The sequence below is a fragment of the Juglans regia genome, chromosome 5 (assembly GCF_001411555.2).
Source record: "Juglans regia cultivar Chandler chromosome 5, Walnut 2.0, whole genome shotgun sequence".
NCBI lineage: Eukaryota > Viridiplantae > Streptophyta > Magnoliopsida > Fagales > Juglandaceae > Juglans > Juglans regia.
The window spans coordinates 4,728,370-4,800,458 of NC_049905.1; the positions used below are offsets into that span (position 1 = coordinate 4,728,370).

The following is a 72,089-nucleotide window of genomic DNA, read 5'->3' on the forward strand; positions in this document are numbered from 1 at the left end:
GACGGACAGATGACCGGTACTTAATCAAGCCAAAAAAATTAATATTATGTTTGGCAATAGAAGATTTCCAATGCAAACATGTTTTAACCCTATCTTTTTCCCTTTTCTTCAAGAAAATCCCCCCCTAATTGTTAGTGGCACATGAAGGAGCATGATATTTTGTATGGTGTTTGAAAGGGTATGTTCGAGAGGAGCAATAACTTAAGTGGAACAACAATGTATGTTTGAAAAGATATTATCTAGGCCCATGAACTTTATGTTGTTTCAATGTTTTTCTTCCAAAAGAAAAGAAAAATGAAAATAATAGTTTGGAAGGGAATGTAAGCCATATGAAAGTTCAATAATATATCCTTCTCACGAGTGTCTATTTCTTATTCTTCTTTTTAATTTTATCTTCTACTTCGTATTAAGAAAATTAAAATGCAGTCTATGTTTTTCCATGCAATATGTTCTTTTTAATGTATAAACACAAACAACGACCAGGCTAAAGGGACCAGAAGTCTAGAACTATGGTCATTAATTGCCCGCCAAAAATATGGTTGTTGCCAGTTGCAACTTGCAGGCATTGGATGAAAAATGCCTAAAAATACAGAGTACATAACAAAGCTGAGAAAGAAATTGTTCAGAAATAGTTTAAATATAGTTATTCTATTTTTAAGTTTGTGCGTAAAACACATCATTTATATCTTTTAAATGATAAGATTTGATTTGTTAGATTCAAACTTTAAAATTTATATTTCAAATCAAAATATGACATGTAAGCAATTTATCCGGTGTACTCTACATACTAACTTGAGAATAGAAATTTTCGTCTAAATATAATGAGAAGGAGAAGGTCAATAAATAAATAGAAGTGCTAATTTCTACAGAAATTTATATAAGTTCACAAATTAATGCAACCTAACGTGACATACTAAATATATATTTTATAATAAAAATAACTTTAAACATTTATAGATTACACTAAATCACGTCGGACTGTAAATTTCCTTATATAAAATTTCTATATAAATCAAACATTTTTTCTAAATAGAGAATTTACAAAGGAGTATTCTAGGTACAACCAAGGTGGGGAATCGCAGGGGAATTGGCATGCCACATCAGTCGATTTATTAAAAAAAAATATAATAAGTAAATAAGGAAAAGCAGAGATTTTTGGTCGCAGGGTCATCTTCATGGAGGAGAGAAAGCAGAGATTTGGGTCTTTGGGTCGTCTTTGTGGGAGGAGAAAAAGCAAAGGCTTCAGATCTAACCCACTCTATGCTTGTCGACGACATTACTTTAACCCACTCGAAAAGCAGTTCGTCTTCCTGGGTCGTTGAAGTGGAGCTTCAGATGTAACCCACCTCTATGTTTTTGTTTTTGTTTTTTTTTTTTTTTTTGTGAGAATAAGCGAGAGCATAAAAGAATTTATTTGCCTTTGAATTTTTATAAACTAGCCGTCAATGGCTTCTAATTTCTTAAATGTCAACTAGAATTTTTATAAACTAGCCGCCAAAGCTGTGCTCCAATTTTACAAACCATGTCTGTAATTATGATGCTAATTGCTTCCTACTTCGGGAAAGGGGTAGATTTTGTTTCATCTGCATTGGTGGAACCAAGGCTTTCTGATATGTCAGAGCTGCTTATTTCACCATTTCTTTCTTTACTTGACCAGAGCTTTGAAAATAGCTTTGACGTGACCAAACCTTTCATCTTATTTCCAGCAACTTTTTCCGCACTACTTCTAGCATAGTTTGCGTCACAAAAACCCTCTCCACCTCCTAATCTCATAGCAGTGAGCTCCCCTTTCAAAGCCTTTATATCCTTAGTTGTTGGCACGACATCCTATTCCTCCTCCGTGTTGATTGTTGTAGACCTTGAACTCCCTTGAGAGCCAGCAGGGAGTAGGGCCCTGACTGAACAAGGAAGCTCAAGTGTGCTGTTTGCAGTAGATGTGGTAGCTCTAAGATGCTCATCGGACTCTTGGACAGAATCTTGACCATCATTAAGAGAGCAAGAAGTGAATGCTTCGACTAAACTTGCACTAGGAGGCCGAGTGTAACGATCGCGGCAAGTAGAGGCATAATGGCCTTCACGACGGCATATTTGACAGCGAATGGGACGAGTTCTTTGATTGTTTTGTCCCCCACGAGAGGAACGGCACTCTCCACGACCACCCGCATGTGATGCGGGTTTGAAAATGCGAGAAGTAGTAAAGGCAGCAGCAGTGGAGCCCAGAGGAGGAGTTGACTCCAAAGATCGAACAAAGATCTCATAGCTTTCGGCTTTGGGTACAACATCATCAAATATAGGAAGAGGAGACAGAGATAATTGAGTGGTGGAAAAAATTGAAAAAGAGGATCCAAGACCACGTAAATACCAGTGGAGTTTATCAAGATCATCAACTGGGCGTCCCATGGCAGCAAGTTGATCGCAGACTGTTTTGAAATCACGGGAGAACTCAGGTACGGTTTTATCATTCTTTTTCATGGTTTGAAGATCATCCTTCAGTTGAATCTCGCGGGACTTTGATCTATGGCTGAACGTATTTTCCAGACGAGACCAAACAGCCCGAGATGTGGATAAGCCAACGACAGCGGACATGGCTTCCTCTATTTAGGTGGAAAGTAACAAACTGAGCACAAGTTGATCGATTTGTTTCCATTCAGTCAACTTCGGATTTGCAGAAACAGAGTCACTGAAAACAATGGTGGTAGCGGGCTCGGCAACGGAACCATCAATATAGCCAAGAAGATTCTGACTTTGCAGCAACGGCAAGACTTGACTGCGCCAGAGGAGATAATTTGAGGAAGATAATTTGATGGTGAGCAGATGAACCATGGTGGTGAAGGGCAGAGTGGGGTTGACAGAGGCCATGGGATTGGTTTGGATGTTAATCCGAGAGAAGGCTCTGAGATACCATGTAAAGGTTTGTAAAACCACCGTGAATTTCAGGTGGATGACTTGATGTTATTTATAACTGAGTTTTTACATACTACACGTGATGAGTCTGAGTTAAGAAATATATTGGTAATTACATCCGTTTCCGGTTCATGAAGGATCTTGATCTTGATCTTGAACTTGATCTGGTTCTTTAGCTTGATTAGTAACCGTAATATGCTCGAAGAAAAGGACCTATACTACAACTCACAAAGGCAGTGCTCATTTTGAACTGCATGCAAGTAGGCTTTTGTTGACAACTTCCAGCAGTCCATCAACCTGCATATTCTCTTCCTTTCACTCTTACTGATCTCAGGGTGTTTCTTATGCAAATAGCATTTCAGATCTCAAAGGGAAAGTGGGGGTAATGGTGGGGAAGACGAAGGGAAAAGGGGATTCGGGGAAAGACAAAGGGATTCAGTGGACTGAATGCACCGTTTTGATCAGTTGAATGAAACAGTAGCGTTTTAATTCATCCACATTAGCTATGGTTCCCCGACGATTCGATTTCCAAGTTACCACCAACATTTTTCATACCTTCAAAGCGCTACGCACTTGGAAACTTGCAAAATCCATAACCTAAAATATTGGCACAAAAATTATATTAATAATTACAAAATGCTTGTATGGGACTTGTCTATAACATTACTCTTATTTTAATTGTAGTCATTTCATTAATTATAGCATCGGAAAGCTGTAATAAAGAAATATTACATGATGTCATAAATCTAAATTAAATTAAGGGGTAATACTTACTAGGATCCTTGACAGCTTGAGTAGCGAGCCCATTGAAGTAGCTGGTCCCACCGGACTTTTTGAACTCTGCCCAATAAGAGCTAAACGCGTAGCTCGCGTGCCAGGTCACCGAGTCGGGTTTGTGACACCTTCCCCCAGGTTGAATCGGATCACAGGTTTTCTTCCCCTGCGAGCATGCGTAGGATAATGCCGACCCCACCTCGCTCCTATTGGCTCCCGTCACCACCACTCACCATATCTTCCCCTTGTACGGCTCGTTGTTCATTAGCTTCGGCAACGGCTTGTACTTTGACTCCACTGTCTCTCCGGAGAGGTCCATCTCATACACGTTCGACCCATTCAGTGTTACGGGCTGGGAATTATGGAAGTTGGACGAGATCATAGATCAAGGACAACATGATGAAGGGCTGAGTTCTACATGAACAAGGGCTGAAGTCTTCCAATAAGCATAAAAGGAATGATCGAGACGCAGCGTTTTGTTTAACTGTTTGTAATGGTGTCGTTCAATTGTAAGGGAGAATAAATATAACGGTGTTGTTTCTTGATTGTCGTTTAAGTCATCAAATGTTATAAGTTGTGTAGTTTCCATAACTGTTTCATGTAACTGATTCATTCTTCTATAAATAGTAGCCGTAAGTTGGAAAGGAGGCCAACTTCGGTATTCAAGTGTTAATCAATTCTCTTTCCACTTCTTTTTATCTCTTTCTCCCTCTAATTCTTGGGGAGTTTTGGAGGGTGAGGGTGATGACCTCGAACTACATCAGATCCTTATAAGTTGTGAAAAGGTCCATTATAATTGGTATCAGTTGTCAGTGATGGCGAAAGGAATGAGATCATATGCATAGATCCTTGATTTTGTGAATCAGTTACGACAACAGCAAGAACGACAACAGAAACAGATCAAGGATGCCATTGCGGTCTTGGCTCAGCAGCAAGGTTAGAAAGGGAGACTCAGGATAGGAAGTTTGCTAAATTATTGCAGGATCTTTCGAAGCTTCCTTACAATCCTCAGTTGGAAGGTAATGCTCAGAGTACAAGAAATGGACAAGGTTTTCAGCAATCACGAAAAGGTGAAACAAACAATGGTACGAGGGAAGTTTATTGCACAAACATGGGTGACAGATCTAATATGAGGCAAATAAAGCTAGATTTTCCAAAATTTGGTGGAAAAGATCCTACAGCTTAGATTTATCAAGCCAATCAGTATTTTCTGTATCATCAAGTGCCTCCTGGTCAGAGGATTTTTCTAGCCTCATTCCACATGGACAATGATGCTTTGGTGTGGTTCCAGGATGCAAGTGAGTCTGGAATTTTTCATTCTTGGGAGGAATTCATTCAGGCAGTGCAAGTTCGATTTGGTTCATCTGCTTATGATGATCCTATGGAGGCATTAACATGCTTAAAACAGGTTCATTATGTTACTGCTTTTAAGACTGAGTTTGAATTGCTTTCCAATCGTATTAAAGGCATTTCTGAAAGAAACAAATTAAGTTATTTTTTAAGTGGCTTAAAAGATGAGGTTAGACTACCAATAAGAATGTTGAATCATTCTTCCTTGAATGATGCCTTTGGTTTAGCAAAAATTCAAGAGCAGTACGTTTGGAGTACAAAGAGGTCATGGAGAGGTAGCTCTAGTGATTCTCAGCAATCGAATGTGGGAGCGCTTCTATTTTGGGAAACCCTAAGGTGCCTACTGTTAAGTTACCTGACCAAAAAATAAATGAGTCTCGGATGCAAGAGAGAAGAAAGAAAGGCTTATGTTATTTTTGTGATGAGAAATGGCAACCAGGCCATAAGTGCAGTAGGCCAAAAGTTTATGTGTTAGATGGAATGGAGATAGGTGAAAGTAGTGTTAATACAAATGAGAAGGAATTAATTGTGGAAGAGTTACATGAGGAACCTGAGTCTGCAGACATAGCTTCCATTTCCTTGCAAGCTATGGTTGGCTCTCCAAGTACTAAAACTATGAGAGTGGCTGGGCATATTAATAAAAAGAAGGTAGTGATATTAATTGACTCTGGCAGCACCTACAATTTTGTGGATATTGCACTGATGAGCAAATGTGGGTTAGAGGTACAGCAGGGGCAGGCTATGCAAGTCAAAGTGGCTTATAGTGAGATTTTGAGTAGTAGTGGTAAAGCTACTGGGGTTGGCATTCAAATACAAGGCACCAAATTTGTTGTTGATTTTTTCTCATTGTCTCTCGGGGGGTGTGATGTAGTGTTGGGAGTTAGTTGGCTTTCATCACTTGGAATACTTTTGGATTTCACAGATTTAAAAATGCAGTTTGATTATCTTGGAAGAAAAATTTGTCTTAAAGAATTCACATACTCTACTAGTACCTTAGTAGATGATAAAGACATTTCTATGATTTCTAAAGTGGGCTCCAAATGAGTGTGGTTGCAGCTTATGGTTGTGGAAGTCATGAAGAATCAGAATGATTCTTGTCCAGAAATACTGTAGTTATTGCAGAAGTTTGGAAAGGTTTTTTATGAACCTACTTCTTTGCCTCCTTATAGAGCTCGAGATCACCAAATTAAGCTCAAGAAGGATACTGTACCTGTGAGTGTGAGGCCATATAGATATCCTTATTTTCAAAAAACAGAAATAGAGAAGATTGTATCCGAATTACCCAAATCTGGTGTGATTAGACCAAGTCAAGCCCCATTTTCATCTCCTGTATGGTTAGTGAGGAAATCTAATGGGTCTTGGAGGATGTGCATCGATTATAGGGTGCTAAATGAAGCTATTGTTAAGGATAAGTATCCAATACCAGTTGTTGATGAGTTATTGGATGAGTTATTTGGCTCAACAATTTTCTCTAAATTGGATTTGAGGTCTGGTTACCACCAGATTCGAATGAGGGATGAGGATATACCAAAAACTGCATTTAGGACTCATGAGGGTCACTATGAGTTCTTTGTCATGCCATTTGGCCTTACAAATGCTCCCTCAACATTTCAAGCATTGATGAATGAGGTTTTTAAGCATTTTCTTAGGCAGTTTGTCATAGTATTTTTTGATGATATAGTAAGGACATGGCATCCCATTTAATTCATTTGGATACTGTTTTGAAGACATTGGAGGCTAATCAGATGTTTGCAAAGAGGTCAAAATGTCACTTTGCTTGTTCAAAAATTGAGTACCTTGGCCATTTAATCTCTAAAGATGGTGTAAGAGCTGATCCGAGAAAGCTGGAATCAATGGTGTCCTGGCCAATTCCAAAAACTCTTAAAGCATTAAGGGGTTTATTGGGATTAACAGGATATTACATAAAGTTTATTCATGAGTATGGTCAAATTGCAGCACCTTTAACTCTTTTGTTGAAAAAATATGCTTTTAAGTGGTCTGAGGCAGCAACTAATGCCTTTGAAGAATTGAATAAGGCAGTCACAAGTCCTTCTGTTTTATGTTTACCTGATTTTAATAAACAGTTTGTGGTGGAATGTGATGCATGTGGAGTGGGAGTAGGATCTGTCTTGATGCAAGGTCAGAGGCCATTGGCTTTTCTAAGTCAAGCCCTCAAGGGTAAGAATTTGATGCTTTGTTAGGGCCTGCTTTTGTTGTTAGAACTGATCATCACAGTTTAAAATTCCTCCTAGAACAGAAAGTGGGAACAGATCAGCAGAGGTAGATTTCTAAGCTTTTGGGCTATGAATTCAAAACTGAGTACAAGAAGGGAGTTGAAAACAAAGCAGCAGATGCTTTGTCAAGGAAGGCAGTCTCAGATGACACCACATTAATGTCTGCTACCTCATTTCCTACTCCAATCTGGTTGGAGGAATATACCACTTGGCAGCATTACAAGGGGGTTCTCCTCCTTCATTTTCTGCATTTTCTATCAAGCATAGGTTATTATTTAGGAAAGGCAGAATTTATATACCTGATAATCCTGAGTTGAAACTGAAAATTTTGCATTTTGTCCATGCTAGTCCATCTGCTGGACACTCAGGTTTCCATAAGTCATTGCATTGAGCTAGGCAAGATGTTTATTGGTCTGGCCTTAAACGTGAAGTGAAACAGTATATAAGGGAGTGTGATTTGTGTCAAAGGAATAAGGTGGAACATCTCTATCCTGCTGGTCTTTTACAACCTCTTCCTGTACCTGCAAATACATGGACAGATTTGTCCATGGATTTCATTGAAGGTTTGCCAATCTCTAAAGGGTTTTCTGTCATCATGGTTGTTGTTGACAGATTATCTAAATATGCACACTTTATGGCCTTGAAGCACCCATTTACAGCATCTAAAGTGGCAACATTATTTTTTGATAATGTGTTTAAGTTGCATGGCATGCCTCAGAATATTGTTTCTGATAGAGGAGCAACTTTTACCAGTTCCTTTTGGAAGGAACTCTTTAAGCTCCAAGGAGTGACACTTTCCTACTCATATGCCTACCATCCTCAAAGTGATGGCCAAACTGAGACAGTCAATAAATGTGTTGAGCATTTTTTGAGGAGTTTTTTTGGGGATAGGCCTAGGTTGTGGTTTGATTGGTTGACCTTGACTGAATGGTGGTAAAATTCCACTCCTCATACTTCCACCAAGTTGACTCCTTTTGAGGTGGTGTATGGTAGACCTCCAACAAAGTTGCAATCTTATATACCTGGTTTAACTGCTAACCAAGCAGTTGATGAGGTTTTGAGGACTCGAGATCTGATTCTTTCTACTCTTAAGAGTAATTTGGCTGTTGCTCAGGAGAGGATGAAGTGTCAAGCTGATAAGAAGAGAACTGAAAGAGAGTTTGTTGTTGGGGATTGGGTTTATTTGAGATTGCAGCCTTATAGGCAACAATCATTGGTGGCTAGAAGGATTTTCAAGCTCTCTCCTCGTTTCTTTGGGCCTTTTCATATTGTTCAAAGAGTGAGACAGGTTGCGTACAAGCTAGAATTGCCACCAACTAGCTCTCTATTCATCCAGTTTTTCATATTTCTTGCCTTAAGAAAAAACTGGGTCAACATCACTCTCCATTGTCTTCTTTACCTCCAATAGATTTGCAAGGTGAATTGACTCATGAGCCTGAGGCTATTTTGCAACGTAGAATGAGGCAGGTTCATAACAGGACAGTAGCTGATGTCTTCGTTCAATGGAAGGGGGCTAGTGTGGATGATGCAACTTGGGAGCCATATTGGTCATTGCGTGACAGGTTTCCTCACCTTGTGGGCAAGGTGCTTTGATGGGTGGGAGTATGTTACGGGTTGGGAATTATGGAAGTTGGACGAGATCGTAGATCGAGAACAGCATGATGAAAGGTTGATTCTATTTGAACAAGGGCTGAAGACTTCCAATAAGCATAAAAGGAATGATCGAGATGCAGCATTTTGTTTAACTGTTTGTAATGGTGTCGTTCAGTTGTAAGGGAGAATAAATAGAATGGTGCCATTTCTTGGTTGTCGTTTAAGTCATCAAATGTTATAAGTTGTGTATTTTCCATAACTGTTTCATGTAATTGATTCATTCTTTTATAAATAGTAGCCGTAAGTTGGAAAGAAGACCAATTTCGGTATTCAAGTGTTAATCAATTCTCTTTCTACTTCTTTCTATCTCTTTCTCCCTCTAATTCTTGGGGAGCTCTGGAGGGTGATGACCTCGAACTACATCTACATCAGATCCTTATAAGTTGTGAAAAGGTCCATTACATTCGAGTACAGTGACCCGAAGTTCCGCTCCTTACCCACACCCGGTTTTTGGTTCTCGTTGAACAGGGAGAAAATGAATGACGGCAAGATTCGACCCGGACGAGCAGGAAGTACAGACCGACGGTTCGGAAGTGGGTTTCTTTACTGTGTTGCGGTTGTAAGTGGCATCGTTGTAGATATTGCATCCAATCTGATCGAAGTTGCCGCCGTTGGGCCAACCCGTTTCGGTGATCCATATGCGAATATCAGGATAACCGAGTCTCTTCATCGTGAAAATTACAGCGTCCACCATCTGGTCGAAGAGGTTGCTGTAGGTCAGGCCCGAACCCGGATCCGTGTACGTCGTGTTCTCGGCCCTGAACAGAGCGTAGTCTAGTTTGATATTGACTGGGTTCAAAGACCAGGAGAAATACAGGTACACATCAAGGAACAAGAAGGATTTCGTCCGGTTCAAGAACTGCAACATCGGTTTTACGATCCGCAAAGCAATGTCGGACCGGAACGTACCGTTAGAAGGTGGAAATGAAGATTCGAGGACGTCCATGGCGGACGGAGTCCCAACCTTGACCTTGCGGATCCCTTGGGCTCTCAGGGAATTCTTGATTTTGCGCATGGGGGGAACGATGTCTTACCAGCTTTGGGAGCCGGAATAGGAGCTGAGGATTTCATTTCAGACGAGGAGGTACCGTATTATAGTATGCGGGTAAAATGGTACGACGTTGGATCCAACCCACTGGTCGGCGACGGTTTGGTTGGAGGAGATGTTGGAGATGAGCTGGTTGGGGACCATGATCGAGACCTTAAGTTTTGTGTTTTTGAGGGATTCGAGGAATTCTGGATTAGCGTTGTAGATTTTAACGCACTTGGCTTTGAGGGATTTAATGAGCTCTACTGACCGTGACGGCGATGGCAGATTATTTCCCAGCTGACCATAGTTTACCCCCTGTTAGGGTGCTATTGAGGCTTGGTATGATGTAAGTAAGGATGGTGAATTAATAGCTTGTAATCGTTATGGTGTATGGTAGATTTGCGTATGAACTATTTGTAAAAATGAAGAAATGAAAATAAGGAAGATGAAGAAGATAAAAGGTGATCACGCCTTGGGGATTCGAGGTCCCAATTCCTCCAAAGAAACACTACAGTACTGCTCAATGTTTGTCCCAATACCCACTACACAGTCCTTGCATCCCTTTACAGCCATCATCCTAACGGAATTTGGTGGAAAAGACACACTTGACCCTTAACAAACTACTTCTAGAACTTACCAATTAAAAGAGACGTGGACCACATTTTATTACAACGCATAATAAAGGAACGTAAAATAAAATGCCCAGATTTATCCTTATTAGAACGGCACTGTATGGCTGGCCATCAAACGGCACCGCATCAGCCTTAGCTTCATCACTTCAAGACTTCACTTCGACACTTCTCAGTTCTGCCCGACACCAGCTGTTGCTTCTTCCAACTTCGCCTACTCTGGGTCTTCACCTTCTAACCCACCCGAGCTGGACCATAACATTCTCCCCCACTTAAAGAACCTTGCCCACAAGGTGGGGATAAAGTTATTGAAGTTTCCACAATGGTTCCCACGTATTATCCTCGGATGAAGCCCCCGACCATTTCACCAGTACCTCGGTCAGCGCTCTGTTCCCTTGCCGTTTAAGGCGTCAATTGAGTATGATCTCCGGCTCAGGTTGAAGATCCCCATGTTTATCAACTGGAGGAAGGGTTGGTAAAGGTTGGATCTAAAACCCTAGCTTTTTCTTCAAACATGAGACGTGGAATACCGGATGGATTTTTGAAGATGGCGGTAGGTCTAGACGATATGCCACAGTTCCGATTTTGTGCAACACTTGGAAGGGCCCGAAAAATCGCGGCGAAAGTTTCAGATTACTGCAGAGGACCACTGATATCTGGCGATGGGGTTGCAAGCGCAAGTAAACCCAATCACCCACTTCGAAGTTCCTTTCGGTTCTTTTACGGTCAGCAAACAACTTCATGCGATTTTGAGCCCACTCTAAATTTTCCTTTAATAGTTCCTTAATGTTTTCTCTAGACTTCAGCAGTTGATCAACAGCATCGGTGGAGGAGGTTCCTGGTACGTACGATAACAGTCGGGGAGGACAATACCCGTATAATGCTTCGAAAGGTGAGAGTTTGGTTGTTGTGTGATACGAACTGTTGTAACTCCATTCAGCCATAGATAACCAACGACTCCAGTTCTTTTGTTTAGTGCCAGTATAGCACCTTAAATAAGTCTCAAGGCACTTGTTGAGTGCTTCTGTCTGACCATCCGACTGAGGATGGTAAGCTGAGCTAAAACTCAGTGTGGTCTCCTGTAGTGTAAATAAAGTCCGCCAAAAAGAACTTAAGAATATTGTGTCACGATCTGAAACAATCGTTTTAGGGAGACCATGAAGTTTAAATACCCCATCCATGAAGATTTGAGCCACTTGTTGTGCAGTATAGGGATGTGCTAGGGCAAAAAAATGTCCATATTTGGTGTAGCGATCCACTACCACCAAGATGACACTAAATCCATTAGAGAGGGGTAAACCCTTAATAAAGTCTAGTGCAATGTCTGACCAAGCTTGGCTAGGTATGGGTAGAGGTTGCAATAGTCCGGGAACAGGCACGGTTTCAGTCTTGTTTACTTGGCAAATATCACATTCTCGAATCATCTGCTTTATGTCTCTCTTCATTCCCTGCCAGAAAAAATCCCTTTTTGCCCTTTGATATGTCTTGAGGTAACCCGTATGGCCCGCATGAGGATTAACATGAATATAGTGGAGGACTTTATTTTTGAAATCAAAATCATGTACCAACACAATACGACCTCGCTTTAAAATAATACCTTGTTGAATAGAGTATCCCTTAGGCACCTCTAACTTGTTCTGCAACTTGTCCAGTAAAGTCACCATCGCGGTTGAGGAAGAATAACTCAGCTTTAGTTCCGTCAGCCAATCTGGTGTGGGAAATGATACCATGGCTAAATACGCCTCCCCTTGTTCTTTATCTTCATCCCTTCTTGAAAGGGCATCCACAACTTTATTCTCCTTGCCCTTTTTATATTCAATGGAGAAATCATACCCCATGAGCTTTGTAAGCCATTTTTGCTGGGCTGCCGTGCCTATTTTCTGCTCAAGTAAAAACTTCAAGGTTTGTTGGTCAGTCTTAATAATGAAAGACTGACCCAACAAGTAAGGCCTCCATCGTTGCACTACCGTGACTAAGACTAGTAGTTCTTTTTCATATGTGGACAGCAAGAGCGCTTTCCCTTTTAACACCTTACTCTTATAAGCCACCAGTCTTCTTTCCTGCATTAAAACAGCAGCTATACCCACTCCACAAGCATCACATTCAATTGTAAAATGCTTAGAAAAATCAGGAAGTGTTAAAACAGGAGGATGTGAAACTGCCTTCTTTTAGGTGGTTAAAAGCTTGGGTTGCCTCATTGGTCCAGCTGAAAGAATTCTTTTTTAATAGGGCAATAAGAGGTGCTGCAATGATGCCATAGTTTTTTATGAACTTCCGGTAGTAGCCGGTTAGTCCAAGAAACCCTCTTAAAGATTTCAGATTTTTTGGCATAGGCCATTTCAGCATCGAACTAATCTTTGACCCATCGGTTTTCACTCCTTCTGCGGAAATAACATGGCCCAAATAATTAACTTCCTTGACCCCAAAACTACATTTTGATTGCTTGGAAAATAGCTGGTTGTCCTGTAATAAGTCAAGAACTCGTTGCAAATGGATTAAATGATCTTCCCACGACCTGTTGTAAATGAGTAAATCGTCAAAAAATACAAGGACAAACCTCCTCAAAAATGGTCGAAAGACCTCGTTCATCAAGCCTTGAAAAGTGGTTGGGGCGTTGGTTAGTCCGAAGGGCATTACTAAGAACTCGTAATGTCCTTCGTGCATGCGAAACGCTGTTTTTGCAACATCCTCTGGTACTACACGAATCTGGTGATAACCGGATCGTAAATCTAATTTTGAAAACACCACAGCACCAAACAACTCATACAGCAGTTCATCTATGACTGGTATTGGAAATTTATCCTTTACCGTGTGCTGGTTCAAAGCCCTATAGTCAATACACAATCTCCAACTTCCATCCGCCTTGCAGACTAACAGAACAGGTGAAGAAAAAGGGCTGGAACTCGGCCGTATGACTCCTGAATTCAAAAGGTCATTCACTATGTTTTCAATTTCTGACTTTTGGTAATGGGGTAACGGTAGGGTCGAGTATAAATTGGTGGGGTTCCTTCTTTTAAAATTATTTTATGATCTTGTAGCCGTGAGGGTGGAAGACCCTTAGGCTAATCAAATACTGTAGAAAATCTATCCAGCACTACTTGTAGGTCTCCTCTTAGTGTATATTGAGAATTCTCACAAGTTACAGAGAGTAATTGTAAGAATAACCCCCTGCCCTTAGTCACTTCAGTTTTCAACCATTTAGAACTTCCTTCAAACGACAAAGTGCTAAGTGGAATACCCTAGAGGCAAACATTCTTATCGTCATAGAAAAATTTCATGGACAATTTTGAGAAATCCCACATAATCGGGCCCAAAGTTTTAAGCCACTATACTCCCATTACAACATCACAACCACCCAACGATAACAGAAAAAATGAAGAGGAGAACGTGCTACCTTGCACTGACAAATCCAACTTGCTGCATAGACCCGTGCTGTTTATACTTTCCCCATTAGCTACACGAACTGAAAGTTGGGTCGATCCCTCCACTTGAAGTTTAGCTTGTTTGGCAATAGAGGGTTCTAGGAAGTTATGGGTACTCCCAGAATCGACCAATATCACCACTGAAATGCCCTTAATCCGCCCAACCAAACGCATGGTGTTAGCATTTGGGGTTCATGCTATTGCATAGAGTGAAATATCAGGGGCAGCATCTGAGTTAGGATCTCCCTTATCATCGATGTCTTTAGAATCATAAAATTCTTCTTCTATCTTGTCATCAGTAGTCTCTTCTTCTCCTTGAAGTAAATAGAGCTTAGGTTGCTTGCAAACATGAGTAGGGTTCCATTTTTCTTCGCAATGGTAACATAAGCCCTTTCGTCGTTTCTCATCCATTTGCATCGATGATACTTTCTTTGTTGGTGTATAAGGAACTAATGCTTTAGAGTTACCACTATGCTGTCCATGAAAATGACCCCCTTCCTTATGGGCAAACTGATGTGAATCACCCGATGGTCTCCATGGTCTTCTAGTGCTCAATAAGTATTCCTCTTGGATTTTTGCTAGTCCAAAGGCTGCGTTCAAGTTAATAGGACTAAGCATCTGAATAGGGAAACGGATTTCATCCTTTAAGCCGCTTAGAAAACAGCTTAATTTATGATGTTCAGGAAGGCCTCTTAGCCTATTCGACAAAGACTCAAATTGAGCCTTATAAGCAGCTACTGTGGTGGTTTGTTTTAAGCGTGTTAACGCTTCCATGGGGTCATCATACGCTGTGGGCCCAAAGCATATTTGTAGCGCCCGAGTGAAGGTTTCCCAGTTATTAAAGAGAGCACTCTCAAGTGCATCTTGATACCAAATGAGTGCCTCACCATTCATGTGATAGGATGCCATCAATAGCCGTTGTGCTGGTGGTGTTTGGTGATATTCAAAATAATGATGTGCTTTAAATACCCATGCTGCAGGATTCCCACCTTCAAAATTTGGAAACTCCATGCGGACTCCCCTGTGAAAGTTCCTCCGTCCCTCATGAAGTTCTAGCTCACGTTCATTATGCTACTCTCGTTGATGAGTCTGGTTGGCCACAACAGTCCTCATCATATCGGCCATTTGACCAAGTTGTTCCAGAATTTCCTGGAGCTGCTCTTCATGGGTGTCTACCTGTTGTTGCAGAAGTTATTGGTGGTGCTTGGACCGTGTTCCATCAGCCATTGGATCGGTGGTCTCTGGTACCAATTTGTTAGGGTGCTGTTGAGGCTTGGTATGATGTAAGTAAGGATGGTGAATTAATGGCTTGTAATCGTTATGGTGTATGGTAGATTTGCGTATGAACTATTTGTAAAAATGAAGAAATGAAAATAAGGAAGATGAAGAAGATAAAAGGTGATCACGCCTTAGGGATTCGAGGTCCCAATTCCTCCAAAGAAACACTACAGTATTGCTCAATGTTTGTCCCAATACCCACTACACAGTCCCTGCATCCCTTTACAGCCATCATCCTAACGGAATTTGGTGGAAAAGACACACTTGACCCTTAACAAACTACTTCTAGAACTTACCAATTAAAAGAGACGTGGACCACATTTTATGACAACGCATAATAAAGGAACGTAAAATAAAATGCCCAGATTTATCCTTGCTAGAACGGCACCGTATGGCTGGCCATCAAACGGCACCGCATCAGCCTTAGCTTCATCACTTCAAGACTTCACTTCGACACTTCTCAGTTCTGCCCGACACCACTTGTTGCTTCTTCCACCTTTGCCTACTCTGGGTCTTCACCTTCTAACCCACCCGAGCTGGACCATAACACCCCCACCTTGCCTGAGATCTCTGCGCCTACAAGCAAAATATGGTTTAAGAGCACAATAAACGAACCCCACAAAACCACTTTCGAGAACTTTTGAGCAAAAAAGAACTTTGAACTTACCGAAAACGGAAACCAAGTGGGAGAGAATGAGCCAGAGGAACAAGACCCAAACCCATCTTCATTGTACTCTGCTGCATCTTGAACTTACTGAACTCAAGAGTGAAGCCATCCCAAGAGAAGAAATAAATAAATAATAAATAAATAAATAAATAAATAAAAGAAAAGAAAGGAAATTGCTGTATTAGATATGAAGATTAAAAAAAAAATTGAAGATAATAAGAGTGCAAAGCAGAAGATGTGGAGCAGAGAGATTGTATGAGCTATGGGGTTCTAGTAGGTATGGGGAAGATTGAAGCTGGTTGGAAAGGTGGGTTGGAAAAATGATAGGGGAGTTGAACAAAACTCCACCAACCAACGGTGTCAAAAGGAGAATGAAGGGCTTTGGGAAATAGGGAAATGCTAGATGCCCTGTTGGCAGCTCTGACTCTAGTACTTTTTCATATGTGTGTTTTTTAGGTTTTTTTTATATAGATATTTTTAATAATTTTAAATATTTAAAAAAATAAAATAAAAATTATAATATTATTAAAAAATATTTCCTTAATCACGAAGTAGAATAAAAAATAATATTTATTCTACTTCGTGATTAAAGAAGTATTTTTAATGATTTTGTTTTATTTTCTAATTAAGGAAGTGTTTTTTAATGATATTTTAAATTTATTTTATTTTTTTAAAAATATTTAAAAGTGTAAAAAATATATATATATATATATATAAAAAAAAATAAATTAGAAAAATATACATAGAAAAGTACATGCTAAGCCCAACGGGAGCCCCCAGCGAGGCTGTAGCATGATCATTTTAAATATTTTAAAAAAATCATAATATTATTAAAAAATACTTTCTTAATAAAATATTTTTTATAATTTTTTATTTTACTTTGTGATTAAGAAAGTATTTTTTAATATATTTTTTTTAACTTTCTAATTAAAAAAGTATTTTCTTAATGATGTTTTAAATTTATTTTATTTTTTTAAAATATTTTAAAATATTAAAAGATCTATATAAAAAATTACTTAAATAAAACATATGTAAAATAATACTACACCTTAGCGGGAGCCCCCAGCGGGGCTGTAGCATCACCCGAATAGGGAATAACACTCTTTTTTATCTGAAGTCAGCTTTGTGAAAAGAAAAGATAAAAGAAAAGGAAAGTAGAGTGTAATCTGTAGAGAAAAGAAAGCGAGGTCGGATGGATGAAGGGACATGGCTCGTTTGTAAGGTAACGTCATTGTCAAATTTTTTTGCTTGCCCTAAAAGCTACTATGTTAAAGCTTAAAGCTTGGTTTTCGAGAAGGAAGAAAAAGCTGGTGGATACTGGTATGAAAAAATGGAGAAAGTGGCCGTTAAGAGTCAAGACTGAAAGGATTGTTGTGGTTGATGATCTTTTTTCGCTCCATTTGCGTAAGAACCGTACAGGCGTAGTTTACTTTGCGAGCCTGATGTCCGAATACATGCCTCCACATCAACTTGAGCCTTCTTTTCTTTTAATTTTTTTTTATAAAATTAAAAATAAACTTACAAATGGGTGCCTTAATTTGAAAGGAAAAGGATAAACAGAAAATATTTTCATGATACTTTACACAATTTAAAATAAGATATATGTTTGTAAAATACTTCGTAAAAGTAATATTATTTTATAAAAATACTCTTATTTTAAAATATAGTTACAGAATGTATTGTAAATATGTGTGAATATTATTACTTAATTTAAAATATCAAATTATAAAATTATTTTTATCATAGAATAATTTTAATATTTTAAATCAAGAAAAATGCTACAAATAAGTCTTACACCACAAATCTCTATCTATATGTGACAATTAATTAATTCGCTTTTATAAAATTTCTTTATAGATTTAACAACTTCTTTATTATTTAAAATTTTCTTTACTATGGTTATAATTGGCGGTTTTTTTAAAAAAAATTGAATTGTGCACGGACTGGTTATTAGAACGGTGGAGCTTCTACATCAAAGGTATGTCATGTGTATGAATAAGGAGGCTTGTAAATAAGTTTGTTATGTCGAAATCTATTTAAAATGTCTCTAATCGACAAGTGCGACTGAGGATAAAAGAAAACTAAGATGAAGAGTGTCGTAACTCTAAGATTAGATTTGAATAGTGAGTTGAGATACAGTTAAAAATTAAATAAAATATTATTAGAATATTATTTTTTAATATTATTATTATTTTAAAATTTGAAAAAAATAAATTATTTTATTATATTTTATATGAGAATTTGTGAAAATTGTAATGATGATATGAAATGAGATAGATCGAGAGCATCTCTTAATCCAAATCGACCCTAAAAAGAAGATGAACATGAAATTAATATCATATGAAAGAGATTATATATAATATGAGGTTGCCTGACTAGCTAGCCTGCTGCCTAATTGCTCTAATTTAAGAAGATGATATTATTCTTAAAATTTGAGGTATTAGACAAATTAGGAGCCACCTATGATGACTTTTCCACGTCGTTGAAGCTCATAAAGCATGACAAGCGCCGCAGAGTCAAGTGAACTCTTTTTATCAGCTCTAGCATCTCCTGTGCATTCGATGCTGCCAAATTCAGGTATGTGCAAGTTTATTCTTGATACAAAACTGCTAAACCCCGTCCTTTTTTCGGAGCCTTCGCCGAGTTCGATTGGAGTTCTGCAGCAGCAGCAGGCAAAATAGTTGAGATAAAAGGCCAAGCATAATTTAACAACACAAAGTCTTGCAAGGATTGGATTCTATTGGCTTGGCTAACCTTGATTTACTTTCTGTCGTATCAAATGTAGGCATTGGCCACTGTACTTTCTTACATAATTCGTAAAGAGAGGTCCGGGGTCCTCCTTTCTTCATTTTGATCGAAGCAATGACTGCAAACAAGAACACATAGCATTAAACAATAATTCTTGATCCAAGTTATAATAAAGGTATAAGTGCAAGTATGTGAGCTTAGATAGCGACTCCACAATCGTCTCATAAGATGAATAAGAAGAAATATCAGTGCCCAACAAGAATAATGAAATGCTAATGTGGTTCAATAACTGTATAGTCAACAATGGAAATTTTCCACATTTAAATTTTAGATATTGGAATCACATCTTGTATGAAGGGAAATATCTGTGGTTCTCGAGTTTGACAACAATTTGAAACTTTATTATGAACTAAATTCATAAATATAGCACTACACTTCAATTGTAAGCACATCTCGTTCTTTTTTGCAAAGTTATAAATCCTCTGAATTCCAGTTTGGTTAACTAAAGAAAGAACAACCTAATGTATGCAAGTTCAATATCAGCACAGGCAGTGATGTGAACAATTATAAACTTGATCACATAACAGTTTAAATAGAAGAAGGGGGGCAACGCAGCTTATGGGCAGATAAAAAGGGAATGAGAAGAGAAATATTTAAAATATGACTTTTTGGTTGAACTATGTGTCAGATTCTAAGTTGGTTTACTCTAATTTCTTTTATAAACCATCATTTTCTTCTTCGGTTGTGTCGCTAGAGTACTAAAGACGCCTTCATATTATCCTTACCTCATCTTACAGTTACTGTGCGAGCAATAGTTATTGAGGTCACAATGTTTTGTGTAAACATACCCTTATAAGCCGGGTATGATTCCTTTGAGCACAAACTGGTCACAAATCATAACCTATTGAGATACTTTTTTTTTTTTAACAAGTCATAACCTATTGAGATACATTACATGGACATTGGAGATCACAATGTATTTTTTGGTGTCAGATCCCAAACTTTTCCTGAAACAATGAATTGTTTCAATTCAGTCCTCACAGTTTTTAAAAATGCCTCTACTATCTGACTGTCATGATGTGAGCGACAATTGTTCATGCAATAAAATATTTGGTGCCCATGCCCTAACAATGCTGACCTGGCATGCTTCATGATATGAGTCTTATAATAATAAATGTATGGGGGCATGTGTTGGGGACACGTGACACAGATTTGGGATCCATATTGATTTTATGCATTTCACCAACGAATCCATGTTATCCACCTCTCTCCAAACCCACATCTCCCTAGTAGGTAGAGAAGGAAATCACAGTTGACATGATCGTACGCCTTCTCCATATCTAACTTACAGATGATCCCTGTTGAGCCTGCCCTCATTTTGCTATCTAAGCATTCATTAGCAATAAGTGCCGCATCTAAGATTTGTCTACCTTTTACAAAGGCATTTTGAGGCTTTGTTATAATCTTCCCCACCACCTCACTTAACCGGTTTGCTAACACTTTGGAAATAATCTTGTAAACTCCACTTACCAGACTAATGGGACGGAAATCCTTAACCTCACTTGCCCCCACCTTCTTTGGAATCAACGCGAGGAATGTATTATTTAAGCTTTTCTCAAATTTACCGACTACAAAGAGTTCTTGAAACACCTTCATAATGTCTTCCTTAATAACGTCCCAACATTCTTGAAAGAAACCCATAGAGAACCCATCTGGCCCTGGAGCTTTATCCTTAGCCATTTTCCTCACTACTTCAACAACCTCCTCTTCCTCGAAAGCCCTCTCTAAACAAGACACATCAGTCAGACCAATAGAATCAAATACCAAGCCATCAAGAGACGGCCGCCAACTAGCGGGTTCAGTTAGTAGTTGCTCATAAAAGCCAACTATATGGTCATGAATAACATGGTCTTCTCTGCACTCCTCACCTTCAATTCTCAACATCTCAATGTTGTTGTTTCTCCTATGGGAATTTGCTACACGATGGAAAAACTTTGTGCTGCGGTCACCTTCTCTTAGCCACAATGCTCTTGACTTTTGCCTCCAAGAAGTCTCTTCAGATAAGATAATTCTCTCTAACTCCGCATCCAACAAAGTCTTCCGAGCTACTTCATCCGAAGTAAGGGATCTAGTTTCTTGGAGTCTCTCAAGTTCTTGTATCTCTCTCAACTTGCCTTTCTTGTTTTCACCTACATCACCAAAGAATTGCCTGTTCCACAACTTCAAATCTTTTTTCAACATTCTCAATTTACCCGCCAAGATGAAGCTAGGGGTACCTTGAAGCTGATACGAGGACCACCACTGCCTTACTCTTTCAACAAAACCATCAGATTTTAGCCACATGTTTTCAAATTTAAAGTACCTTTGCCCTCCTCGGAGGCCACCACAGTCAAGCAAAATAGGCCAGTGATCTGAGCTAATACGAGGCATATGCTTTTGCCAAACATCTGGGAAATGACATTCCCAATCTGGCGAAATTAAGAAGCGATCCAGCCTAGACCAACTTTGGTTGTTAGCCCACGTGGCAGGACCCCCAGCAAGAGGCAAATCTACCAAATTCAAGTCAAAGATGCATGCTGAAAATTCTACCATAGCTGGACGTCCTCTTCTATTTCCGGATGACTCACTCGGGAATCTAGTAACATTAAAATCGCCCCCTATACACCATGGGAGGTTCCACCAGCTGTGTATTCCGGCTAATTCTTCCCACAACAATACTCTATTACTGTCCATATTTGGGCCATATACACCTGCAAATGCCCACAAGAAGTTATCTGCAATACTCTTAAAAGAGCACGCTACTGCATACCTTCCTATGAATTCCTCTACTATCTCCACTACTCTTCTATCCCACATTAGCACTATACCTCCTGACGCCCCATTGGAAGCCAAATAAACCCAATCAACGTGTGCACAACTCCATAAACTTCTCACAAGTCTCCTATCGATAATCTTTAACTTCGTCTCTTGTAAACAAACAATATCCGCCTTCCACTCCCGAAGCAAATTTCTTATCTGAAGACGTTTGTTAGCCTCATTGAGCCCACGAACATTCCACGATATTATTTTGGGTCTCATGGAGACATGGTCAGCCCCTTCCCTTTCGACCTACTCCTACTAGAACTCCCCTCAGTGTTCAACGACCACATCAACCTCTTGAGTTCCCGCTGTTTTTTTGTACCAAGTTTCCTATGTTGCTAGTGCCCCACCTCAATAGCCGTGAGCAAGGCCATGAACTGATCTTCATATCCTTCATATTCCAATCCCACAACTTTTTGAATTTCAGTAACCTTCCTAAAAACCCAATCTGAAACTCCAGTGTGCATAGGGAACATAAAATTTAACGGAACTGGTTCACCCTCCCTGTGATCCATTGATGTACCTCGAGTCTCTTCCACCCCCGTAACTTCCACCATGTCTACTATAGCCTGATCATTTTCATCATCAGAAGACGCCCCATCCTTTTCAGATGGAGATCCTTCTGTTTCACAGTCAGTAAAAGCCCCATCCTTTTCGGTATCCTCAGAAATAAGCGTGAACGAGTTCGTCGGAATCTGGGACACCTCATTTCCCTTCATCGGCGTTGTCTGGCCCCCAATCTCCCGCGGTGACCCTCCCGAGCCTATCGCAGGACCTGTCGCAGAACAACCCACTTCGTGCCTAATTTCCCGCGTCTGCACACCTTCGTCGGAGTTAGCTATCGTCATCGGCACTCTCTGATCGGCCGATATCCCCCCCTGCGACGGCGAGTTGCGCGGTGTACAGTGCGCACCAGACGCACCAGTAGGCGAAGCCCTAGGACCGTCTTCGCAAGGCTTCGGGTCTCTGGGTCGCGACCCATCCGAAACTGAACCAATGGGCTGAGGCCCATTTTGGCCCAGCACTTTCGGCCCATTCACACGCCTCCACCTACGTTTACCAACGTTGGGCTTACCAGCAAAGCCCGGCCCCTGCAGCTCCTTCCCCCTACAAATCCCCTTCATATTACGCCCGACCACCCTACGTACGTCCTCCATTTCTCTCTACAAATTCCTCATTTGGCCCTGCAGGTCTTCAACTACCCAGCGTAGTACTTGCACCTCGTCTCTGCCACGATCAGTCCTTTGTATGTCGTTTGAGACTCGAGGCGCGCGACTGTCAGAGGTCCAACCCCCACCACCTTCTCCATTCTCCTCACGCCATGGTCTCGAGTGTAACAGTGCCTCCTTGTACGAGTGCCTCGTCTCCACCTGTGGTCTCCGATATACTCCACCGTAATGACCACCCCTCAAACTCCCCTCCTGCACACATTCCACCAGAGCTTCCTTCACCCTTCTCCAACCTCTCCCTTCCTGACCTTCCGGAATGAGAATGAAGCTTCTCCTCCCCCCCTCCTTGTATTCAGCCACCACTAAGTAATATCCCTTGCTGTTATAACACTTCTGTGCTAAATAACAACAACCACCCTCTCTAATGGTACTATAGAAGACCTGCTTCGTCCCACTTGAACATGCCTCCAAAGACTTCACAAGCCATTGGGCTGTACTCTTCTCAATCAGAAGTTCTTGCTTCCTCTTTCACCCCTTCTCTGTAATGCAAACAGAATCACATTCCTTAACTAACGTAAATAATTTGGACTCAACCACCACTTCTCTTTTAAGACCCATCACAGCTTCACCATACCAACAGGTTTTTTTCATAGCACGCGAGGTCTGAGACAAGGCGATCCGTTGTAGCCTCTGTTATTTGTTGTTGTGATGGAAGGACTAGGCAGGATGATTTCGGCTTTGACGAATAATGGCTATTTGGAGGGTTTTTCCATGGGAACCCCGGATAGAGGGGTCATCAACATATCCCATTTATTGTTTGCAGATGATACTCTAGTGTTTTGCGAGCCAGAGCAAAGTCAGGTGCGTACGTTAAAGGCAGTACTATTGTGTTTCGAAGCAGTTTCCGGGTTAAAAGTGAATTTCGACAAATCCGAATTGGTGCCAATTGGTATGGTTCCAAATGTTCGACAACTGGCGAGTACGTTGGGTTGCAAGGTAGCTTCTCTACCGTTGACGTATTTGGGGCTTCCGTTGGGGGTAAGAGCACGGACACCCTCCTTATGGGAGTCAGTGATTGAGAAGATTGAGAAGAGATTAGCAAGCTGGAAGAGACTGTATTTGTCGAAAGGCGGTAGACTCACACTGATTAAGAGTACACTCTCAAATCTACCAACCTATTTCCTTTCATTATTTCCTATACCTGCAAATGTGGCGCACAGAATTGAGACACTTCAACGCAATTTTTTGTGGGGAGGTTTGGGGGATGAGTTCAAATTTCACCTGGTCAAGTGGGAGATAGTATGTCGCCCTATATCTCAAGGTGGTCTGGGCATTAGAAATGTGAGGACCTTCAATAGAGCGCTACTCGGTAAATGGCTGTGGAGATATAGTCATGAACCGGATGCATTGTGGAGAGAGGTGATAAGGTGCAAATATGGTGAGTCAGGGGGGGGTTGGAGCACAAAAGAAGTTAGAGGAACTTATGGAGTGGGCTTGTGGAAACACATTAGAAGAGGTTGGGAGGTTTTTCTTCGACAAACCCGTATTCAGTTGGGTGATGGCTCTAGGATTAAATTCTGGAAAGATATATGGTGTGGTGATAATGCTTTACAAGATCGTTTTCCTCCTCTATTTCAAATTGCAAGTGCTAAAGAAGCTTTAGTGGCGGAGGTTATGGAGATGTTGGGGGGGCAATTTCAATGGAATATTAGCTTTAGTAGGGCAATACAGGATTGGGAGATGGACAGCTTGGCAGATTTTTATAGGCTTTTGTATTCTGTGAAGCCAAGCAATCAACAAGAAGATGGGTTATGGTGGTTACCGGATGGAAAAGGTGCATTCTCGGTTCGGTCTTTTTATAAAGCTCTCTCCCATGAGCCAAGTACTCAATTTCCGTGGAGAAGGCTTTGGAGGAATAAGGCGCCCCCTAAAGTTCTTTTCTTCGTGTGGACAGCATCGTTGGATAAAATACTCACGATTGATAATTTGAGGAAGCGGAGGGTTATTTTAGTAGATTGGTGTTGTATGTGCAAGTGTGGGGGTGAATCGGTAGACCATCTTCTGTTGCATTGTGTGATTGCAGGGCTTTATGGTATGAGGTACTTAGTAGGGTTGAATTGGCGTGGGTCATGCCGGAGAAAGTGGTGGCAGTGCTGGCTAGTTGGCCAAACATTGGAGGTATACATCAGATTAAAAGGGTTTGGAAGATGATCCCAATGTGTATCTTGTGGTGTCTATGGCAGGAACGAAATGCGCGGACGTTTGAAGACAAGGAGAGATCGCTAGAGGAACTGTTAGCATTATTTTATAGCAGTCTTTGTACTTGGGCTATTGCAGTTGATTTTAATGGCATGGTCCTTCATGATTTTCTTGTCTCTTTGGCGCCCTCTTAATCAGGGTCCGATATTGTAAATACTGGGCTAGGCCTATTCTTTGAGCAATATATCTTTTTAATTATCAAAAAAAAAAGTTGAATCATGTTGATATATTTTGATTTTGTGAGAACAAAATGTGACAATACATTTTGCCAATATGATAAGGATATATGTATAGCACGTTTTCCCTATCAGCAACGGCCATTCACATGATGAGAATATGGTAATGAAAGAGTAACTCAATTACTTGTACAATTATAAAGACTAATTCAAAATAACCGATAATTCAAGGATGAAATAGGAATCTAACACAATTTAGGGACTAAAATCATACTTCAGGTACGAATAAATTGTAATGCAAAAGCTGTAATGCCATGCACATGCGCACCAACCTAAATATGAATATAGAATGCTCTTACAATCAAATTGAGACAAAGAACACATGGATAGTGCAAACCTGGGGTGCCATTGTTGGGTATGCAGGCTTTTTCAGACCAATTGTTGGCAGGGGAAGAAACTGTATTTGACTCTACAGGTAATTGAACTTCATTTATTTTGAGCTTTTTATTGGGTTCTGAAGAATTTTTGTCACTTATTTGATTGTCCAAATCAATGTCCATGTCGAAAGCTGAGGAATCACTATGGTGTTCAGAATCCAGTTTTCTCTTCTGGGAAGCACTTCGGGAGCAAGAAATTCCTCTATTCTGTTGCATTTACAAGTTTTGCATTAGAAATGTTGGATGATAAAGAAAGTCGTGAGATTCTGAGATATATGGCACTTCAGAAAATGTATTTGTGACCCACTTGACGACAAACTAGATTTATGTGCGCTTATTAGTCCAGACTTACAAAAACATTCAGATAAAATATTCTATCACTACTATGGAAGTTGAACCTGCCTTGTACAGGATGGTGGTCCACAATAGTGTCACCTTTTCTATTTATAGTTTCTAGGACTTTCATCTGATAAATGTATCTTAATTATTAAAAAATGAAAGAAGGTCGACCCACCCACAAAAAATTTAAGTACTAATTTGGTTCGGTTCTTGGAAAAGCCTAAAAAGCCATTTAAAGAAGCACCAACAAACCTCCAGTTCCTTCAATAATTGACATGCTGCTTCTCCTTTAGCAGCTTTTCGGCTCCGCTCACAACCCCGTCCAATCAAAAGGGCATCCTTCAGCTGTAAACTAAGCTCGGCATGCACCGTATCTCCCTTCTTTATGCACTTTTCTTTTATAAAATACCCAAGAGAATCACATAGTTCATTCAGTTTACGTAGTGGAGGCAGTTCAAGTTTATCGGGGGTCACAATTGGAGATAACAGTGGCTCGTATATTCTCCACACTTCATCAATATTAAGCTTCGTGTCAATTAGTATTGCCCCTGCAATGCTTTCCACCATGTCTCCAAGAGCCTGTCACAGCAAAAGATGATCATCAATAAATTATTCGCAAGTATAAAAATAATGGCCCTCCTGTGCATTTTGCAGTGTGTTTCTATATAGTATCACACCATTCCAAAAGAAAAGGATGTGACAGGATATAAAGTATACAAATTGTACTCATCCAAATTGACATTTAAAAGAAAGAAAGGCTAATATAATAAACATAAGAACTAACCTTAGGACCTTTTGTGCCTTGGAGTGATCTACTGGTATGAGGTTCAGAAATAAACTTTACATATTCTGTTATCTGACTTAGAAGTGAACCTGAGTGGTGTTGAAGATGCTGTTGAAGGTTTCGTCTGACAGCAACTTGAGCAAAATTTTCGTTATTAACTGAAGCTGAACGCAAGTCGGTCAACTCTCCCGGATCAATATCTGGGTGGCTCTGAAAGAGATGCCATGTAATGAGCAGATCCAACACCGAGTCACCAAGAAATTCAAGCCGCTGTCAAAAACTTGAGTTAAAAAGACAGAATATATATAGAACTCTTGCTTATTTCATGTTCAATATCTTGTCATACAAATGTATTTTGAAATCCACTACAATCAGCAAATGCTTTCAGATATATTAGTGTGCCAGGAAAATGGGTTCCAAAACTATTAGTGAATTGCTGACTTCAAAATTTACAAATACACTTTTCTACAGACATTTGAAAAGGATATTTTAAGAAGGCGTAAAAGGGGGTTATCGAGAAGATAGTTTAAGAGGATGGCAAAAGAAAATGAATAAATACAATCAATTCTGCTGGGAACTTCCATTGGTACCTGGTAACAGTAGCTAACTCCCTGTTCTTGCTCAGTTGCATGTGTTATAGCCTCTTGTAAAAGACCCTTGACAGAAAATTTATACTGAAGCTTTGACTCTAGGGTTGCAATCTCATTGGTCTTTGGGACATATGCTCGTAGAGATGCAGTAGTGATTGCTTGAGCAACCAATGAGGGATCAAGTTCAGCATCAATTCCAAGCCATTTCATTATATGAACTGCAGCAACTAATCCACCGCCATAGTAGTATGCTCCGATAAGGGCTTCAACACAATCAGCAATGGTTTTTGAACCCATCCATCTATGTCCCCTATCACAGCACTTTCCAACCACAATCTTTGGGTCTTTGGTTTGGAATTTTCCATCCAAAGGCACTTCTAAAGTATCCACCCCGCACTTACAAGGAACAGGCCGTAGAGAACGCTGTCCTGGAGCAACCCAACGGCGAGGATCAAATGCACTGTCACGTATATATCCCTGCATTGTCACTCAAACTCATCATGGTGTGTAAGCCAGTTTGAAGTCAGCAAAAGCCTCAGATAGAAATGGCAAACCAGTTAAAAACAAAAAAACTCACAGGGTTAAAAAAAAGGGTTCACTTGCACCAAGTAAGATGTGTCAATTAGTTTTGGGTTTGATAATTATATTAGCTTTTTTTAAAGGGGGGGAGGGGTGTTGACCTCAAACCCAAAACTATTTTTTTTTTATAATTATCAAACCCAAAACTAATTGACATCTAAATAGTCTTTCACTAATACATAACCATTTTTAACATAAAAAATAATGAGATATTATATAGGACCTTGCCATAACGTGAGATTTCAAGTTGGTCACTTGTAAAAATGGAAAAGAAAAGGTTGTCTAAAAAATCTTCTGATACAAGCATATAAAAACTGATACTGCACATATTGTGTAATTAAAGAGAGGCCAGAAGTTAAGTTCATTTGTACTAGTAAGTGTTATAGAAACACGTTAAACAGACATAAAGAATAGATGCAGATATATGTTCAAATACCTGCAACTTGTGAGCTGTTCCCAATTTATGGAGGGTTGCATTACAAACAGCCCATGAGCGTCGAGCAGTTAATTGTCCCTCATGTTTCTCAGGATAATTAAGAAAGAGGTGACAGCTCACAGCATACTTCAGAACTGAATCCCCAAGCAACTCTAAACGCTCCATTGAAAAGTTCTCACAACATCTTAGTGTTGTTAGAGCTTCTAGAATCTAATTACAAAAATGTTAATTAGATTAAACATACCATAGGATTCAAAGTAAATAGATAAATTGCGGGAATAACCAACTAATGGCGCAGACCAATGTGCTTGAAATATGAAAGTTGCTAGAACATCTATCAATCTCTCCTCTAAGCTGGCTGGCTAACATCAGGGATTCTAGACGGTACATCACAGATGGTAGTAAGTAAAATGATCTCAAAACTTCTCTGGAAAGATCAATTCTGATCAAAAGCTCTGGTGGCATATGAACATGTATGTATGGCTTTTTGATAAGCACACCAGCTTCCAATGTATTGCCATTAGTGCCTGCTCAGTTGCGAGAAAATATCAGAAACTGACCATACAAAAAGTGCCACAGCATTGCTAGATCGGATGCGACAGATCTACTGAAGCAAGTTCAAACAGAAATCCATGTGATCTTTGTACTATGCCAACTTGTCTAACTTACCCAGCCAGGGGAAAAAACCCCTGATGGCATATGACCCAGTTCTCCAAATGGAAAACCTGGGTTCGAACCTACCAAAAAAAATAAAAAAAAAAAAGGTAGTAACTTGTGTGTAATTTAGGTATGCTGATAAAAGCTATTGGATTATCAAATCTCAAGCAAGCAAAGTAGCAAACCTTCATCACCAAAGTTCACAAGAAGGTTGTGTGGGTTATGACTTTGTTTTAACTGCAACAAAGGCTGTCCTGGGTACATCAGCGCGATCCCATACCTGATCAGGATAAGTGTTATCTATGAAAACTATATACAGTGGAGAAAAAGTGTGATCATCACAGAACATCCTCCAGGGTGGTGAATAACCTACTTTTTGTTGAAGTACTCAGCAAAACTAGTATATTCTGATGGGGCAGTGTCAGTGCTTCCATCAAACGGACTCTCAGCAGATGTATTACTCATAATCTTAACAACAGAGTAGATTTTTCCGGTGTGAATTGCCAGAACTACCATATCTTTAAGATTGTTTATGTCAACCAAATTGTTAGCCAAGTGTATAAAATCAGCACTGTTGCGTTTTGTCTCAAGAAAACCGTTTATACAAGGTGCTAAACTTCCTGTCTCGCCATTAAAACGCTCAGCACCTAACAATGCACCTTTCTTCAAAATTTCAACTGCAGAAACACAAGAGTTTATCCCCATCCAATTTATTCGGTAAGGCTCAGGGCTTGAAGTGTTTTCCAGAGGTAAAAGTAAATACATATTTGATGTGTTCCATAGTGATTTTGTTTCTTTCTGAAGTAAAAATTCTCTCTGTGCTCCAGCTGATTTTGATCTAAAAAAAAGCCTTCCAAACAAACCATTAAAGAAAAATTCTTGAAAGAGCTTTGCTTTCATCATCTGGGACGGAAAAAAGGGAAATGGCATTAGAAGTATTTCCCAGAAAAAGAAGAAAACAACGCATAGATTATCAAGCTAATGCCTGCACCTGTTCTGGTTCCAAACGCAGTTGCCCACAGAAAGATACAGAAGACTTTACCATCTTTGAGACCAAGTAAAGTTCCAACTCAATATTTCCCACATCATCATCAAGCTTTGTCTCAATCAAAAGAACAAATCCAGAATACAGCTCCCAAGGAATATTACAGCAAAAGTCAAATTTATAGACCTGAAAAATGGCTTCATCTTTTTCTCCCCAAGTTCCAGATAGTGCATGAATGAAAGTTGTTCCATGTAACTCCTTTCTCTTTGTTGTTCCTTCAAACACCAAAAACAAAGAAAAAAGGAAAATAAAATGAGAAAAACAAAATGACTTGGTATATATTTTGATAGAAAAACAAAGTTCACAACAAAATAGCAGACACGCAGGGCCATTGGTGTCTAATAAAAAATATTTTTTCCAAAACATTAACTTGAATCCAAAACATCAACCAAATGTATATTTTCAACCCATTAGATGCTACAATAAAAAATTATGAAAGGTATATCAAAATAGCTGAATCATTTATTTTTGTACGTCCAAGGGCAAATATAGCAAACAATTTCATCAAGAAGTTTAAACCTGTAAACAAGTGTTTTACCTAGGGTCTACTTTACTGTTCTCTATGCATTCCACTTTGAGTGGATTCAAACACAAATACATGTCTTTCAAGAATATAAACTACCCCCAGGGTACCCTTGAAACCATGGAATAACAGAATCTTTGTGACCAATATACCTAACAACCAAAAAATAATTGGTCAATAGTTTCATGCACATACCTGCACCTGAGGCTGATTCTTTGCTTTTTACAATTATATCTCGTTCTGAAGGTAGTTCAATGGATGGAAGAAGATGATCATCCAAAGCACCCATTTGATGCAGCTTCTTACATGCTTCCAAGCATACAAGCTGCTTTGCTAATTGAGAATTCCGACTTATGGGACCAACTATGGTTTGAAAAGCCGCATTAGGAGGTAATATCATTTTACACTCATAAGACCCTCCGAGATAGGAAAACTGAAAAGTTGGCTTTGGGACAAAGTACCTAGGCGATACAGTAACCAATTACTGACTGAATATGAAATAAAATGATCAATGAATCAGTGCATTAAATTCTTTTACATATCAAATTACTTCATTAGAGAATTAAAATGAAAGAAATTATATTTAAATTGTTTAAAACATTTCCATACTTGTCACCAGGAAGCTTTTCACAATATCGATGAATGAGACTGACACTAGAATCTGCAGTAACTGAGGCCCCAGTCGCATCCACATAATAAGCATTTGTGTCCTTGATAGCACATGCTTTCAGAATGAATGCATCCGGGTCTCTATTTATGGCCGCATCTGTCATTGAACGCTCACTCCTGATTATGTCAAACAGTTGATCTCTTTGTTTCACATTTCCCCTTTACACATACGAGTAGTTAGCACAATGATATATTTAAGAAAACAAAATAAAAAAGATGAAATCTTCGAAGGTTGACGAAAATATGTAAAGCAGAGAAGGCCTCACCTCTCCAGCATCACAATAAATTCAGAGTTATTCTGTCGAGCTCGTCCCCGAGATTGAACATAACTACGAACTGTCTTGGGCAGGTCAAAACGTATCACACAGGAGCAATTTGGTACATGAATTCCCTCCTCGACTACGTCAGTTGCAAATAATAAATTGACCTAAATAGAAGGGTTAGCTCATTCAAAATTGGGTGATTGAATAACAACCCTAAAAAAGTCAAATCCTATGATGTAACAGTTTAGACACCTTTCCGGAACGAAATGATTCCAATGTCTCCTTTTGCATTTTTGGCGGCAGTGAGTCGGCCGATGTACTACTCCCAGTCAAATATGAAACCGTGAAATGAGATAAAGAGCTAACTTTCTTCACAAATCTCTCAATTACCTTAGCTGTAACAATTCTTTCTACAAAAATCAGGCAAAGCACTTGACCAGCTCCTCTGCAACCGCAAAATGTGATGGTAAATTACACAATGCTATAAATAAGAATGGCAGGTTAAGTAGTTATATTACCTAAGTGATTGGAAAATTAGAACAAGTTCATATAATTTAGGAGATACATAGCCCAAATCTACTGCCTCCGAATAATTAGAGCCTGAACCCAGAAGATTTTCATCACCTGAAGAGAAAGAACTAATGTCAAATATCTTTTCAAAACAAAGAACACAAATCAATCTTTTGATATAAAAAACATAAGTGCTAAGGGAAAAAACAAATAAACAAGAAAATAATGACATAATACAACATGTAAGTGACTCCATAGATACCAAACTAGGTCTATCTAATCATTATTGAAAAGGAGGTTCTCTTTTAGGAAAGCAAGGAAATAACATATAGTGTATATAAAAGCCAATGATGGTGTACAAAGTCTTAATACTCCAATGAGTTTTAATTAACCATTACTTACCCCTAGGGGTTGGCTCAAGCGGTAAAGGCCCTGGGCTTAGGGGTATGCTCCCCCTAGGTCTAAGGTTCAAATCCCCTTGGGTGCAAACAATCTCTAGGGGCCATTGGACTGGGGGATTTTCCCCTTGAATTACCCGAGGTGCACTTGCGGAAAACTCCTAACCAAGGGTCTGTGCAACCCCGGGAATAGTCGGGACGCTGTTCCGGACACCCGATGCCAATAAAAACTAAACCATTACTTTTTTATATAGGTAGTTTAATAATCCATAACTCACCAGCTTTTACTGCAAAATTTTGAGTAAGGAAATCCTACTACAGAATGTTATCAATTTATATCACATAACAATAAACTGTTAAAACTTATGGGTCGTGGAACTTGATGAAAACAAGTATATTTGTGACAGCAGCAACATCAGAAATTTTTTTTTTTTATAGATAACATCAGAAATATTGAAGGTAGGGAAAATGTGATATGGACATGATATATCACAACCAGAAGTACACAACAAAGAAACAAAAGTTTTTAGCAGCAGGGTTGTAAGAAAACCAGATAAAGCTTATGGTACTCTTTAACCCTGGATTGAGGATAAAAAAAATAAAAAGAAGAAAGCTCGCAGATGGAATACCTTGTGGGAAATATTCTCCAATTATACACAAGACTGCCTCAAGAAAATATCTGTACTGCAAAGAACTTTCTCCATGAACCTCACACTCTTCTTTGGTGTTGGGGACTTTCTCTAGACAGACTTTTACAGCCTACATAACAAATAAGATAATATATAAAACGTAAAATTAGAGGAAAAAGATAGTTCCATGAACAATAACCATCTTGAACTCTAAGTGACCTTTTGCCTGCACTCCTATAGAAAGTTGAAATAATATAATATACAAAGAACCAACATTTTGACCATAGTATAGAAAGAATAAAACTAGAACCAAATGCATGACAAAAAAGTACAGTAACCCCATACAACGACAGTAATAATTCATTAATGCTAGCATGTCTGCCAACTAGGAGAGCTTGAGTTTCAAAAAATTGGAGGAAACGTAAGTGCAAGGGTATTCCAAAAGATCATGTACATTTCTTTTCCAACCCTCTTTGCTCATTAATACATTTTTAGAGTCTTATCATACCTCATAAGCACAAAGGAGACCGAGATCATCAAGGCAATACAAAATCTTTGAATGGGCATTGGACAACCGCTTTTGCAGCATCTTAAATTTTTCATCCGTGTCTTTGTATCTACTTTGCAAGGACTGTTGCAACTCTGACAAGGAAGCATCATGCTGTCAACAAATATACTCTTTTATTAGTATCCTGACAAGTTTAGTGCCTAAAAGCTAAAAGCTAAGAATGAATGAGATGTTTTTCTGTGGGTGAACATGCATGCATATAAATGCAAAAATACCTTGGACCACAAGGCTTCTATTTTCGCTTTTAAACCTGGACTGGGCATCTGTGCTTTATCATAAAATCTACAAGTTTCTTTTGCAGATGGCACATATACTTCCATTTCTGTCCTGTCTTCAACAGTATAAATCTAGACCAGAAAGCATCAGTATTCTAAGTTTACCCCATGATTAAGTGCAGAACAATCACCATTGAGAATGTAAGTACCTGGGAATCCAAGATCATTTCAAGTTCTGATATTTGATCCTCACAGTCCGCTGTAGAAGAGACACCTGATATGCAATAATACAATAATTGATCTCATGACCAGACACTAAATAATGAACAATTAGCAATGAACCACCAAAACTTTTGGACTGTATTTCTTACACACCAGCATTGATATAAGAAAGTGACATATTATTAAACTCACAACAGATGTGAAAGATCTAAAATATGCAAACTATTTAACTGCAGCCAAAAGATATATACAATGAATAGAAAGTGATGCGGAGAAACTGAGAAATTGTTAAGCTAATTAGCTTTCCAGTGACAATAACGTCAAAGAGATGCACAGTATCAAGCAAGTCGAATAATATAGAGAAACTGCACCTACCTACATTGTCAAATGACATAGAGGTAGACAAGATCATTATATTTTACCTTTTCTAACTACAGGGGATGCCGTCATACCAAAAATCTTTGGCTTTCCATTAGATTTGTGGTAAAATTCCTTCAGCAAAACAAAAGATTCATTGAGATGTTTCTTAATTATAAAATAAAAATGAAAAGTCTGCTTAAGATAGTTCACAACAACAAACCGGATAATAAAAGATATTGACCTTCATTATTTTTGTATAAGGATGGTTACCAGTAGCCCGATGACATTCATCAATGATCATCAAGCACACCGCTTCTAGACTCAAGAATGCCTTTCTTAAGACATCCAGAAAAACCTGGGGTGTCATAACTAGTACCTATAAGATAAACAAAGGATATGCATAAACATGACACGGTAAATGTTTAATTGAGAATAAAAGTGTACATCTAGGAGTTAAATAAAATTTACAGACGTGTAGCATGATTCAAGTAAGATCGAATTTTTCGAGAACTTTGGCTTGCTAAATATATTTTGGCAAACAGAAAAACCAAAGTTCACAAGACATTCAATTTACTGATTTCTCATGAGTAAATGGTAAATATTGAAGAACTTGTGATAAATGGCAGAGCATCTTAAGCACAAAAAGAAAGAACAATTAAAAAAAATTAAAACCGAGAAGCTCAAACTGAGATTTCAACTTAAGGCGCAGAGATAATAACTGGCCGAAGAGAAACGAAAGTTAGTATTTCAATTTACAGGTAATCAATATTATGCTGTGAGCTGTTCAAGAAGCAAACTTACATCCTGCTTAATCATTTCCTTCTCCCAGGACTTTAAACTCCATTCGTCAACCCCCTTGGCTCCATAGTAGTCTCCCACTTCCAAATTTGTATGTATTTTAATATACTCAAATTGCTGCAGACGCAAAACCCACATTTTTCAGATGTGTCAGCCAGATTGCATGTGGACTCCCTAGGTTAGCAATAAAATTCTTTATTTAATTTTAACATGAGAGAGAGAGAGAGAGAGAGAGAATAATTGATAAATCTCCATCATATGAAAATATGAAATATACCTGGAGGGAAACAAGCCAAAGGGAACTAGATTAAAATAGCATGCCTGATTAACAAGATGAACGGTGGGAGCCAAGAAAATAATCAACTTTTTATTGCCACTAGACTTGATGGCTTGAGCAATGTCTTTGATAAGCATCACGGCTATCATGGTCTTGCCAGCGCCTGTCTCCAGCACTGCTATTGTGTTCCTCCTCATTGCAACTTCAAACATCTTCGATTGGTAACTACAAAACATATGCGGTCCTCAAAATTATGGGTCCGAGTTTTTTTTATTCACCCAAAAAAACAAAAGGAAAAGAAAAACAGAAACCTTCTGGGTTTATAGCATTTGGAAGAAAAGGATGATTCTTGAAGAGAATGATCATCCTCAAGAGCATTAGAATCCCTGGTTTCATTCATGTTACTGAAACTCCGCCCAATAGGATTATGGGTCTGAATCTGCCGCTTTATCAATGGAAGTCGATAATCCACTGCTAATAATATTATGATCAAGAGATCCCCTCCCTCCCTATATTTTACGGTTGGAGAAAATTTGACTGGACCTTTAAAGAGTTCAAGCACAAGAAGCAAGAAAACCTGAAAGATATATTTACTGAATGTACCACTGGTAAAAGGCGGTCAAGCACATTCAACAGCGAAGTCGAGCGAGTAAAAAACATCAGAAGGTACGGAAACAACAACAAAATTACCAAAGCACCCAAAAGTCTAGGTTTTTTTTTTTTTTTTTTAAATGAATAATGTCACTAGAATAATTCTTGTTGATTGCAAGCTTAATGAAACGCAGTGTTTCATTTAAATGAAACACTGCATTTCATTAGAGGGAAATTGAAAACCCCACCCAGCCTACATATCCCTCCTGAGTTCTGAAGATCCGAATCCTTCCGAATCCTTCCCCTTCTGAGTTCTGAAGTCCCCTTTTCAGTCGCTGTCTCAAGTTCGTCTCCACCAATTTCACTGTCGTCGCCATCGCTGTCCCCTTGAGAAACGATTCTGAACCAGCGTACAAATTCTCAATGAACCAGAGACTTTTACATTTCTAATCCCTCTCTCTTCTGACTTCTCAGTATCAAGGTTCGGAAAAGTGAGTCATATAATGAAGCAGGGAATCCATGCAACACTGGTTGTTCTGGGAATCCATACACAGTCCAAAAATTGCGGAGATACTTTCATTTTCTGATTGAAGATTAATGCTTGTACCATTAATATCAACGCCTAGCGGGATTAATTTTTCCCTTTGGAAGGCCGAATTTTATCTTTCTTTGAATCCTCTGGAATCTTCAAGTCAACAAATGACTCTTCCCAATTTCTTTGAAGTTCCAAAAGCTGTTTGAGAAGGATGGGTATCGGCTTGAATAGGAGGCTCGATTGTTCCAGGTCTTGGACCATGTTGTGGTGGGGATTCTTGGAAATTTGGAATGCAAGTGCTGAGATTTGAAAGCAACAAATGTACAGAAGATGCTACCCAAATCTTACGCATATTTTCAATTTATATATATTTCATATTTTACGCATATATTTTCAGTGTGCAAGAAATTTATATATATTTTACGCATATATTACGTATCCAGATTAGGTGATTATGAAATTTTATGAGAATTAATGGCCATTGAATAGGATTTGAGTTGGATGTTAATTCGTAGGATTTGAGCACAAGTTTGCGAGAAATGATAACGAGAGTGAAGAGCTATAAACAAAATTCTTACGTGCGGATGAGGCCAGCAAGGTTGTCCCGTTGATGTTGGAGGAACTTGGTGGAGGAGGTGGTTGATGGTGGAGGATGGAGTTGACAAGCAGAGAGAGGGAAAACAAATTTCAGAAGCCTTGAATGAAACTCTTCTTCTGGGTTTAGTTTTGATTTGAGGGCAATTTAGTCAATTTAAGACTTCACTCGTGCGGACTGCAAAGGAGTCCCAGTTCTGGGACTGTACGTAGCACGACCCATGTCACTATGCTCTACATAGGAGCGTACAGGAACCGGCCGGACTGACCATCGTTATTGAAGACTGGCCACAGAATTCAAGAAACGGCTAAAATTGATTGACCGGCAAGAGAAAAAAGCAAAATCGACGTCGGCTAAAACGGCTGATATAATTTTTTTTAATATATTTTTTTATACAAAACGGCGATGTTTCACGTAAATCGGCATTGTTTTTATTCTTAACTGTGTGAAAAAAATTAAATGAAATGACGACGTCGTTTCTGGACTAGAGTTAAGAATCGTTTGATTCCCCCCACTTCCTTCCTTCTTCGCCGTTTCACAGTTCACTCTCCTCTCTCTCTCTCGTGACCTCGTCTCCTCTCACTCTCAGACTCTCTCCTCTCTCATCGTTGACGAATCCCCACACCCCATGGCAGTTGTGTCACAGCCAACGCCTCTCGACCCTCTCTCCTCTCTCAGATTTCCAGTTGGTCAGTTCTCCCGTCTCCGTCTCTCCCCCATGACTTGGGAGTCTCTGTTCTTATAAAGAAATCTTTGTTCTTATATTGGGGAAATATCTCAAGCTAGGTTAGTAGAAAAGTGTAGGAGTCATGTTCCATGCATAAGGATTTCGGTAGAGTGTTTTCCCATTTCTATGGACTCTGAAAGGTTCCAGTTCTTCCATGTTTATGTATCTATATATATGAATTCGATCCTTTGCTTTTCTTTGTGGACGGACCCCTATATACATATATAATTATATTTGATAGATACTAGCTAGCCAACTAGGCCTTGTGTTAAAATTGATGAGCACCGGTTTTATTGATTAAGACCATTCAATTGGAGCTGGAGGACCACCTTATGGCCTCAAATTTTATTATTCCTACACCTTTCAATCTTTTTGCAAACATCAGCTTACTCATTTGCACACCAAAATCAATTTTTCTTTAGAAATTGAAAATAAACAGTAAATGAGACTGAGATGAATGAAAAATGAATGCTAATTTATGATGGTACTAGTTCCTGAATTATACCCTATTATATAAACTATATGGGTTTGGATATTTTACTATTTTTGAATTTTAAGATAAATTTATTTTATAACGGAAGTTATGTAAAGGAAAGAAAAAACTTCATGAATTCTTGATTTTTGCATAAATTACATGAAGCATGCTTCTCCTACATACATTCATTATGATTGTGTGTGATAATTTTTGTGAAATAGTTTGATATAAATCGAGGAAAGATGAGTAAACTAAACCTAGATTAGAGTCTTAGACATGTGATGTTTGCCATGTTGCAAACTCGCTGCTGTTTAGTTATAATTTGTGTTATGCACTATATATAATATACATGTAACATTTATGTTTTGTTTTATAAATTAGATGGATTCTTCTTCGACTCCGATTAATGTTGATTCAAATGAATCAACCATTAACTTGGGAGATGATTTGAGGGAGACCCAAACATCAAAACCCCCTAGTCCCTAGTAGTAGTACCTGGCCATTACCTAAGAAATGGAAAGTGAATGATCCATCGATTGTTTGAGACCATTTTACAAAAGTAGAGGGTTGTCTTGTAGATGATCCGAATGCAAAATGTAATTATTGTGGCAAGACATACGCTTGCCACTATAAGAGTAATGGAACTTCAACAATGCAAAATCATTTTCCTTCATTTCTTAAAAATTCTCATAAACGTGGGCCTTTAGATAGGTACAAAAAATTATTGACAGGTGAAGCAAGATATGAGGAGGGGGTTGGAGAGAGTAATGGTAATATATTAAGGAGTCTTGTAACCCACAAATATAACGAAGAGACTGTGAGGTTGGCGATTGCAGAAATGATAATTATTGATGAGATGTCATTTAGAGTTGTTGAATGACAGGAATTTAGGAAAATGTGTTGATCTCTTGAATCTCGATTTAAAGTGTCATATCGTGTCATAGTTGCAAGAGATTGTATGAAATTGTATAGATTAGAAAATGGAAAATTTGTTTAAAGATGGTGGAATGAGGATTTCGTTGACGATTGACACATGGACATCGGTACAGAATTTGAATTATATATGTCTAACTACACACTTCATTGATAATGATTAAAAATTGAAGAAAAAAATCATTAATTTTTGTTTAATCCCTAATCATCGAGGGGATATTATTAAGAGATATGTTGAGTCATGCTTGCTTGATTGGGGCATTGATAGAATATTTACAGTGACTGTTGATAATGCAAGTTTAAACGATATTGCAATTTCATATTTGAAACAGTTTGTGGCTGGGAATCTGTTGGGGGTAAGTATATGCACATGAGATGTTGTGCTCATATATTGAATCAAATTGTGAATGAGGGTTTGAAGGAGTGCAATGACACTATCAATGGTTAGAAGTGCAGTTAGATATGTGCGTTCATCCCCCTAAAGATTAGACAAGTTTAAGAGATATACCAAAAAAAAAAAATGATTGTAAGAAAATGTTATGTTTTGATGTATGGACATGATGGAACCTAACCTATATAATATTGGAGGCGGCTAATAAGTTTGAGAAAGCTTTCAGGTAGATGGAGAGTGGGGGTTATAATTACATCTTTTACTTTGATGATGGCCTTGGGCCTGGGCACATGGGGCCTCCTAAAGTTAGGGAGTGGGAGACAGTGCGAGTGTTTGTTAAATTTTTTAGAATATTTTATGATGTCACTAATAGATTTTTTGGGTCTTTATATGTGACAGCCAACACCAGTTTTCTAGAGATTTGTGATCTCCAAAATGAGTTAATTATATTGAGCGAGAGTACTAATAGTTGCTTGAGAAGTATGGTCATAAACATGAGAATAAAATATGATAAGTATTGGTGGTCATTAGACAAGATGAACTTGTTCATGTTAATTGCAGTTGTGCTTGACCCACGAAGTAAGTTAGGGCTTTTTACTTTACACCTGAAGAAAGTTCATGTTGAGTTTCATGCGAAAGAGTTGGTGTCGAGTGTGAGACAGGTATTGGTAGATTTGTATACGGAGTATAATGTAGAATTCGGTTCCACCACAAGTACCCAAGAATATGAACCCCCTCAAATATCTAGAACCATGAATGATGGTGATGGAAAACATGAGACCAAATGGTTCTACGAGTGGTATAAAGCATCTTCCGCCATTGGATCTACTATTGCCAAAACAGAAGTGGATCGATATTTATCAGATGGATGTGAGGCACTCAGTACATCGTTTGACTTGTTGACTTGGTGGAAAATTAATAAACCTAACTATTCTATACTCGCGAGGATTGCAAGAGACTTATTGGCTATGCTTGTTTTCAATGTTGCATCTGAGTCAGCATTTAGTACAGGAGATTGTGTGCTTAATCCTTTTCAAAATTTGTTGGCTCCGAGAACCATTAAGGTATTTATTTGTACTCAAAATTAGTTAAGGCATCCGACAACAACTATTAATATTTAGGAGGCTAAGGATAATATGGAGAACTTTATAGTAGAATCGGATAATATTTTCTTTGTTTTCATTGTAATTTAATTTTAGTATTTTTATAATCCAAATTCACTAACATTTGATATTTATTATTATTATTAATATTTATTAATGTTTGTATATAGAGTTGTGCGTACAATCAAATGTGACAACTATTGAAGATTGAATGAAAAAAAGATAAGGGTGCTTCTCACAGTGAAGCCACAATGTAGTTATCACATTGGAGCTGGTCATATTGAGGACTGTTATTTAAGTATGATTTTCTTATTTGTTGGTTGTTGGTTTCAGATGCATTTGGAGAAAAGGGTAAGCCAGCTTCTGGTGGTGACGGTGCAGTACTGCCAAATGCTACACTACAGATAACTCTTGAGTTGGTATCGTGGAAGGCTGTAACTGAAGTTACAGATGACAATAAGGTTATTAAGAAGATCTTGAAGGAAGGAGAGGGATATGAGCAACCAAACGATGGAGCTATTGTCCAATGATAGTGAGAAATTTTAGAAATAAACGTTTTTTATATGTTGGAGTTTGTACAAGACCTGAAAAATTCCATCATTTTGTATCTGGCAGTGAAATTGATTGGTAAACTGCTAGATGGTACAATATTTTTAAAGAGAGGCCATGATGATGGAGTTGAGCTATTTGAATTCAAGACAGATGATGGTAAATATTGGAGTAAGCCTTTTGTTGATTAGTGATTTTGTTTGATTTCTCAATGTATTGATCTACTGGTGGATTGAACTTGTTCGGCAGAGCAAGTCATTGATGGGCTTGATAGAGCTGTGATGACAATGAAGAAAGGTGAGATTGTCGTATTGACTATTGCTCCAGAATATGCATTTGGCGACTCTAATTCCCAGCAGGAGTTGGCTGTGGTTCCTCCCAACTATGAGGTTGAGCTGGTATCTTTTGTTAAGGTTAGTTCATCGATTTGGCCTTGGTTGTAGATTTTGTAATGCATTTGCTTTTGGTTATAAATTTATCTGGTGGTTGAATTTAAGTATATTATAATGGATTCTTTCAGGAAAAGGAATCATGGGATATGAACACTGTGGAAAAAATTGAAGTTGCTGGTAATAAGAAGGGAGAAGGAAATGTATTGTTCAAGGCCGGTAAATACGCCAAGGCTTCCAAGAGATATGAAAAGGTAAAGAGATTGAGGAATCTGTCAGAAGACAACAACCAATTTTATTATCTTTACTGTTGTTGGGTGCTTTATGCCTCTGAATAGTACTGTCTATTGTTTGTGTAGGCTGTGAAGTACATTGAATACGATTCTTCCTATAGAGAGGAGGAGAAGAAGCAAGCCAAGGCAGTGAAGGTTGCCTGCAATCTGAACAATGCGGCTTGCAAGTTGAAGTTAAAAGAATACAGGGAGGCTGAAAAATTATGCACCAAGGTTAATAGTGGCTGGTCCAAAGTTTTATGGCTGTTTGCGTATTGTCTTCTAGGCCATATTCTTTTATGACTTAATTGTTTGTGAATTGCAGGTGTTAGAGCCTGAAAGTAAAAATGTTAAGGCTCTTTACAGAAGGGCTCAGGCATATATTCAGCTGGCAGACTTGGATCTGACTGAGTTTGATATTAAGAAAGCTCTTGAAATTGACCCTGACAATAGGTATGTGTCATCTCCAGATAGTTTATGTAGTCGATTTAGTTCTCCATTCCCCACAAAGCACAAAAACTTGTAATGTAGGTTACTTTTGTTATGTCTCACACAAACCAGACTGAAATCAACACAAGTCTATATATCTGGCTAATTTGTTGATTTTGTTGTGTCAAAATAGGGATGTGAAGATTGAGCACAAGACCTTGAAGGAGAAGATGAAGGAATATAATAAGAAAGAGGCCAAGTTTTATGGCAACATGTTTGCCAAGTTGAATAAAGTTGGAGTCTCATGAATCAAGAGTAAGCGAATTCTAACATTCTTTGGACTGGCTATGTTGAGTATTTTGGGACTGACTGCGTTGCTTAAACTTGGCTTGGTTCTGATATGCAGAAAAAGAAGCTTTGGAAGCTAAGCCTGTGAATATAGAGAGCAAGGCATAAGTGGGCTGCAACATAGACTTCTAACTTCCTGATGTGAAGATTAGAGTAATTGCCTAGTTTTCAGGGTTTGACTACTCTTTGTTTTCCTTTAATGTGGGACTTCTTGATATTGGCATTGAGAAGTTAAAAGACATTACAATCTTATTTACGAACCTAGTACTAATAGAAGAAATTTGTGACGAATCCGTGTTTTTACCAGCTGTGGTTCCACTGACGATTGGGTCATATCTATCTTGTGTCTATCTTCAGTGGTTAGTGTTTGGTTGATAAATTACCTCCTCTCATCTACCCATCTCTTTTTTGGACTAATTTCTTTAAGAGTTCTGGTCTGAATTTTAGGATCCAGAGGGAGCAAGAGATACGCATAGGGTAATGATAGCATCTAATGTTGCCCATGTCAATCTTTTGGGATGTTGTAAACATTGTAGAACTATGTATCTATGTTTTTCCCCATCTAGAGGCATAACCTCTGAAGGGATTCAGATCCATCTTTCTTGTCTATAATAGACATGTCAGGCCGGGGAATGCCTTGGTGCTTGAAAGAAAATAACCCCCAAGTCCATTATGATAGCTAGAGACAACCCTTGCAATGCTACAAAAGAAAAAACATCAACACACTGGTCATTCAGCTTCTTTATATCTGGCCCTCTCCCCTCTTGGAGGTAGAAAAACTGAAAACATAACTTAACCTTCACTCTGCTGCTCTCATATGACTAATTATGTTCTAGTGACATTCTTATAGCTGAATAGGAAGATTATCAACTCTCTACATCCCCTTGGGTCTTATTCGTATCAGCTTTGTGGTTACAAGCTAGTCTTCTGGGATATCATTTGGTAAATCGGGTTTCGCATACAAGTAGATGATGCAAAAACCTTCTCTTTTGTGGCGGTCTCCTTTGCTTCATATTCTCCATGCTTTAATTGGCCTGTTTGGATGGAGAACTCCATTCTCTTAATGTAATAATCTATCAATTCCTGCCTCGCTTGGCTTGGCTTGGGCGAGCAAGTTACCTGGTACCGTACGATCCGTACCTAACAAAGAGGCTGAATATGATAATTACTTCCTCTTCGCTATTTTTTGAAGATCATGTGACTTTGCCATCCTGAGACAACTTTAAGAAATGCAACTTTGAGACAACAATCATAAATTAACCCTTTATTTAAAAAGATAAAACATATGAAGAGAGTACTACAATTACAAAGAGATTTATAAAAGTAAATCTATAAATTAACGTGACTTATACGTTAGATCTACTTTATAATAAAAGTAGATCTTTAATGTAGCGTACTTTGTAGAATCTCTTTATGGTTAAAAGTAATTTTTCAAAACATATATTCCCAAAAAAGCAAGTATGATTTCCTATTGGTTGCATGGTTATACCTTATGAAAAATTTTAAACATACACTATTTAAAAACATGTTATTTTATTTTTTTTATCTTCATATGTTATGAAAAAAAAATGTGATTTTATCATTTTATTCTCATATTTTATATTTAAAAATAAAATCACATATTTTTAAGTATTGTGCAGGCCGATATAAGCCTTCTGTGTAGCACGTCTCATACTTTATTGGTTGCATGGTTATACTTTTAGTTATTGGATTTTTGTACCCGTAAAAGACATTTCTATGCTAAAAATGAGAGTTATTAATAAAATTTGAGGTATCATTATTTTTTATATGAAAAATAGAAATAAATGCACAAACCGACCTGATTTGGTAAGACCATTCAATATTTCTTGCACTTAAAAAAAAAAATTCTAATGATCTGCTCGATCCGCGGCATCCGCCCAAGGTAAGTAGAATCGGCCAGTCAAAATCCTGGGAAATGGTTTCCAACATCGCTCAAAACACAATGTCCTGTGTCTCCGCTCAAAGTGAGCTGATTCCCAATCGTAAACCTGGGAAATAGTTTCCAACATTACTCAAAACAGTGTCCTAAAAGTCAACTCACCTGCTCGTCTATGAATTCTAGACCGACAACTAAGAAATTAACTGACCCCTTGAAATCCTAGGGTAGACAACATGCTTCTCTCACTCTTGAGGCAGTACTAAACAAACTGAGCGCAAGAGCGAGTTCCTTCCCTATACAAACGGTTTCTTCCAGTTTTCTTGGAAATTTCTAGTTTGCTCAGCTCTTCAAGACCTGAATCTGAGGACGACCTATGAAGACTATTTCCATGAGTGGATCAGATCATTCCATTCTCAAAACATCTTCCCAACTTATTTGCAAACTCTCACTAGCTCACAAGAACTTCCAAACAGAAAACAATCCAGATATCGCATTAAAGTTGGTCACAGAAATGGTGTTAAGGTGATCAGGAACTACAAATGGGAATGACGGGTGCATGAATGGTGGTGCTGGAAGGATACTCTGATAGACATGATTCCAGGAACATATAGCAAACAACCCAAGCTGGAAGCTGAGCTTCTGGCAGGAACATGCATGGTCAGGGGAAGAAGGACGCAAAAGAGAGTGAATGTATAAAATGGCATCATGAGGACAAACATCCATAGAAGAAAGAAATTAAAGAAATATCAAGCTGGCAGCTTTATCGATGAACGTATTGTAACATGTTTTAATATTCATATCAACTTTGACCAAGTTAAGCAAGTAAAGCTAGAAAAAGACCTTGGGCCTATGTCTTTCACTTTTGAAATAGATAGTCATGTGCATGCTTGCTGTGAGATCAGCCCAATTGTAGTCTACTCGGCAATAACTTTTTTTAGGGGGAATTGTTTTAAACAACATACAAATTATAATCTTTCCGCATGTTAACATACCACGAGATACATTATAACTTTAAAAAATTAAAAAATTAATTATTTTTTTAATATAATTAACGGGGAGAACTTATAAATGAGACTTACTTTCAGAAAATTACATATGCATGACACAAAAGCTACGTAAGAAGTTAACATGCACCGTCCAAATTATACAACTTTTTTATGCACGTAATTAGTGGCAATATATTTTACGTAGTTTTTGGTAGACAATGCAGTACGTACGATGAACCAATCAAATGTTGTATCGTGCTAACAAAACTTTTTGTATTATCTCCCGACAGAAGCCACCAAGCTCGATCGATCGTAGTACGTATATTTAATTTTAACTAGGGATTAATGCATGCATTCAGTGTAACTCATGCGAAACAGCTAGCAAGGATCGAGAAGAACAAGACGTATTGTTTAGGATAAAGAAAAAAGGGGTTTCGATCGTCAAGTTTTCCTTTGTTCCATAATTATAAGATAAGTGCATGTCCTTTTCTTGTGAAGTTCATATTAATGCAGCAGCAGTACTGCATGCTTGTTTGACCACGGGATTAGTTTTTTATCCTTCATGACGATCGATGAGGGGAAAAAGTCGCTCTCGGAGTTTTGATCCAAGGACTCAGATCAAGTTCCTGATCTTGGTATGTGCGGGACCCAGAGAACGCGTCTCACATGTTGAAGCTCACCTCAGAAAAAACATCATTTTCTCTGTTTTTTTATTTATTTTTTGGGCAGTGAGCATTCTGTCTCTTTGATTGTCTACCTCATCAATAAATTTTTTATTTTCCACCAATATCTCAATGCGATATAGATCAGAGGAAAACAGACAGGAGTGATGGCGATCGATGCATTCAGCTAAACATATGGATGGATGGATGGATTTTGGCTTGTGATTTGAGAGGGAGCCTTTGAAATGCAGAAAAACAAAACACACGCTTACAGTTGGAGAGCATGAAAGAAATTAATAATGCATATGGTAGTTGAAACAAATGATGGGTTCTCTCAGCACAGCCTGTGTGTTCTTTTTTTCCTGATCCTCTACAAAAGGAAAGCACCAACCAAAGTTGAAACCAAACCCCCACCCCCCCAAAAAAACCAAAAAAAAAGGTTTAATTCCTCTGAGGAAAAATAAAGAAAACGACCCAAATGAAAAGCTGGGAGATAGACAAAGCTTCTTCCTGAGGCAAAAGAAACAGAACCTGATGCAAAAGGAGGGATAGAACAGTGACAGATTGGTTAATCAGATGCCTATATATCTCAATGATCATTATAGAATAAACAAAAAAACCACTCTCTGTCCCTTAAATCTGCCCAAACATCCTTTAATGGTAGGGTCTTATATTCTCATCGTTAGGTAGAAAAAAAATATATATATATATATATATATATATTTATATGATTCGCGGAGAGTCGAAGTTTTTATGTTCAATCAAGAACGTGGATTTCAGGACTTGATTGTGACAATTGACCTGAAAATTCCCTGCTCTAAGAAGCTTGCTAGAAACATCATGTCTAACACATAGGACCTAGGTTTAGATGATATTAACTGAGCTACACTTTCACTCGGTTTAGTTTTTTGAAAAGAAAGGGTGAACCAGATAGGAGTTTTTTTGAATAAGTTTACAATATTTCATATGTGTGACTCTTCTCAAGTTTCACCACCCGAATTCTTGGATTCAGGATCATTTTACAGTAAAGTTCAAAGAGAGAAAAAAAAGTGCAAATTAAGAGGACGAAACTGCTATTGCTCATTTTGCATTTAAAGAAAAAATCACTAGCTAGGTTACGAATGAATGAGTTGTACACCACTGCAGACATGTGTAAAACTAGACAAGTTTTGCTAGCAGATGATTAGGGTGTTGAGTAATAATTCTATATTGTCTGTGAACAACGTCTTAGATATATTTATAAGGAATGAATAATCATTTCTTGTAAAACCGGTTTTATGAAATGAGTTAGGCCCACGAGTTTCTTCATGGTATCAGAGTCTGCCACTGGACGAATGGGGGCTCACACTACTTACCCCGTGACAAAGGACCAAGAAAAATATTGGCCTCCATGTGAGTGAGGGTGTTGAGAAATAATCTCACATTGTATGTGAACAAAATCTTAAATATGTTTATAAAGAATAAAGAATCTCCTCTTATAAAATCAGTTTTATGATATGAGTTAAGTTCATAAATTTCTTTCGAAATTCAAATTTTAAAGATGAGGGTTGGAAAAATAATGCCAGCCAAGCCTAATTGACTTGTGCTTATGAAGAAGGCTATATTAATTTTTCCAACCACTCCCCAGTTTTTTCCTGCAAAATCTCGAGGAATATCAATCCAGCTTAGGCCTCCAGGGCATGAATAAAACAGCCAAAGAATATTAAATTAGGGGGTAATATATTACAAAATACCAATCCCTAGAGAGCTAGCATCATGATTGGACATTTCTAAACTTTTTCTGAGACAAAACTGTCAGATGAGCATCCATTAATACTACTATCTTTAAAATTTCTCTTATCATTCATTACTTCTGGAGATATTATAGTTTTTGTTTTGGGTGTACTAGCTATGTATTTATTATTGAATAAATTGGTATGTAAATATTTTACACACAGCTCCACATTCAAAGCATCTTTCTGGTAATTAATATATTAATACACTAATTTGCAGACCAATAATGGAACCTCAGTATAATAATGGTTAAGGCTGCAGTGCATAAATCTTTTGCTGAACCCCAGAAACTGGATTTTCAACTAACAGCCTCTTATAAAAATATTAGCCAAATTTTTTAAGGGTATCTTTACAAACCTGAATTCCACTACCTACCCTTTTTCTATATTCACAGTATATTTTAAGAGTAGGTGAGGTAATAAAAGTTATTTGATTCAATGGCCTAGTCAGAATCTCACCACTGCCAACCTGGGATTCTTTTTGATGCTCTTTAATATTCTAAACTCATTTAACTTTTGTTAAAGGAGTGGTTCTACCTTCTAACCTTTTCCTGGATTTATTTTTTAATTTTTTTTTTTTTTTTTGTAATTCTGGACTGTGAGAAGGGAACAGAAGCTTCTGCCTTTGGTTAAGTATGAAAATTACAGGAGCCCAAAATCAGGCAGAAATTATGGTTGACCCCATCTGAAGATAACCAAATGTCCTAATCATTCAAATTAGACTTTTCTGAGTGCAAAGTCCCACTTACACAGCTGGTTACAACCAAATCAGAATCAAATCTACCAGATTTATATGATTTAACTGTTAACACTGTGCAATTGACATGACCCAGATGCAATTTATGAAAACAATCGTCAAATTTCTTGTCCAAGTGGTATAATACTTCTGATACAAACGACAAGATGCCAAACAGGATTGAAAATGAAAGCTGGTAGAAAACCTTTCCTCTAATTAGCACTGCAATTAATATCTTACATATGGTGCTGTGTGACTTTTGCACCAAAAGACAGAATTGGTTATGGGATTTTACACTGGATACTTCTAAAGAAAAAAAACTTATCCAGGAAAATAAGACAACAAAATCACATTGACATGAAAATCAAAAAGAAAACAGAGAAAAAAAAAAGTTCACTTCATTTGACCTAAAGATGAATGGTTTAGTAGTAGTTCATGTAATGGTCTGAAATAAATATCTTTGTATATACAGCAGCCTCTATCAATCTCGGGGCCTTGAATTGATGATTGGTGCAATCAGACCTCAGCTTATACATATGATGCTTGATCTGAGCTTGGATGATATCAGTACTTATCTTGGATCACAACTTTGCTGTTATTAAAGTCATTTCCAAGCAAAACTTGATTTCCCCATTATTTTTTCCTAACCATGGAAGCTTTGTGGCTGCATTGCTGTTTCCTGGCTAGGATTTTGACCAAAACCCATCTGTACAATGGTTTGCAGGTCATCTTCACCAAACATTGGAAACTGGAAATGATCAAACAAAGGGAGAGTTACATAGAGTAATAAGTTTTTGCAGGCTAGAGGAAAGAGTCGAAAATGACTTCGTTCTTTACCCTGAATACTGTGGAAAATTACTTACTTGAGAAACGCTCTCTCTATATCCATTGAGTGGAGGTAATTGCACGCTGAGACTTTGGCATAGTGCAGTATCTAAGGGGTCCACTGAGCATTGGGTCGCTGTCCCATTAGATATGTTGCTATGCAGTGCTGGATCTTGCTGGGCCTGGTGAGCATAAAAAGCAGATGCTCTGGAATCTAATCGGAATATTGCGTGTGGCAAAGGGTTGCTTGATTGAAATATCTAAAAACCAAAAGATGAAGAGAGATTCCAGTTCAGGAAAATCGGAATGCAGAGAGAAAGGAAAGCTCTTGCGTAAAAAAGAATAAAACTTACATCTTTAGATATCAGAGTATCCATGTTCAAATCCAGCCTGGTATTGACAGAAGACAATTTCATGGAGAGGAACTGCATCAACAAATACAGAGTACAAAACCCAATTAGCAAGAAAACTTCAATTATCAAACACCTTTCACGAACTGTTGATTGACCAAATTTTAACTAACCTCGACTTGACGTTGCAACGATTGGACGTAGTTTATAATTTCGTCAAGCATAAGTGCTTTTCCTGTTACCTAAAATGGGGGAATCATAGCCAATATTAATAAAGGAAAAATTCAAGTAATCAATCCTCTGTATTCAAAGTTGGGGATTTTCTCAAAACCTTATTGCAACCAGGTACAAGATCTTGCAGAAACTTCATCCTTTCGCTAATCTTCTCTCTTCGGACCTGTCGAAAACAGAGCAATGTAAATGGGAAGCTTGGCATGACATAATATGAAGATCTGGAGAGAATTTGATTCATAATTCTTACCCTTTCGGCGAGACTATGGCTGTCAGTAGCCTGACCCCTTCTTGCTCTGACATGAATGTAGTCCTTGGGAGGCTCAGGAGGCTTTGTATTAGTTTTGCTCTGTTTCTCATCCCCTGAACTGCTACTACTGCCTTTGGCTTCCTCCTCTGCTTTAACAGGGCCATTTTCCTTTCCATTAGTCTCATTCGGCTTGCATCGCTTCGCATTCGAATTACCATTAGCTTCAGCCACCTGAAATCAAAGCAATCCCAGATTTATTAGATACTCGACCAAATTGAAATCGGAAAACTGGATGAGATTTGACTTCTCTAGTCCATACCTTTGTACTATTGGCAAATGGTGATGATTTCGGCTCCTTTGCTTTCCCCTTGGAAGCCGTTTTTCTTTTCCTGGGATTCAAATCATTGGAGCCTTTCAATCCCGTCTCCACGTCTGGAATTTGTTCAGAGATTGTGGATTCCTCTTGAGAACTTGCCAGTTCAGTTCGATCCTGCATTGGAGAACTGTAGTTTTCCTGGCCACGCATTTGAGATCCAACTGCTTTCAGAGAAGGACTGCTTGAAACTCGGGAGAGGCTCTCAGTTTCCACTAATAGATTCGATCTATAAAGTGCTTCAGCGTTGTTTTGCCCGAATTGGCTCGTCCGATCATTGAAACTCCGGCTGCCAAAGCGGGAGAACTTGGCCGCCCTCTCTGCAAACCCAGGATCAGCAGAGAATTCTGCCACACTGGAACTCAAAGGCATTGATTTTCCCAAACTGGGTAAGTTTTCTTTTATCAGGTGATCCATCCTAGGCACGTTTGGCTTAGGAGGAGAATTCAGAGGTGTACTATAACAAGAAGTGTTGGCACTGTTATTTCCACCAATGTAAGAAGCCAATAATGGCCGAGAATGCGGCGAGATGTCACCGGAGTTGCCAATGTTTCCCAGCTTTCCAATCAACTCCCTGATCACAAAGCTGTCATGGGACAAGTTGGTATTCGACGCTGCAGGGGAGGACACAATTGAACTCAGGGCTGAATCAAAGTGGATGCCATGATCCGTGGACTTTTCCCAGCTGGGATTCCGAAGGCAATCTGGGGATTGGTCGGACATGCAATTCAGCTCGGTCCCTCGAGTTTCCATGGCCGATGATGAAAGAGAATGCCAAATGGATGACAATGAAGCTGAGGATTCAAAATGCATTCCTGCATTTTGAAAGAACTCGTTCTCCATGGAGAAACAAACAAACAAACAAATAAATAAAAGAGGCTAAAATCCAACAAAGTTGAGGGCTTAAAACTGATGGTTCAGCAGTTAAAGGTCTAAACTTGTTGAAAGGCTTGGGGGGGTCCTGCTTTATTTTGGTGTTAATATAAAGCAAGGTTTTGTGGCAAACACAAGAGAGGTTGGAGAATGATTGAATGTGGGCTCAAAATGATTACATTTAGCATTTGAGCTAATTAGGAAGAGTTGGGTGAGAGAGAAGGAGGATAAGTTTGGTCAAGAAAAGCTAAGCAAAAGCTCAGAGAGAGAGAGAGAGAGAGAGGTGGGGGGAAGGGGATGGGTAGTGTGGGGATGAAGATAAATAGCCAAGAAAGAACAGAAAAAACAAAACAACAACCAGAAAAAAAATAATAACCATGAAAGAAAAGTCTGTATTTGACCTTTTTTTTTTTTTTAAGTTCTGTTTTGATATTTCTTTCATAATGGTAAATTCTTATTTCTTTCTCTCCCTCCGCAAAAGGTGGAAGGACTAAAAGCCAGGTGTTGCTGGGCCTTGGACGTCACAACAGTAAGTACCTAATGTCCTGCCCAACTCCTCTGCACAGATAGATGATCAGTACGTCGACCATGATTCATGAAACTCTTCAAAGATTGGTCTGAGAATCGTTTCTCTGTTCTTTATCTAAGCAAATAGATTAGCAGAGCCATCCATAGAAAAGAGAGCATGGAATGTTAAAGTCAATGGAGCTTGAAAGCATTGGTGCAACATGTAGCAGAAAAAAAATACCAGACGAAATCCTGTACAGAAGAATTATGCATAACAATGGGGATGTGAATTGGCGAGCATTACAAAAAGCATGAATTGGGGGTTGAGAGTCAATTCTTGAGGTCCACAATATCTAAGCCAAAGAAATGAAGATAAAAGGAAAAAGTCCATAACAAGTGGCCATGAACATTGAATTGGTCCAGACTAAGCTACAATTCTACCGATTGCTATAGGAGAGGTGCAGAACAGAAGTGCTCCTTCTAGGATCGCCTCACTCATTAAAAAGAAAATCAAAATATAAATATATATATATATATATATATATATTAAAATAATTTTAGATACCTTCTTAAGATAGATAAGCTTCGGCACTCTCTTTTTTTAAAAGAAGTATGTAATGATGAAATTTATAGATCTAACTCATCTCATAAAATCGACTCTATAAGAAATGATTGCTCATTCTTTATAAATATGTCTAAGATCTTGTTTACATACAATGTGGGATTATTCCTCAACATCTTCCATCACGTGCAGACTAGTATTTTTCCTGATTCTTGTCATGGGATAAGTAGTGTTGGCCCCCATTCGTCCTGTGGCAGGTTCTGATATTATGAAAAAATTCATAAGCTTAATTCATCACATAAAACAGGTTCTACAATAGATGATTGTTCATTCCTTATAAGCATGTACAAGACTTTGTCTATAGGTAATGTAAAATTATTCCTCAACACACAAAATTTACATATTCTAAAATTACAAATATAATTTATCAATTTTTATGGTAATTGTTCCGATAAACTTATATATCAAGGACACGCGACCAAAAACAAGCTTGAAAATAAGATATTTTCGGAAGTAAATGAATGTGTCGACTTCACATAAGAAGCCGACTGGTTTTCATGTGATGAGCAGAGCTTAGTTTCTTAGAACTACAAGCAAAGAACACCAGTCCCCTGCCTGTGGCCTTGGATATTATTGATGGTACTTGTTTCCCAATCTAAAGGCAAGGAAGAACAAGTTTTCTCAAGTTTTTAATACCCCCATCAGATTTGGCTGCAGCGTGCACAATTTGGCAACTTCATGAGGTGATTGTGGTAGCCTACAATCTTTGGTTTTGTGCCATGACCAAGGCAATATTGATGACCATAGATGCATTGGGCGGTGCATTTACATGTTCATGACGTGGGCTTGAGAAGATTAAGTCAAACAAAAATTTTATTTGCCTGGTGTAGAAAGAAGAGTAGTTTTTAAATTAGCGCGTTTGTTTTTGAAAATGAGATAAAGATGAGATGTGTTGAGTTTAAAATTTAAAAATTAAATAAAATATTGTTAGAATATATATTTTTAATATTATTTTTATTTTAAAATTAAAAAAAATTAAATTATTTATTTTATTTTATATAAAAATTTAAAAAAATTGTAATCGAAGAACTATAATGTATGTTTGAGTAATGAGATGAAATTAAAATTTTTCATAATTTTTTTCTCAAACATCACTCAAACACAACATATTTATCAATTCAAATATTCAATTTCTTAATCTAATCATTACGTAATCATCATAACTTTTACAAATTTATAAACAAAATATAAAAATCAATAGAACTTTTTCAAAATTAAAAAAAAAAAGAAGATTATATTCAAATAATTTTTTAACTTTATAATAATTTTATTCAATTATCTCTCTCATTTCTCAAAATCGATAAAACATTTCAAGTTTTAATACAGATAATTTTATGTGATTCAAGTTTTGTTTTTTTCTAAAATCATATATAAAGCCTAATATTTACTAAATAAGTATTCAATAAGTGATCCATCCTTTCTAGGTCTATCGCCTTTTTAAAAAAAAAAAAAAAAAATCTTTCATGCACTGTATTGACTGAGATTAATACATAGTCGATTAAAAAAAAATATGTAACTAAATCCGTTTATGGGTTGAAATTAAAAATATTTGGTCTATTTTATAATTGATAATGTGAGTCAATAATTTATTTTCCCAAGGAAGTCCATTTTGGTCTTCTGTGAGAGTTTTTTCTTTTAATTTCTCAATTTAATAATTTAGAACATTTAAACTCTTCAACAAAAGAATAAAATTGTGTTTCGATATAGAGCAATGCTCGTCGATACTTGGCATCAAAGTCCTACAGTAGTGCTACAACATAATAGATTGATCATTATAACATATATTTGCTCTAATATCACGTTAAATTACTGTTTATTTAAAAAATTTAAACTGATATAAAGAGATAAATTTAATTATTTAAATTATATTCTAACCCTAAAATATATAATGGCTATGTCCTTCTCCTTGCTCACATACGACGAGCTTCAACACTATTATATATTATTCTTATGCTTATTTTAATTTGGCATTGGTGCACGCCCCACGAATCCAAGATCATGAACCATTTTTTCCAATTTTATAAGCTTCTTCCCAATCCAAGCCTATGCAAAAGAATGTATGGCCACGATAAATTGGGTACTGGCTAAGAGATTGGTGGGAGAATGGACTTCCTGAGTCAAAACAAAGAACTAGGGCTACATCAATGATGATGAAATTAATATGAAATTAGATCTGATCTATTAATTAGTTCTATGCAATCAATTATATAGCTTGATATCTTATAATTAGATCATGTCCAGCATATTGTTGTCAATCCATCACTGACTAATTATCTATAGTACTACTGGAATATTAGCCAATAAATATGGAAAGCTACTGATTATAAGATTGCATGCATTTTGGAGGGCTCATGATAATTATAATTACCCTTTTTCTTTGCTAAATCCGATTAAGAAATAAAGGAGTAATGATACACTCCCAATATTATTTTTAGATGATTTCTAAAAATAATTTTGTAGAAATTTGAGATTTAAATTAGATTAAAAATTAAAATAGAGTATTGATACATGTACAGAGAACTCTTTATACAATTATATTTTAAAATGAAGGTATTTATAAAAAGTAATAATACTTTTATAAACTATTTTATAAAAATGACCCTTATAATTATATAAAAAGTTGTAAATATCATTTTCCTTTTTATCTTTTAGATAGATAAAAATATATATTAAGATTGTACGCTACGGAATAAATGAAGGATTACTGCCTTGGATGTAAGGATAACAACGTATTGAGAAATGATATTTATAATAGTGGTGTGTGTAAATATCATGTAATTTTTTTTAAAAAAGTGAAGAAATACGGAACTTATATGAAAAAATAATAATTTTTTAATCATAAATCTCTTTTTTTTTTTAAATAATTATATCAATATTTACCCTCTAGCTAGCTACGACTGTATATAATATTACTCTTACGTATTAATAATTGATGTCTATCCGACCAAATTTTAAGCCACCGACAACCTGTCTTCGGAAAAGTCTTGGAAGGTAATTAAGATTGAAGGCACATGAATACTATTGGTGGGAAAAATATGATATTATAAAGTGGGTTTGTTCAAGAAGATAACCATCTTCAAATTAAGTTCTCTATAAATTGAGCCCAAGTTTGAAAGAAAATGATCAAGTGCAAGTTCAAAACTAATCCTAGATTATAAGTCTCAAAGTTCAAATATCGTTTATCGTTCTTTTAATCTTGAGAAATGATGCTACTCTGTCGCTCATGTCTGCCTACTGCAAATTACCTTTAGACCAAAATTAACTTTTAATTTTCTTTTTAATTTTTTTATTCATATTTTTTTTAATTTTAAAATATTTTAAAAAAATTAATAATAGAGTGTGCTACGAATGTGTTTGGCTTTTGTTCTTATCGAGATTTTTGTTAGGCGGAGAAGGCGGCGAATTTTGTTGTAGTTGGCGAAGAGAATAGTGAAGCTCAACTATAAGTGGCGATGGAGAGAGACAGAGTCATATGTTGGATCGAATTGGGTACTCAACATATGAAAAGCAATGATGTGTCACTTGTTTTTAACAAGTCCGGATCAAAGATGAACTCATTTTCCCCACCCACAATTTGGTGACGGGTTCATTCCAAATAATCAACTTACGCTTTACGGACAACTTGAAATCCCCATTGAATTTATTGAAAGTATCTAACTAAATTAAACTAGGAAACAAGAAAAACAAGAACCAAACTGAATTAATGTATCCTATTCATGTTAGGTACAAAAGAAGAAAGTCCAATGTAAACTAAAAGAGAGTCGACCTCAATTTATTGTCATCATCATGTACCTTTCAAGTTGAACAAAATAGAAACATTATCCATTACTGTGTGTAGCATTTACGTTATGCGGCAAGTTCTGATCTTTTGGACTTTGATAGTCCAATATCTATGAACTATATATCATCCCTAGCTAGCTAGGGTAGCCCTACAATCTAAATTTTGTAATGAATATATATATATATATATATATATAAAATTTTATACATCAGCTATTATTCACTTTCACACTTTATATTTATATTTTTTTTATAGAATGTGAGGTTATTTTTCTTAAAATGTGAAGTATAAAATAGTAAATAATGACTGATAAGAAGAAATTTTTTATATGTATATATATTAATTTTCTTTACCAACCCTAGTGGGACACATTCATGATATACGAGGGTCATAATGGCTTGAATGATCATATGCCAAGATCATAGAAAAACTTACTTAATCATGGTCATGACCATGATGATATTGATGATCCTAAGCCTACACGGGCCGACATCTAAAAAAAACATCATGTTATTAGCTTCTAATTTATGATCAACACTGACTAATGGTAGTGGTATTTCACATGGGATTTTCACGTTGGGAATTTATATTCAAAAGTCTGTTGATAATTATTGTGGTAGTTATAGAGCATATATTTATTGAGTAGCCCTGAAATCTGGTCAAAATCTGACTTCCCAACTTGTTCTGCTTGATCATTTGTTTCCTTGGTATTGCTGTCGACCGGGCAACTGCACCGTCCTCCCTACCAACAAGATTGCTTATTTATTTCTGGCTGCTGCTATCAATGTTTAGTTCTCTATTGACCAATTTCTGACACATAGATCTCACGCATAGGTAAAGTTGATGAGTGTTCTTTTATTACTATAAACTTGGCTGATAAATGCTGATGAATCTTATTTTTTTATGATTTGACGTGATATATATGTAAAGTTGTGAAATTATTTTTGTTATAAAATATATTTAATATATTATATAAAATTATATTAATTTATAAATTTATTTTTATAAAATTTATTTACAATTATAGCACCTTTCAATTTGGCCATTTGAGCTATCTTTCAATCTATGTTACCGTTTTCTTTAACTGTCATGAAGAAGAGAATGTGGGCTACTTCATCAGCCAATCTAGTGAAGCGAAATGCAGCACCTCACGGTTTATAAAAAAATTTTATTTATCATCTCTTACACCAAACACCAACATGTAATTTATCATTTTTGTCATTCTATTTAAATACGCATATTTACACATAAATATGCGTGTTTCAATAGAATGATAAAAATAACAAATTACATATTTGTGTGCGGTATGAAAATGATAAGTAACATTTCTTTTATTTCTAACTTTGTCACTACAATTTGTCAGTTTTATTGTCTTAAACCACCATTCAAGGTGGTTACGATCTTTTGATATTCGCGGGGAAGGGGGGGGAGGGGGATTCATGAAGAAAATTAATTGAACAAGATTCAAATAAATAAGTCACTCGCAAGTATTTGTAAAAAAGTAGATCTCATTTTTAAAAAGTGCAAAAAAATTTATTTTTTATTAGTGAGACTCATTTTTTTACAAAAGACTTACACGATACTTGTTTATTTAAAATTTATACATAGTATTACTCATTTTTTAATACCATTTCATTGGTCTCGTATTCTTTTTTTTATTGGAAAATGCTAGGTTGTGCCGTCAAATTGTCTCCTCAAGTGTACCTCTAGTGAATTTATTTTTAAAATATTTTAAAAAAACTACCACTAATAGGTTTGTATTATTTTTAATAATTAAAAAAATTAAAATACATTAACAGTACATTTTAGGGTGCAAATAGAGGAGCTGAGTAGCACCATTTATTTACTCCCGAGTGTCTTACTAATTATAATAGTTGTTGGGTGGCTTAATGAAATGCTTACTCTGCCCCATAAAGGGGGGAAAAAAACTACACCTATTTAGAGTACAACCAAGTCGGATGACATTACTTTCATGACTCAAAACCCAACCAGAGTGGTTGTAATTGTTTCAACACATAAATGCATGTTTGATGAGGGAACAAAAGGAAAAAAAAAAACATGAGAGAGAGAGAGAAGTGCAGGTTCTGGCCAAAAAGAAATAAAAAGATGAAAATTTTTTCTGCTACTATTTGAAGAAATTCATGGAGCTAACTCATCCCATAAAACCGGTTATATAAGAGAGGATTGCCCATTGTTTATAAACATGTCCAAAACCTTGTCCACAGCCAATGTAGGACTATTTCTCAACACTCTCCCTCACGTGCAGGTCAGTATTTTTTCTGATCCTTGTCACGGGATAAGTAGTGCGGGCCCCTATTCGTCCTGTGGCAGGCTCTGATACCATGAAGAAATTCTTGAGCCTAACTCATCTCATAAAACCAATTATACAAGAGAAGATTGATCATTACTTATAAACATACCCAAGACATTGTCCACAGCCAATATGAAATTATTTCTCAACACTATTTACTATTCTACATTTTATAAAAAAAAAAATCTCAATATTTTGTGAAAAACACTCATATATCCTATAAAAAAGTTATAAGTGTGGGATGTGAGAATGAATAGTGATTTATGCATATTAAATCCCTTAAAAAAAACAAACTGAAAACTGAAAATTAATATTTTTTGGGGGAAAACAAATAAAGAGTGCAGGTTGCATTATATATTTTTTGTCGTTTTTTTTTTTTTTATCAATACGTTGTGTTGTACGTACATGACCCATGCAAATAATATTCATATAGACCGAACCAGTTTTGAATTAGGTTGTCTGTTCCTTGTCTTGTCTTGCACTTGACATGATCAATACAACTTCAAAAAGTTATCAAAATATTATAACCGCATTCGGCTTCAAGAAGAGTACATGACAATAATTGTGTCCCTCCAATTTCCGTCCAAATGCAAAGTGCCCAGACAAATTTCTCTCTAAACTTTGTAACCTTGATGTTGACGACACTCACTCTCCTCCCAAATAATACATCTTACTAAATGTTTTTCCTAACAACTTTATATTCTCCTTATTCACATTCAACCTACCAACTATCATCAAGGTTTAGTTGCCAAACTCAGTATCTGAGTTTTTACAATTCGAGACTTCATATTTCGGTATTTGAAAAATTGATATATGAATTTTCACATTTTTACAATTGAAAATCTCCATCATCAAGAGGGCCGAGTGCTATTATGCTTATTAATTTGGAAAAAATTACTGTGCCCTCCCAAGCTTACCGCTCTATTTGACCGCTTGCTATTTATTTATTTATTTATTTAGTAATTAAGGAAGTGATTTTAGTATATTGAAGTATTTTTTTATTTTTAAAAAATATTTAAATATATTAAAAATGTGAAAATAAAAATGAAAAAAGAAAAAACCAAAAAGTGAAGGGGTAATAACTTTGAGCGGATTACCCTAGGCGGCAGAGTCGCCCGACTCTATTAATTTATCACTCACTTTGCCCTCTTAATATAGCACCACAATGTGTGATACAACGTGGTTTATTAAACAAATTTAAAAAATATATATTCAAAACAATTTGATGCCCAAAAATACAAAAGGATGAAAATTAAAACCCTAAATTCCCTTTTTATGTTTGTATTTTTAATTTTTTAAATAAGCCACGTGACACAATATTGTGGTGCCACATTAAATAGAACAAAATAAATATTGAGGAATAATCTCACATTACTTGTGGACAAGGTCTTAGGCATGATAATAAAAAAATGAGCAATCTTATCTTATTAAACCGATTTTATGAGATGAGTTAAGTCCATAAATTTCTTCATGGTATCAGAGTCTGTCACAGGATGAATAGGATCTATACCACTTATCTCGTGACAAGGATCAAGAAAAATAATGGACTATATGTGAGTGAGGATGTTAAGGAATAATCTCACATTGCCTATGGACAAGGTCTTAAACATGTTTATAAGAAATGAGCAATCTTCTTTTGTATAATCGATTTTATGAGTGAGTTAGACTCATGAATTTTTTCATAGTATTAGAGCCTGCTACAAGACGAATAAGGGCTCACACTACTTACTTCGTGAAAATGACAAGCAAAAATATTGGTCTACAAGTAAGAGAGGGTATTGAGGAATATTCTAATATTACCTGTGGATAAGGTCTTGAATATATTTATAAGGAATTACCAATCATCTTTTGTTGAAGCGGTTTTATGAAATATAAATAATTAGGTGCATACACTGCATAGTAACATTACTCTTAACTAGAAGGTTGTCACGTGATCTTAGTATATCACATGTAAACTTTCGATATGCTGATGTGAATATTGATGCCATGTATGAACCAATCAAATCTAAGGTGATGACATGTATGAACCAATAAAATCCAAGGTGAAAAGTAGCATTGCTTGTTATAATATTTTATTATTCATAAACGCATCCCGTGATTGTGTACAATCATATTCGTAAGGATAACATGCTCTATTTAAATGATTGTTACCCTCTTTTTTTCTGAAGTTGGTCATAGCTGCAAAATCATATCTTTCAATCATACTTCATCTTGTCGTTACTCTTTGGAAAGTTATTTGTCTTTAGTTTGGGAAATGTCCATTTTCATACTGATCCAAAAATAAATACATAAAAAATGAATTCTTTCTTTTTTTTTTTCCTAGAAGAGAAAATGATGAAGCGTGAAGGACATAATATTCAAAAATTTGTCTTAGAGTGAGGTTTGAATAGTGAGTTGACATAAAATAAGTTGACATAAAAATTAAATGTTAAATAAAATATTATTATAGTATGATTTTTTAATATCATTATTGTTTTGAGATTTGAAAAAGTTAAATTGTTTATTATATTTTGTGTAAAAATTTAAAAAAATTATAATGATTAAATGATGAATTGAGATCAACTCCAAACCCAAATAGGACCCCTTAATACTATTAAATTGGGAATATCAATTGGCAAAGTAAACAAGAAATAGTTTGCTACTTAAGCTATCTTGTATGTACATGAAAACACATTACACTAATTGATACAATTTTCTTCTATTGGTCTTAATCTAAAGTTGTATAATTCCATATATTAAGATAGATATATAGGAGAATATACAACTAAGCTTACGACATAACACGAACATAATTGTACTTTGTCATCTTAAGACAATTGTAATTTCTTTTTTAACTTTGCATATTGCATTTAAGTTTTTCTATTTGTAGACTGGTGTGGAGATACTGTTATACATCAATTTCTCTATTCTCAAACACAATCTTTTTTTTTTTTGGCACGTCACATATGATGATTAAATCCGTAACTTTTCACTAAAAAAGAGAACTTATCCACGGGAATTGAAACTAGGGAGCGGGTACCCCATTCCTGGATAACGGGGTGCGGGTGGGGGGGTCATTCGTCTCCCTGGGGCCCAGAAATTATTGAAATGGGCCTAAAATAGTCCAGAAACAACTTCTGAGCTATTTTAGACCCATAAAATTAGAAGTTTTTTTTTTTTAAAAAAAAGAATTAAAAAAATTGATTGAAAAAAGAAAAAAAAAATTACATGAATAAAAATAATATATACATGATACAAATTTACTAATTTAGACTCTAATGAAGTACTAGTACAGGCTAGAAGTCTACTACCTAATAAACTAATAAATAATAACAATAATTAAGCTATTACAAAAATAAAATGAAAAGTCTAAACAATTACAAACAAAAAAGTGTTCAAGGGACATTGTATCAACATTACAAAATTACAAATCAAATACATAATACGTATAACTGATTCAACTTTTAATATTCTAAGAAATTAAAAATCGAAAGATAGAGGCGAGCTGTTTGGGTCTTTGATTGTGACATTTGGGGCGGCTCGGATGGGTAGTCCTTTTTAGGCTTAAGCACATATTCATATTACACTGGAGGTAGATATTGTCTGAGTCGACTCATGTGTTGCTACAACAATCAATACTAAAGTTAATACTGATGAAATCGAAATGAGTATAAAGAAATCAAAATAATAAAATAAAAATAACAATTACCAGATGGTCCAGATCGAGACTGATCATCACCCTCTCTGTCGGTCTCTTTAAAATCTAAAACATCTGGAACATAAATATCATTTCTTATCGTCCAACTCTGTGTACATATCAATGTCTCCATAGTTGTAGGAGACAATGAATTACGGAAAGAATCAAATATATGTCCTCCGGTACTAAAGGCTGACTCCGAGGCAACGATACTAATAGGAATGACCAACATATAACGAACAATCTCAGAAATCATGGAATATTTCTTTGATGTTGCATTCCACCATCATAATATGTCAAAACCATCATCATCTTGAATAAGATCTCCTGAAAAATAGTTGTCTAACTCTGAAACCACCTCCTTAGATTGACGGACTAGTGTGAAATTATGTGCGAGGGTCTTAGTCCATGCCAATCTACGCTTATTTGTTGCCCAAGTGTCTGGAAGATGTGTTGGGTTAGGTGTAGGTGTATTAGATGCAGTATCACCCTTAATTGCATTAAACTCATCATATAATTTAGCCAAGGTATCTCGGGCTATCTCACCAATAAGATCAATCCATGCATGATCATGCGCAAGTCTCAAACTATATAACGTGCCTAAAATTTTCAGACGAGGATTATGAATAACAGCCACATAACAAAATATTTAGTCTAATCAACCAATACTTATCATATTTGACCCTCATGGTCAATATCATCTCCCTTATCCTGAGATTGGAATCCCTACACATGTCGTCTAATTCTTCTTTCACCCTACATATTTGTTGACAAAATTCATGGGATGTAAGGTACAAAGAACTAGATAATTACTTCAATGTGACATCGTAAAAAAGTCCGTGAAAATCAACAAAAGTATAAACTACCTTCCGATCATCATCTTTAGGCTTTCCTAATCCCCCGTGCTCATCAAATTATTTGACATATTGAATGTCTTCATCACCCAATAATTGAAAGATTGCCTTATATTCTTGGGTTGCCTCCAACATCAAGAAGATTGAGTTCCATCTGATATGAACATCAATACAAAGACCCTTCTTTGATGTTATGCCCACAGTATTCGCAGCAATCTTGAATTTCTCCAATCTAGAAGGAGAATACCTCACAAATTTCACAGTCAATCTAACTCTTGCAATCGAGTCATCAACATCTTTCAATCCCTCAGTCACAATCAGATTCAAGATATGTGCAAAACATCTAACATGCAAATATTCACCACCCAATAATGTCTTATTTACCTCTCTAAGATAAGTTTTCAGATATCCCAAGGCGACATCATTAGATGATGCATTATCAACCAAAACTGTCAAAACCCGTACCAACCCTCACTCCTTTATTGAGGCCTCCAAGGTTTTTCCAATCGTCTCACCTTTGTGATCAGTTATTTGACAAAACTTAATAATCTTTTTATGAAGAATCCAATCAGAATCATTAAAATGAACAGTCAAAGACATATAATTGAAATTTTGGACAGAAGTCCAAGTATCAGTAGTGAGGCAAACTACCAAACCCGCCAATTGGCCCCTCAAAACATCTTTATTTTTCTAGTACATTTTTTTTAATATCTTTTGCCATAGTGTGGCGAGAAGGAATCGTAAATCTAAGTTTCAATTCTTTGACAAATTCTTGAAACCCTCTTTCATCCACAAACTGTAAAGGTAGCTCGTCTATGATAACTATATAAGCTAACTTCCTTCTACACTCATCAGCATTATACTTCGTATGCCCCTTCAACGTTGGACCCCCACTACTCTCATCCGCCATTTTTTTTACTCTAATTTCTAGTCTACATTGACTCTTCTTCAGTAAGGATCTTAATTGGACTCTTCTTGCATTATTCCTCTAAATGGACCTTTAACTGGTATTTATCATGTTTCCTATAGTGACATCCATATAATTTCTCATAATAATTATATTTAGCTTGTGATTCATTGGGGTCACAACTCTCTAGTTTGGTAAAATGAGACCAAACTACGGAAACAACTATCTTACTTTGTGTGGGTTTGGGGGCGGGGTAAGGTGTACTCCCACTCCTAGGTGTTGGAGTATGGTTAGGTTTTGGGCCAGGTGTACTGGTAGATGTAGGAGAGCTATCAATGAAATCCCTTTGACAAGACATTCCTAATTCCAAAACATAATAAAAAATTATAAAATCAATCAACACACAACATAAAAAAATCATAATAATACACAACATATGAAAAAACAAGGCAAAGTACAAAACCAACACAATTTAGGATTTTTGGATTGAAACCCCTAAATAAATTGATTTAGGGGTTTCAATTAAATTGAAATTTCAGTGGTTTCAATCGAAACCCCTAAATCAATATAGAGTTTCGGATTGGAACCCTAAATTGATTTAGGGGTTCAATCCGAAATCATAAATTGAGTCAGAGGTTTCGATTCCTAGAAAAAGTAAAATACAAACTACAAAAAAAAGAAAAATAAATAAACAAACAGAGAGAATATATAAATTTCAAACACATGCACAAATCAATCTACAGCACACAATTTCACAATCATTCTCATCCTCCATCTCCGATTCAACCCATCTTTCCTCCAATCTCCAATCCAAAACTCAAAAAATAAAATCTAAGGTTTCAGATGTCTTAACTTTGGAGTGACGGCGAATGCGAAATTCAAACGACGGTGGAGTCCTGATGGTGCTCGTGCAAACGTGCGAGAGAGAGAAAAGATCAACCGAGAGAGACTAAGAGACTGAGAAAGCGCGAGAGAGTGAGAGACAGAGAGAGTGAATTTGAGAGAGAAGGGTTTCAGATTGCGAGGGGAGGGAAGGGGGAACTTAACTAAAGTTGAAACGACGCCGTTTCATTTACTTAAGGGTTTATATATATATATATAATTTTAATTATATATATATTTAAGCTGGGCAAGAGAAAAGCGAAGTGGGGCTTAGCCTCCTCTGTCTCCCACCTCTACAGGTCTCCAGGGGTGTAGGCGGGGCCCTCCGCACCCCGTTTGAGCGAATGGAACCCTTGCCAACATGGGTGGGGCGAACAGGGCAAGGCAGCGGGGGGTGTGGCCCTGGTTCCAGCCCTAATTGGAACTCACATCATCTTCTTGTATAGTTATTACAAAACGATAACATTGCAATTGAAGTGTGAATTAACGAATAAGACAAGTTGTTTTAAAAGCAATGGTGGAGTATTAAGCTTTCCTTTTTATTTTGCACTTTCTTTATTATAAATTAATTATCTCAATTTTCTAATATATCTCTCGTTGCTTTGCTTTGGTTTGTCGCTATTTGTTATTAAATTGGAGATTATATTCAAATATTGGTCGGTGGGTGCGTTGTCCAAACACAGAGTTCCCTAAAACCAGCGGCGTTAAACCGCTCAATTTATCAATTTATAAACAAAACGTTCTGTGTTTGCGGGCTCACCACAAAATCACTGTTACTGAATATGACATACACGTAGAGTTGTTCCGGTCAATAAAGTGAATTGTTTTATCAGCAAAGAGATTTTATAAAAAATAATTTTATAAATTAATATAATTTGATATAATATGTTAAATTGTAAATTTATTTTTATTATAAATATAGATCTAATATATCATGTGAGGCCGTAGCAATTTTGAATTTTACTTAAGGCTATATTTGGTTGTTAAATCAAACTCAGCTCATCTCAAACTAATCATTGATGAGACCCGCTATTTTTTTTAATTTTTCATAAAAAATTTAAATTCATCTCAACATACTTCATATATTTCAACCTAAAAAATTAAACTCATCTCAATTGGACCCATAAAATACTGTTATTCACAATTCAACTCAATTCATCTCAACATCAAAATGTAACTTTTAATTGATTTTTTTGTGATTACAGCAGTTATTATCAATAAAACACAATGACATTTAGGCCTTGTTTGTTTTTCAAAAACATCTCATCTCATCTCATCTCACCTCATCTTACAACTTTCCCAAATCCCCACACAAAATAAAATAAACAATTCAACTTTTTCAAATCCCAAAACAACAATAATATTAAAAAATATATTCTAACAATATTTTATTCAACTTTTTAACTTTAATCTCAACTCATCTCATCTCAGTGTTAGTTCTATAGGTTTTTTTTATTGGCAATAGGTCTCGGAACAAATTATGATTAATTGCGGAATGCATTGACTTTTGGCATTGAGTTTATTATCCAAATATGCTTTAGGTAACTCAAAGAGAGAATTTTTCAAGTATGAAGGTCCATAGAAATTATTTGCATTCGAGGATCCGAAACTTAGACTTGAAACGAGCACACCATCAAGACCAAAGCTCTTATCTTTTGAGCATTGATTACATGATTCCAAAGTTTTATCTTTTAATTGTGATATCTCTCTTGTGTATTTTCCTCAGTTTAGACCCAATGCCAAATCCATCATCAGAGTTTTTATTGATCTCTTAAATTTACTTGTAACAATTATAAATGTTGTAAATACCCATCGACCAACTTCCCCTAAATTGTGAGAATCATGGGATTTCATGACAGTAAATAAAATTCAAAGCGAGTCTACTAATTTTATACTTTAAGAAATGGTAAAAAATAATAAGATTAGTCTCGTTTACTTTCACAAAACTTTTCATTCTCATCTCATCTGCAAAACAAATGAGACGTAAGTTCATATGTCTATCTTTCTATCATTCTAAATCGGAAAAAAAGATAAATATTTGTCACTTCTCAATTGTCGAATTTATTTACTTATTTTTAATTTTTTTTTACGCTGCTGGGGTTATGGAAATTAACCCAAGAAATCCTGCATAATCACATACAGATGGAAGTGTTGTCATGATGCTAAAGATCATTTTGCCTTCATTTGTCAACATTACATTAGAAATCGATTTGAAAATGCACCTTGGGTTAAGAGTTATGACCATTTGGCATTTAGTAGGCCCATATTAAGTAACATTGGCCCAAAGAAACAATACTCAATAGGAAGGAATATCAATCGGGTTGGTCTAGTTGGGCCAAATCAAGCACAAATGTTGTCTAAAACTCAAGCACTCGGCCCAAAATCAAAGTGGTCCACCATATATAAATATATATATATATATATATATCATCCTAAGGAGTGATTTAAATTTTGAAATGAGTTGAGATACTTTCTTAATAGTAGAATAAAAGTTAAATTGTTTGTTATATTTTATGTGAAAATTTAGAAAAGTTGTTTTAGAATTTGATAAAGTTGAATTGTTTATTATATTTTATGTGAAAATTTGATAAAATTGTAATTATGAGATGAGATGAGATTAGTTGAGGTAAGTTTTGAATTCAAACAAAGCCTTATTAGTTTTCTTGGATGTCGGATCCCTCCATTTACGGGGTCGATCCAGTTGGCCACCCTGTCTGACTATGAGTGGATCTTGTAACAATTTACAAAAAAATGCCACAATTAAAATATGAGAAATGCTACATAAGATTGTAGAATGCGTAAGCGCTGCACAATCGTTTTGAAAAAAAATAATGTCTATTATTAAAAAATTAATTTTTTTATTTAAATTTCATATTTTCTCGCTTTTTCAAAAGATTGTATAATACTTACACTCACAACTATAAATATCATTTTTATATTCAAAATTCTTGTTGTTAAGGAACATATCCAGAAATGCTTTTTTTTTTTTCACTTATAAAAAAAAAAAAAGAACATATCCTTATCTGAAACGTTATTAGCAATATAATTTTAATAAGACTTTCTTTTTTAGCAAACCAATATTGAAAAATCCTCAAACTTAAGATGGACTAGCCACATCCATCAATAATATTTTACAATTGATGGGATTCCCTCTAATTTATTTCTTATCTCATATTTATTTTACAAGTTATAAAGAGTCAGAACTGGACACATTGTATCCATCTTATAACATTTAATATTGAGATCCATACCATCTCCAGACAATAATAGTAATGCAAGTATTCAGAATCTCTATCTCTTAAAAACATACAGGAAAAAAAAAATACTTATAAATAAGTTTCATCCCATAATTATTACGCTTTTGCTATTATAAAAATAAAAATAATATTTACAATTTTAAAATGTGTAAGTTCTTCCCTCACACACTCTTTTTGACAAAAGTGAATAAAAATAGGACTTACATAAAAAAATTATTTTTTTTAATAATAGACAACTTTTTTAAATAGGATACATGAAACTTGCACATTTTATAATTGTATATAATATTATTTTTAAGAAAATATATGAATCGGGTATCATCAATCCTGTTTAAGTTGAAAAGAAATGCTAATATGCCTCCTCATTTTATCCTCTCATTCGTTCATATATTTAATTTTTTTTAAATTTTTATTCTTAATAGTTAAGAAATTGACTATTAATTTATTGATATATTTTTTCTTTTCTAAAAATATTTAAAAAATATATGAAATAAAAAAAAGTACAAACTGCACTGGACGACATATAGAGCGCCCGAGCGACAAAGTAGCACAGCTCTTAAATTGAAATGGATAGAAAGTGAAAAAAAAAAAAAAAAAGCTTTAATTTTAAGTAAATATAAATAAAATGAAGGAAAAACCAGTTGTATGAATTAAATTTGTATGAAATTACCATTTGGGCTAAATTAAAAAAGAAAAAAAAAAAAGAAATTACTATTTGGGTTGGAGCGGAAAGAGGGTTGAAATTGGAAACTTGACTTTTTTTTTCTTTTTTAAGAAAAATGCTAGAGAGTTTGGACTCTCTTTTTTTTGCCTTTTTTTTAAAATTTTTTTGTTTAATGATTAAGAAAATATTATTTAATAATATTATGGATTAAAAAAATATATTTAAAAATATTAAAAATGATATAAAAAAAGTACTAAAATTATTTTTTTCACATTATTTTTTAATATTTTTAAATATTTTTAAAAAATTAATAATATTATTAAATAATATTTTTTTAATCATTTAAAAAAACAAATGGGCAAAAAAAGAGGGGAGCCCAAATCGGGCTCGCATTTCTCTTTTTTTATTTATTTTTTATTTATTTATGGCAGTGGGCCAGCGGCCGAGCACCGATTCCACGTTTCCTTACCTTCCAAGCAAACCCCCCCCCCAGTATCGCACCACCTATATATAGCTACTGAACTATTCAGCATAAGCATCGCCGAAAGCGAAACCCAAACGATTCCAGTGCTGAAGACTATGGATCACCTCCATCAATCTGGGGTTAGGTTTAGGGTTAGGGTTTGCGTTTGATCTACCAAAAATCCCCCTAGTTTTGGCCTAGCTTTTGCATTTCTCATGGCTCGAGTGGAAAACGTCTTTGCTCTTTTGGGGGATGGAGACGGAGACGACGACGTTTCTGCGCTCCTCGAGCGCGTTGCTGCTGTGAAGGCGGAGCCTCCGCCGCTGGAGAAGAAGAAGAAAGACAAGCAGCAACAGCACCAAAAGCAGCCCGTGGAGAAGGAAGAGTCAGACTGGGGTCTTGACGACGCCGTGTCGATGAAAGCAAAGCCTATTGTGCTCCCCGATTACGGTGATTGTTTGCAATCCATTTATTTTTGTTCATTTTATTCTATTGTTCGTCTGCTGTTATCTTGTTTGTCATTGGTTTTGATTGGGGTTCTCGTCATCTTGTTGCGTTTTCTTTTTGGCTGCTGAGAAATTAGTTGAGAAGATGGGAAATGCATAGAAAAGGCTGGATTGTTTGTGCTAAATTGAAAATATATAGATTGGGAGTTACTTCGACAGCCCCTTTGTTTAAACTTTGTAACTGTTTGTTCAATTACGATTGTCCGTGCATCATTCGCATTATTTATTTTCCATGTTTATACTGCAACGGTTTCATTGATACTCTTCTTTTTCTATTGGCAGTTACAAGAAGAGATATTGTAGTTAGAAAGAATGAGCCAGAGGGGCGGGAGCGCCGCCAGGGTCGTGGCTCTGATAGGTCTGAGCCAGGTGGGAGAGGTTATCAACGGAATTTTGGAGGATCTGATGGCTATAAGCGTAACAACGGAGGAAGAAATGGTAATCAACGGAAAAGTGACGATAATGGAGGGGGAAGTGGTTATCATGGGAATAATGGGGGTGAGAATGATTTCCAGAGGAACGTCGGAGCTGAATCAGGAAATGCAGTTGGGGATGATTGGCAGGAGCAGGGGCGGGGGCGTGGTGGTGGAGGTAGAGGGAGAGGGAGAGGGAGAGGCCGTGGTGGAGGCAGGGGATTCAATCAGAGTAAGGAGTTTGGAAGTGAAAGCCAACTTGATGTGAACAATTATCAGACTGAGAAGCAGGGACATGATGGGAATGATAATGATGGTTGGGAACAGAATGAGTTTCAGGGAAAAGTAAGTGGAAATGAGACTAAATATGATGTGAGGCCAAGAAATGTGAATCGGGGCCGCGGCGGTGATGGAAGAGGCTATGGTGGGGGAAACCGCAGTTTTGGTGGACAAGAAGGCCGCTTCTATGATAGGCAAGATGGAAGGAATAATAGAAGGGGTGAAGTATCAAATGAATCTGAATCAAAGGAAAACATTACTGGTGATATTGAGAATGCAGTGAAAATTGATGACTATAGTGGTGGAGCTGAATGGTATATGCTTTCTACCAACAATTTTTATGATCTGTGCACTTGTTATTGTATTTATATCTTATTGTGCTAATTGGAATTTATTTGAGATCTTATTTTCTGCTTGGAACATATATTGTGGAAGTACCTTTTTCTCCCATTACTTTTCTCAGAGAATTTTCCTTGTATGAAATATGAACACAGTTCTCATGGATTCTGAATGATGTTCAGTGACATACATATTGTGTCACAAATGCTTAATATCACTGAAAACTTCTTTTAGCGTTTTTGAGGGTGGTGTGGCATTATAAGATTCTAGCATAGAGAGGTAAGCTGTCCTAAAAACCAAAGTTCTATAGAACATATTGAAGGATTGTGCTTAGCTGACGTTTTCTGAGGCTGGAGGCCGTGTCCATGGACAGGATCCAGTTGAATTCTATTGAGACATTTAAATTTTTATCTGTTGGCTTTTAACAGGGATGTTCCTGTGACTACTGAAGGAACAACTGATGTGGTGCATGAACAGGAGAAGCTTGAAGCTCAAGATGATTCTGAAAAGAAGGCCAAAGATACTGACGAGAATGAGGAGGATAAAGTAATGATAATTTGTCGTCAAATCTTTTGAGAACACCTCTCAATTGAAAAAACAATTTAATGAATCTTTTGGTTTTCTTATAGGAAATGACACTTGAAGAATATGAGAAGGTGCTTCTTGAAAAGAGGAAGGCTTTGGAAGCATTAAGAAAGACCGAGGGGAGAAAGGTCACACTAGATAAGGATTTGGAGTCTATGCAACTCGTTGAGAAAAAGAAAGATGATAGCCTTTTCATCAAGCTGGTGTGTAATCTTGTTTGTCATCTTTTTCATTTTTCGTTGACTGCGTATTATGTATGTAGTTCATTTATTTTTCTGTTATTGTTTCAGAAGTCTG

At 36.7% G+C, this 72,089-nt stretch overlaps 4 protein-coding genes and 2 pseudogenes across 4 annotated transcripts in view; 2 read left to right on the top strand and 4 right to left on the bottom strand.

Annotated features, from left to right (window-relative positions):
- Window positions 1-1,827: 1,827 nt before the first annotated feature.
- LOC108996115 lies at window positions 1,828-2,586 on the bottom strand. Its single transcript, XM_018971886.2, has one exon. The coding sequence runs from the start codon at window positions 2,584-2,586 to the stop codon at window positions 1,828-1,830; it is 759 nt and encodes a 252-aa protein (XP_018827431.2).
- Window positions 2,587-3,469: 883 nt separating this feature from the next.
- On the bottom strand, window positions 3,470-10,254 carry LOC108996114 (annotated as a pseudogene).
- Window positions 10,255-18,249: 7,995 nt separating this feature from the next.
- On the bottom strand, window positions 18,250-35,983 carry LOC108996299 (endoribonuclease Dicer homolog 3a). Its single transcript, XM_018972116.2, has 25 exons — window positions 35,763-35,983; window positions 35,496-35,676; window positions 35,178-35,291; window positions 34,618-34,752; window positions 34,439-34,508; window positions 34,004-34,068; window positions 33,795-33,926; window positions 33,520-33,672; window positions 33,012-33,141; window positions 31,993-32,098; window positions 31,727-31,919; window positions 31,478-31,638; window positions 31,152-31,370; window positions 30,738-31,003; window positions 29,966-30,234; window positions 29,348-29,877; window positions 29,160-29,254; window positions 28,618-28,844; window positions 28,318-28,527; window positions 27,303-27,779; window positions 26,713-26,982; window positions 26,181-26,507; window positions 25,550-25,796; window positions 18,696-18,807; window positions 18,250-18,598 (listed from the first exon to the last, which is right to left on the bottom strand). Exons 1-25 carry the CDS (start codon window positions 35,849-35,851, stop codon window positions 18,391-18,393), a joined length of 4,986 nt encoding a protein of 1,661 aa, XP_018827661.2. The 5' UTR covers window positions 35,852-35,983; the 3' UTR covers window positions 18,250-18,390.
- Window positions 35,984-40,450: 4,467 nt separating this feature from the next.
- LOC108996112 lies at window positions 40,451-42,896 on the top strand (annotated as a pseudogene).
- A 6,094-nt stretch (window positions 42,897-48,990) lies between these two features.
- Window positions 48,991-52,046, bottom strand: LOC108996367 (transcription factor bHLH62-like). The gene is made up of 7 exons (XM_018972233.2): window positions 50,820-52,046; window positions 50,501-50,731; window positions 50,351-50,416; window positions 50,193-50,261; window positions 50,023-50,094; window positions 49,708-49,929; window positions 48,991-49,592 (listed from the first exon to the last, which is right to left on the bottom strand). Exons 1-7 carry the CDS (start codon window positions 51,714-51,716, stop codon window positions 49,488-49,490), a joined length of 1,662 nt encoding a protein of 553 aa, XP_018827778.2. The 5' UTR covers window positions 51,717-52,046; the 3' UTR covers window positions 48,991-49,487.
- Window positions 52,047-69,655: 17,609 nt separating this feature from the next.
- LOC108996311 (RGG repeats nuclear RNA binding protein A-like) overlaps window positions 69,656-72,089 on the top strand; it is a 3,710-nt gene continuing 1,276 nt past the window's right edge. Inside the window, exons 1-5 of the mRNA XM_018972137.2 lie at window positions 69,656-70,120; window positions 70,459-71,182; window positions 71,636-71,753; window positions 71,837-71,995; window positions 72,083-72,089. The exon at window positions 72,083-72,089 is cut by the window's right edge and continues 56 nt beyond it. Of these exons, the coding sequence (XP_018827682.1) occupies window positions 69,886-70,120; window positions 70,459-71,182; window positions 71,636-71,753; window positions 71,837-71,995; window positions 72,083-72,089 (1,243 nt within the window). The 5' untranslated portion in view covers window positions 69,656-69,885. The remainder of the gene's footprint in view (window positions 70,121-70,458; window positions 71,183-71,635; window positions 71,754-71,836; window positions 71,996-72,082) is intronic.

Coding starts and splice junctions, on each gene's coding strand:
- LOC108996115 (XM_018971886.2), bottom strand. CDS start 2,586: ATGTCCGCTGTCGTTGGCTTATCCACATCTCGGGCTGTTTGGTCTCGT.
- LOC108996299 (XM_018972116.2), bottom strand. CDS start 35,851: ATGAATGAAACCAGGGATTCTAATGCTCTTGAGGATGATCATTCTCTT. Junction 34,509..34,617: donor CTTATACAAAAATAATGAAG/GTCAATATCTTT, acceptor GTTTTGCTGAAG/GAATTTTACCACAAATCTAA. Junction 32,099..33,011: donor TGGAGAATATTTCCCACAAG/GTATTCCATCTG, acceptor CTTTCTCTTCAG/GTGATGAAAATCTTCTGGGT.
- LOC108996367 (XM_018972233.2), bottom strand. CDS start 51,716: ATGGAGAACGAGTTCTTTCAAAATGCAGGAATGCATTTTGAATCCTCA. Junction 50,262..50,350: donor TTGTACCTGGTTGCAATAAG/GTTTTGAGAAAA, acceptor CCCCCATTTTAG/GTAACAGGAAAAGCACTTAT. Junction 49,930..50,022: donor ATACTCTGATATCTAAAGAT/GTAAGTTTTATT, acceptor TTTGGTTTTTAG/ATATTTCAATCAAGCAACCC.